General features: G+C 42.1%; 1 protein-coding gene across 1 annotated transcript; it reads left to right on the plus strand.

The window, feature by feature from the left end:
- Positions 1-345: 345 nt before the first annotated feature.
- Positions 346-48184, plus strand: cpped1 (calcineurin-like phosphoesterase domain containing 1). The gene is made up of 6 exons (XM_069664466.1): positions 346-421; positions 5925-6143; positions 22037-22209; positions 25171-25296; positions 25502-25619; positions 45313-48184. Exons 1-6 carry the CDS (start codon positions 358-360, stop codon positions 45537-45539), a joined length of 927 nt encoding a protein of 308 aa, XP_069520567.1. The 5' UTR covers positions 346-357; the 3' UTR covers positions 45540-48184.
- The last annotated feature ends 23905 nt before the right edge of the window (positions 48185-72089 follow it).

Below are 72089 nucleotides of genomic sequence, written 5' to 3' on the forward strand. Positions count from 1 at the left end.
AAATTATGTAGGCTATATTTTTGTTGAATATTTACTTCTACATATACAGTAGGCTAAATGTTAGTCTATTTACGGCTTACAGTTGTGACTGTAAATTGTCAGTTGTGAATTCCTAAATGTCCCGTTTGTTTACTGTTTGTGAAGCAATGAAGCGCCTGCATGCTGCAGCCACACTGGGGGCCGCTGCAGAGACAGTCCCACACATTCACAGACAGGCAGCCGATAGTGACCAGCAGCGTCAGAGACAGCTGGGGACACCCACCCAACAGCTCCACAACAAACCCGCTTGGAGGCTCGCTGACAGGCTGAGGAGTCACGAAATAGTTTGCTCTGGCATCTCCTTAACCACCGGAGCTTATGGCTGAAAGTGAGGATATCTTTCTCAGGGCTAAACATCGGACATTCAGCGGACTGACTGAAGGTAGCAGCCTGTCGGCAGTTTATCAGCACCCGCCTGTTAGCCTCAGAGGCTAACGTGCGAGCTAACTCAGCGGTCATACACGTCGTTGCTTAGCTGCACGTTCTCAGAGTTAGCCCAGCTTCGTGTAGCTTTGTTATGCTATCCGGGTCGCTGTAGCATAGTTTGCTAGCATGTGAAGTAAATATTTAGAGCAACTTCCGTGTTTTGCTATTTCAGGAGCGGTTATGAATCAGCTTAGTGCTGCAAAACATTATATTACCAAAACAGTCCCTTATTGTTGAATAAATAATGTAGCATACTACTATGAGATAATAGTGTCTGGTGAGTAAACGTTACTGTAAGCAGGCTAATAATTTCACCTTTCAAAATAAAACTCTTCGCTACTATAAAACCTGAGGTAGGAGAAGTGAATGAGGAGGAACACTAAATCACAATTCTGCATTTTAATGAGGATTTATAGCAAAACCTGAAGTATTGTCACTGTGTTAGACATTATTCAAGCTGATATTATTTTATTGTTGAATAAAGCGTGTGGTTTATCCACCTAGACAAGATATTCAAGGGATCAAACCCAATAATAACACTGATGTGCTCAGTCATGTGTTCCTCGGTTTCTACTTGTCATGTCTGTCCAGTTGTAAACATTGGAAGCAGCTTTTATTGAGGGAACTTGGGGAAGAAATTGAAATGTTTAGTATTTTATTATTTGATGCAAAAGCAAGCCCCCTCACGCTTTCATCTCAAATGGTGATTAATTTTGTTTAGAGCTCACAATGTGCCACCTGAGAAATCTGCGCGAGTAATGTTTGAAGTCGGTGTGGACCAGAGGAGGCACACGAGGCTGCTGCCTCTTATCTGCTGTCATGGGAGCTCTGCAATCGTCTGCAAGTCCTTGTTGTTTTATCTTTCATTTGTCAGAGAAATAGTTCACACATGTGGCTCCACAGAGAGACATTCTACTATAAAGTATGTTCATTGTAAGAAAAGGCTTGCAGGTTTACTTGAGTGTGCCTTAACGCTTCATGAAATCTTTACAGATTGTGTCTGTTATGCACACTCACAGTGAGGATCAACAACACCGACATGCATGAGAGTGTCTCTGTTCATGCATGTGTGCACACGCAGTGAACACACTCCTTTGCAAAAGAGTAGGTCTCCACACCTAACTGTAGACCTCAGTAACAGGTCTTTTGGTCTGTCCATTGCTCTGTTGTCATTTCCATATGGAAGCACTTATATGCCAAAAGAGGCTTTCTGTTTTGCCGTTGTGTTTTCTGATTTGTCGTTGTGTTTTCTGATTTGCCGTTGTGATTTGCACTTCAGGGCCACCGTAGGGACGGCTACAGTGCCTGTGAAACATTCCAGGTAGTGATAGAAATCTAATGTTAAGCTATGATTCATTCCTGACTGCTGCTGGCAACAGATGGCATGTAGAAAAAAACGAATTAATATACTAATAATCCATACAACTACTAAAGGTAGAATTGAATATAAATAAAATGACAGTGTCAAATACGTTGAAAAACGTATAGGCCTATTACCTTACACTCTGTACTGACTACGACAAACCAGTCTTTCTCCCATAGTAGACAGCTGGGCTACAACGACAGGAAGTGTGCAAACTGGATTTTTTGAATTTTTTGAATGCTGTAGCCGTCCCTTTAACCGTGGCTGCTTAAAGTCCCTATTATGTGAAACCTATATCAACCATTTTGCGCGAGCCAGCTGTAACTGTCATCGTAATTTTGTAAACTCACTACTGATTACTTACGTTAACATTACATCTGCTAATTACTTCATTTCAAGCTAGCTAAGTTTCAACAAGCTGCCACTAAACGATGGCAGAGACGTGTTTTGTTTTCGCGACAGAGGGGGCGGTTGGAAATGTACAAAGCGGTCTATGCAGATTGGAGACTTTTTAATAGTGGTCGACCGATATGGGTTTTTCAATGGCCGATGCCTATATTTAGAGGGCAGGGCGGCTGATGACTAATATATGAGGCCGATATCATGTTGTTGCTTATTTTTGCATTTGTTAAAATACAACAATTTAATAATAACAACAAATGAGACACAAAATTGCTAAACTTGAATGAACATTTATTTAACACTGTTGTCTCCATTATCTGCAAGTTGATCTGCATTCTGTCTGCAGTGAACTTATTTTAGATAAATAAATATATCTACTTAATAAATGTCCACTGGTAATAAAAAAACTAAACTTTGTAAAAAAATAATTAAATTAATGTATATTGTAGTGCACTTGAGGCAGAACAAAAATTCATAAAAGTTCCATAAAGAATAAATAAACAACATTATTGTAGTTATTTTTATTGAGTTAGGTGTTTAACGGCGGATCCTTCCCCTTTAAGAACGGTGGCCTTATGTGTGACATATGCATGTGACGTCTGGCAGGTTTGTTATGGGAAGTGAGTGTAGACTGTGTAGAGAACTTTCTCTACACTGGCAGCAGAGTCCGTGAAGCACATGCTTCAAGCCAGCAACACAGACGAGGCTGCCTGTGTATGCAGACATATTTTGTTTGATCGGCCTTGTGAGCGCAGACATCGGCCGACCAATTAATCGCTTTATCACTACTTTTAATGAGGGAGAAGGAGGAGATGATTTTTACTTGGTAATTCATGTATTTTGCAGAAAAAAAAATTTCAGACACAATTTATTTTGTCAAGCAGAGCATTTTATATGTCTGAAAACATGACTGGAGCTGGACTTGTTGTGCTAACGTTAGTGGCAGTTGTTTGCTGTCTTCACATGACAATACATTTCTTTTTTTCCTGCTCGAAAGCAGTAGTTGCTAGTAGCAGCCATAATGCATATTTTTGCTCTGTTGACTACGGTTTTAGAGAAGAAGAAACACATTTCAGGGGCTTATAAATTATGGTAATAGATCAGTTCATTGACTAGTGTACTCTCCAATACCCAATACGGCATTTGAGGCGGCTTTGGACGCATTTCCAATGCTGGCATTGGCATCAGGACAACGATCCAGCCAGCTTTCTCTAAAGAAGTAATGAGATAAAGTTAAACCTCTTCCCCCAGCAAGGAACTTTTTACTATAGTGCCATGGCAGCTTCCTCAGCGGCCCCCACTCTGTAGTCATAAATTAAGATCAAAGGCTCGTTTGGACTGAAGCCACTCTAAAGTAATTCGATTGAAGAAGTCATGATGATGATAATCATAAAAGTAAAATGTGTTTCCCCTTATGGTTTCATAAGTGTCAATTACACCGATGGGATCATTGTGAAGCTTTGACTCATCTGGTTCCCAGGAGCGAGACTCTTTGTGGCTCTTTCTTTTCCTATCTGTGCGCAAGTTCCTCCGGAGGAGAGAAATTATCATTAACTCATTTGGGAGCGAGATAACACGGATAGCATGTTAAACACGGAGGACGCTGAACCGCTAGTAGCCCCAGTAGCTCAGTGTGAGTGTGGGGAATCGTTCAGAATGCAGATGCTGACTTACAATACTGCGTCCACATCCACATGGAAACTGAAAGAGAGGAGTGGATAGCTGTTGTTCACACCTGCTCTTAACATACGGCCATTTGCGAGCAACAACGGGGACTCAATTTCCGTTTGAAATTGCAGGAACACTTTCTCCCGCGTCCTTCATGTCAAACATGTCATTACCATCAACCAGGCCGTGTTAAGTATCCGCTTCCGTCCTTTACGGGTTAATGAATATTGGAGAGTGATTAGATTGCAAGGCTCTTGTGTTATGTAATATCAGGATTATGCAAAACACTTGTACTTTGCCCTTCATGCTCAAAAATGTGTTACTTATTTAGCATTGGTAACACATGGAGTGAGCATGTAAAAGTTTGACAAAGGCTGTTTATTACATTTCCAGGATACACACATAAATAAGCTTTCACAGCACACCTTACACTACCTGAATGACTAAGGCTGCAATGACTCGCAATCCCCAAAGCTTTTATGTTTCTGCGCACTCCTCTGTGCGAGCATCCTGCGTGACCGAAAACATATTCTAATGAACATTTTTATTGCAATTAAGGCTGAATGATTTTGAAAAAAATATCTAATTGTGATTGTTTTGACTTATATTGCAATTTCAGTCTGTTTTATCATATTGAAGGGAATGACAATTTTTACATCGTTATTCTCATTTTCACTGAAAAACATTAAAATGATTATCTGTACCAAATGAAGATATGTGTCTGTGTATGATGTTTAGGCCACAATGGTGATTGAGCCTATGGCCCACTGATGAAAGCCTTTGCATTTGCAGTATTACAGACTGGGTGTCTGTGACGACATTTGCAGAAAAAAACACAAGCGGCGCCCACTCTGCTCAACTTTATCTACTTAAAATACTAAACATAGCTTCATGTTATGGTTGTGTACATGTCCTCCACACAACCGTTTTTGCCTCGGCTTATATTTCATTGTCGTCAGATAATGAGATCTTGCCTATGAGTCCCGACCACAAACACGTAGGTTCTGTTGGTAGAGTATCTGCGGCAAACGCTGCAACTCATCGTATTCATGTTGCTGTCATGCAAAAGCCGATCTCCCCTCAGCCTTTTCATTTTCTTTTAGCCGTACTTCCCCCCCTTTCGGGTTGTTCTACACCGGTTATATGCCAATACATTCTTATGAGTTGGCCACTATTCCCCGGTTAGTGGGAAGCTTGCACACGGCTAGATTACCCTTGCCAAATTCAGTGTAACCAAAGAAACGGTGCACAGTGAGGGTCAATCCAAAAAATCGCGATACAGTTGATGAGGGTCATATGTTGCTAAACATTATCTTACAATTTATGTGTTGGAGTGATACAAGTAGAAGAGTGGAGTAAAGTAAATACTGCCGAAATTCAGCAAATCTCCATTGTTGTCTGGCCTTATTTATTTCTTTATTTTCGCCAACAGATTTTTACTTGCATTTGTCGAGCAGAGGGTGTTAATATTTGACTCTGCATGAAAGAATTTGATCCATAGTTTAATTAAGAATATTAATTTAGTGCAGCTTTAACAAATGAAGTCAACATAACATATTTCTTTGGTTCCTTTCATAGACTTTATAACAACTATGTTAAAGGGGGCGTATTATGCTAATTTCCAGCTCGATATTTCACTCTGTGAGACCTGTTGAGTAGCTTAGCATAATTTACAGTTAAAAAAACTCAGGCGCAGGCCCTCATAAAGCCTGTGCCTAAAACAACTCAGTCAGCTCTGCCCCTTTAAGAAATCCCGCCCCTACAAGCCAACTTTCATCACTTGTGGGCTCACAAAGTGCAGCGTGTTGAAAAAACAGTGTGAAACCTGGCGTTCACAGCAGCTGCAGACTGAGCTGAGAAGCTTGGGGATTACTGCAACATACTTTTACCTACAGATTTGAAACTTCACCCACGTTGAGTCTGGACATCCAACAGTGTAACATTATGTATATGTCTTAAAATGTGAAACAGCATAATACCCCCTCTGTCAGTACAACCTCTGAAATCTCGTCTCTCCCTGTACCAGATGCCGAGCGTAAGTGGACCGGACCATTTTGCTTCATCCAGGCCGCAGACCCGCAGCTCGGCCTGATGAAGGCCTGGAGGCAGGGCGACTGCGACGGTGGAGGGGACGAGTGGGCCGAGGAGGCCGAGCTCACCAAGCAGGCCGTGGAGGCCGTGAACCAACTCAGACCCAGGCCGAGGTTCATGGTGCTGTGTGGGGACCTTGTTCATGCCATGCCAGGTAGGGAAAGAGCACGTAAAGGACATATTGTAGACTGCTCTGAAAAACCTTTGAATATTGTATAGATTTTAAGAACTTCAGAGCAGCTTACAGCTTTTTTTAAGAAGGTAGTAGCTCTAAATGCAACAGCACATGCTTTCCGCTGACAACAAGCCGCAATAATAAAGAGAGGTTACCAGCGTACACGCAGACGTGTTAGAAACAAGATATTGGCATCAACCAGGGTCGCTGCCAATTATCCGCCTCCTGTTAGAGAACATAATGTGAACTCACAGATGCCACTCGCATGAGCTTTAACTCTGCTCAGACTCTCCTCGTCAGACCGAAACGACACAGCAGTGGTCCCATGAGCGTCATCTCATGGCATCTGGTACATCATGCAGGCTCATGGAAATGCCGCAGTTATTTTAAAGTGTTTGAAATGGCACCCAAATTAAAGATAACGGCAAACTATTGAGCGACACAAGCTGTGGTTTTAGCACTTTTCACCGGTTCGCCGTGTCTCATTTGTATTCAGTACTCCGCAGCCGCACGTTGACAGATTCTTTCCCCCCAAAAGCAGAGATCTGGTTTTACATCAAACAGATCAAAGAAAGGTTGGGAAGTAAAGAAGGAAATGATTAACAGCCACCACCCAAGCACTGTAACATAATGTCCTTGTTTGATCAGGTCATCTGACATCACATTTTTTTTAAAAAGCTGCTGACGTTTGAAATATTTGACCTGGGGTCTCATTTATAAAAGAGTGCGTAGAATCCATATTAAAAGTGTGGCAGACGGACTTTGCCTTCACCTTAGCCTTCAAAGCCTGCACGTATTGATTGTGAGAGTAGAGTCTGTGAAGCAGCCATCGCAGTGCGTTCTGCGTGCATGTCGGCTCAGTCGGGATCACTGCAGTTATTTCTCACACAGAATCTTTATAACAACTAAAAATCACACGGTGAAGATATTAATAAAAACTATAGACGCTCTGTTCTACACTTCTTCAATGCTTTTTGGTGATATTTTGGATTTCTTAAACAAATGAGGAGGCGTCTCTCTCTTCTGCACTCTGGGGGTAATGTGAAGATGAGTCAGTGCAGACGAAATAATAATCAGACTTTTATTAATATGCTTATACCTGCATCAAATTCAAGCAACAGGTGCTTGCTTACAAAACAGCAACTAACACGGCTCCTATGTGTGCGCACATGTGATTGGTTGAAAAGTAGGGAGACATCTGATTGGCCAGAGATGTATAAATAAATATAAATATAAATTAGGGCTGTCAGTCGATTAAAATATTTAATCACGATTAATTGCATGGTTGTCCGTAGTTAACTCGTCCTTAATCGCAAATTAATCGCAAATTTTTTACCTGTTGTAAATGTACCTTAAAGAGATATTTTTTAAATTTTTTAATCCTCTTATCAAAGTGGAAATGGACAAATGTATGTTTATTATTATTTCAACATTCCAAAACATGACAATGACAAATACTTTCCAGAATATTCTACAGAAAAACCTCAAAGGTACTGCGTGTTCGCTTCCTGATTTCTCAAACTACAGGGTGGACGGAGGGTCATAATAATAGAACGTTAAAATAATTAGTGGCGTTATTAACGCGTTAACTTTGACAGCCCTAAATCGCAAAATATATGGTGAATCCTTCTGTGTGCATTTAGTCTTACTGAAACTGATCTGGCTCCATAGGCTCCTGCCTACATAAATGCCCTCATCCAGGTCTACACTCCCTCCCGCCCACTATGCCCTGCCAATGAAACGCGAAGGTACTCCCATCACAACAGGGCCCTAAGTCACTAACTAGACTTCTCCTCTGTAGTCCCCCGGTGCAGGGTTTCCATTATTTTGTAACTGCCGTTTTTTTACTAGTAAAATCTGTTGAAGTCCGTCATATTAAAATCCCCCAGTCATAATGTCCGGTGAAAATAATATATGTCCAACAAAAACAAAAAAAATCAATGACTGATTATAACTCCGTCCCCTCAGCGCTTCAGGAATATGCTTAACCAGCCATCCGAACCATTTTTGGTCATTTTGGCAAAGGAATTATACCGGCGAGAACGGGTCAGCTGCACCAGCCACGGCCCCTCTCCTCGATGCCACAAGCGCACAAGATGCCAGCGCTGTGATGACAGCGCTCCGCTGCTATGGAGGCTTGCATTTCTCCACGGCCTGCGGAGTCCTCATCAGGGATTTCGGTGAAATATATCCCCAGTGGGCCAAACTGGCCAAGGTGGTCTGCTTGATCCCCGTCTCCAGTGTGCCAGAGAGGGTTCTCACTGCTGTTCTCTCTTATCCATTAATTATAATGGATCAACGGAACTTTTGATACTGAACGCTTTGATGATGATGTCCCACTGTAACCAAAGACATTCAAGCACTGATAATAATTCATATATATTAATTAATATTAGTCGGCTATGTATGACGAACTGCGCTCCCTCAGGGAGAGAGAGAGAGAGTGTGCATGCATATGGACAGCGCAGACGCGGCACAGAAAGTGGCCTTTTGAGCATGAGACATGTTCCGCTGTATAAATTCCAGTTAAGTGAAGTGTATGAACTGAACTGTAGAAGGGAGTCCTTGTTTACAGTGATCGCTGCACGACTCCTGTGCAACAGTTACGCGTAACATGTTGGGACTATTCAGTAATTTCCCTACCCAATTCTACGCCCTTGATATAGCCTGCCTATCAATAGTTTTTAAGCTAAATAAATGCAGATAATATTTGGCTGTATTTTCACCCATTTGCACGTAACATTGAAAGCTTCCAGGACACGTGGACCGGCACGGATTTCTTTTTAACAGAAACCCTGCCCTGGTGGTGGAATGAGTTACCAAACTCCACCCGGTCCGCAGAGTCCCTTTCTCCTTTAAGAAGAAGCTAAAGACCCAGCTCTTCCATGAACACCTCCGCACTTAATGATATTGATGCTATTGATAATGATGATACATATATACATAATAAAATGTACCTCCGTGCGCTGCCTGTCAGCACCAGTGTCCGATCGCACTTGAAGCTGTTTGTTGGCACTTCCTGAATTTGTTCCCTCCTGTCTTGATCGTTGCTTGTGTTGTATTAACTCTCAGATGTACATCCCTTTGGAAAAAAGCGTCTGCTAAATGAAATTGTGACATTGCAACCGGATTAGTCCATAACATTAGATATTTAGTGAAATTGAATGTGCGGGAAGCGACGATACTTAAATAAAATATCGATATATAAAAGGAACGATTGAAATCGATGAGATGAAGAGATTAATTGCAATTGTCTTTTTTTAAACTGCAGAGGGCGCTACCTGCTTTTGCCTTCTTTCTGTGCTTCAGTGCAGGAACACAGATTTTCCTTATTCTTGCTATAAATGTTTTTATTTGATTTGGGATTTGTTTTTAAATTACACTTTTTTATTGTAAATAATATTGTCTAAAAATATCTTTTCTTGATATATTATCACTTTTGACTTTTTATAAAGAAAAAAATATGCTGTGTTTTTCATTATCTATACAACCTCAAAACTAAAAATGGAAAAAAAGTGGGCTGCGTCCTATTTACTGGTGCGACCACTATACCAGTATAAAATGCAGAGAGGTATGTTATTGTGTTATTTACCCAGACGATGGCGCTGTTCTCTAGCTAAGTTGTCGGTTGTTAAGTGGTGATGTCACATCTCCACATTAAGTTGTTTCTGGGTCCAAGCCGCTACAACGTGTCCTATTTACAATGGCAGCAGTGCTGTTTTGTGTTTTCCTCACTGCTTTAAGCTAAACTAACTAGATTGTTGCTAACGCTTCATCAGGGACATGCTACATCGTGATCGCCATTGTAGCCACTTACTTCGCAACAATCAATGTTATCGTAGACTGCCAGCTACCGCTAGCTGCAGCAGGATTGCAAACTCGACATGGTGAAAACAGAAGGCTGTAATTTGTGTGTGTTTTGTAGAATAATATTAAATTGAAATAGTGTTATAATAACTTGTATACACGTTTTTTAAATAAATAGCTACAGAAAACCTTTTTCCCTCTGGGATACCCCCCAAAACGGCCTTTTTTTCCTGGTGTGACTTATATTCTGGATTTTACGGTAACTACATTTATAAAGAAACTGTGATTAAAAATCTATTTAAAGTCAGAGAATTATTATTATTATGATTCACAGTATCGTGATCATATGGAATCATCCCTACCACTAGACCATCTCTGTAGCAAATTCCCTTGCCTCCAAAATGTACGTACACATGGGTCAGAGTTTGCTTACCTGTCCAAACATTTTCCCGTCTAGTCGGTTTTTATAGATCACAACGTTTGCGTGGGAAGTGGCATACTCCACTCTCAGGTTCCATTTTGTGTCTAAGCAATGGTTATAAGTGAACCCCTCTGATGTTTAAAGCAAAGACTTTGTATCAAAGGGAATTGAACGTATAGATCCAGGCAAGAACATTAGGTCTCCTATGCTGCCTAGATCAACTGATCATTAGCTGGTCCACGCTGATCTGTTGCCTTACTCATGTACTTATGTAATGATGTATTTAACCCTCAGCTCCATACATCTGAATGCTATTGCTAATGTTGAAGCGCGGTTTATACCTGCACAAGTGAGTCACTGTTTTAGTTTTAGTTCAGCCTGACATTTCACCCAATAATAGCACCACCACAACACTAGACGGATGTAGGGAGCTGGCTGTAATCAGGCTCTATTGTGCTTTAGATACATTCATCACATATGTAACAGAGTATTTTTTTTATTCCCTTTATGATTTAAGAGAGTAACATCAGATTGTGGACGTACCTATTCATGGTTCAGCATTAGGACCATTACACCAAACAGAGCTGTACAATGAAGTTATACTGTAGACACAGCAAAGGTATACTTATGAAACGATTTTCAAACAATCAAATAAGAAATGAATAAAAACAGTAAAATAGGCAAAAGAATAAAAAGGAAAAGTGAATATTTACATACAAATATACACAGTGAATCATATCTGCAACATCAGTGTAGTATGCAGGCTCTTTCTCTGCTCAGCCCTTTTCCTCTGTGAGTTTTAGTTTTCGCCCAGCAGGAGATCAATTTGTGATTAGGCAGGAGAGCTGCTCTGAAAGGAGCTGTTATACCGATGCAACTTATATTTGTCACAATAGTGAAATGTGACAAGACTGTATTTCTGACTGAAACCATTAAAGGTTTCACGCCTCTTCTGTCATGTAGGAGTCCAAATGGACATGCATTGTAATCTCACTTTGAGACACTGCTGTCATTCTGAGCCTCAGGCCAAATTATATCATTGTGACCCCGGTGCAGCAGTCAGGAGAAATGTGTGATGACCTGTAAAATCAATGCATGTATGTATTTCTGGACATACTAAATGGCATTTGAACAAAATGTATAATATTACCTTAAAGCACTTGAACCCATGAAATGATTTTAGAGAGAAAAACGTACTGATTATCAATATGGCGGGCTATAAAACGGGAAAACGTATAAGGCGATACCGATATGTGGCAGGGCTGCACAATTATGGTCCAGCGAGATATGCTGGAGTGAAATACTACCATTGTCGCTGCAGGCAATGGGCTCAGAGCGGTACAGAATCTGAAATACGACGAGAATATACTGGTGGATCGTCTAAATAAAATTCGGGTCTGCAGTCAAACCTGACGATTTTGAGACATGACTCAGTTATAAATGGGGAATAAGATAAGTGGGGTTTTTTTCAACTAAACACTGCAGACATCAGAGGCGGGCGTCCTAGATTGAGGAAGTGTAGTTTAGCGAGATAATGTTCTCCAAATGCACAAAGCCAAATTGCATTTCTTGAAGTCTCTGTAATAGCATGGTAGGATCTAGGTAGAAAATTGGCGCCTTTAACTAGGTCCTTTACCTGAATTTGGTGCTCCTTTGCAATGGTGCATCAGTGTTAATTTCAGTGTGTTTTTGGGAGTTGGGTGAATAGTGTGTCGTGCTGTACAGTGTTGCTGAATGTCTGACTTGACGCTGGACAAAAACAGGGGGTAGTGATGTCATTCCTCTTGGCCTTCATACACTCATCATGCTGCACTCTGTGCAGTTTTTTCAGGTGGTTGAACAAGGAAGTTGCTTTGCAGCACAGGCGCAGGTTTCATGCACTCTTTGCATATTATTTTTTCTTCCTTAACATCACTTTCCATAAACCCGAAATACCTCAGAACAACTGTTAACGAACCGTTTCGTGGGAAGAGCTCTTCCTCTTCTGTTCCAGACATTTGACTTTTTTTTCTCCCACCCGTTTCTGTTGTTTACTCTTCCACTCTAAACTGTGGCTGCAAGGTAGGTGCTCATGACATAACATGCCAGCTCCCCAAAAAAGTGAAGCCAAAACCTCTTGATCGCCCCCTGGGAGGGAGTGGCCGTTAGTTTCTGCAGTACTTGATTTGATATGCAGCAGAGCCTTCTATGGATGGAGCACGCTTTTTAAACATCAGTATCGCCGTCAAGCACGTTTATTTAATCATGGGAAGCCAAAGTCGTGATCTTGATTAATTCGATTTATTATGCAGCTCTAATCTGCGGTAGGCATTTATTGGCCTTGACATACTTGAAAAATACTTGACATGTTATTTTGGTTATTATTTCACTTGTGCAATTAACAGTTAAGAAGTGAGTTTTGTAACCTCATTTACACTTCATGCTGCAGATTCTCAGATCACTTATTAGCAGAAGCTGAACAAGCTTCCCGACATATCAGTCTTAAAAGAGACTGGAATATGTCTCATACAAACACTGTGTATTGATTAATGTATTCTCTGAGATGGTCCTAATCTAATTAATGCACTCTGTGAAGAACATCAGCTTTGGGATAGTTCAGCTACAGAATATTCCTTACTGAGGTATGTTAGAATATTAGCCGTCTCTGTTTCCCAGCCAGTCTGTAAACAAAATACTCCCCGATGACAGCAGCTGATATTTATCTATGAAATATCACAGACCTTCTGGCTATTTCCAACCAAGTTTAGCTTCTGTGCGGATGAAGTATTCAGTTATTGATTAGACGAGCTCACTTAAAATTCCTGTTCAATTTTCAAAACTATATAAGCTAGCGGCAGATGTGGTTTCGGGTGCAAGAGCGCTGAAGCTAGTTTGTAAACATCAGACCCCCTATGACAGCATGCAATATTTATCTGTAAACCTTATCTGGTTGCCTTCAAGCTGTTTGAACATTTTTCTTTGTTGAAATGGCTCAGCGGTTGACTCCTGGTTGCAGATCATTTACTTTGTAAATAATGATAAACAGGGGTGTGCATTGGTTTCTCTCCATCAGTCTTATGCTGGGAGTTAGACGTGTTAGATGTCTTGGAACCAGGACAGCGGGCCGACTTAATTTGCCACAGTGGCAGCTGGTTTCCCCAATTCACCAGATGCTCCCAACATCTAGCCAGACAAATAGATTTTCAGAATAGAACTGGCTTTGAAAAAAAGTTGGTTACCTCCAGAGATGGCTGGGGCGAGTAAACAAAATCATCATTTTGCTGCTCATTTCTCACCTTGTTTGGAACTGACACTTTGGTTTTGACTCATGCTGTGATTAATTGGGCTCCCTTCTGTCTGTCTGTGTCTCTGTAATGTAGTGACAGATTTATGATGATTAATGCTAACCTGTAAACATAAACCAACCAATCCCGCTTATAATTTAAAGACTTGTTAAAGCTGTAGAGGATGTTTTTGTTTTTCCCTCAGTGGAGGACCGTGTCTGTGTATAATGGGAGGCATTTGATGCAGACGGATGCCTTTATTGAAGAAACTCTAATGAAATGAGTTATCATGTTGTGGTATGACTGTTTTTCAATGCCCAGCTGCCTGACTGGATAACAGGGAACGATGAACAGGCTGGCAGAACCCACTGCAGAGTTACTGCTCAGCAAAAACAGCCACAAGCACCCAACCAATGCTAACTACCTTTGCATGACAATTAGCATGAGCTGCCTGGAGGAAATGAAAAAGAAATCGGCCAACCTGTCTCTCTCTCCATGTCTCCATTTCCTCTCTCAGCCGCCTCGTCTGTTTACATGTTAGGTTGGATCGTGATGAAAGTATCTCTGGCCTTGATCCTCATTTGAAGATTACGTAAGTTATTAAGCAGAAAAGGAGTATTATGTTGTATGTGGTGCAGTATGTCATCTGTGAGACGTCCTTGGCCTCTGTTTTTAGAATTTGACTCAAGGCAACTATTTATATGCAACACAGATTTCTCTTGGCTTAGTCACAGAACCACTCTGGCCCTCCTCTTCTCTTTTTCTGGGTTATAATGACCACCAATTTTAGCTGTACATGAACACTCCTTGAGCTGTCTCCCTCTATCATCTCTGAGTCTTGCTGTAGGCGTCCAAGTATCCCTATCATCTCCATGACTGCACCATTTAGGCCAAAACATGGCCGGCGTCCATTTTCCCACATCCCTCCCCATCTCCCTCTGATCACTCGCATTTATAGGTCACAGTGAGATCTATTTCAGATGCACAGTAGGACAGTAGAAAGTGTTAGCATGGGGTTTAAACCGCGAGGCCTCGGGGACCTTTAAACGCCGTAGCGTCAGCCCTTGTTACTGTCAGCTCCAACTGAGCAGGTTGTGTGTGCCATCCTCATTACTCGCCACGTCCGTCACTCGCCTGGCAACCGAGCCGCAGCATCAGTTGGATGCAGGGAAGCGATATTTTAGCCGAAGCTGCTCCCTCCGTCTCTCGGCTGACATTTCCCCTTAAACTGTTTATTTACAATACAGAATGAATGGGTGGCGGCCAGGGGAAGCTGGCTGTCAACCGGCATTGTCAACACTGCTGGCTGCCGGCGACAGGAAATTGGCAACTGTATTTTCTGTTCCCACGGATTTCACTCTCTATCTCTACTCCTCACGGTCGCTCTTACATTCTCTTTTCCTGCTTGTCTCTTTCTCTCTCTTCTGTCTGTTGCCTTTAGTAAACAGCTGTGGTCTCATGCCTCATACCTTATTTTGACAACCTTCATTTGCAAGTGTGACAGTACACAAACACGCTGATTTATTCCTGCCTCTGATGAATCTATTTGAAGCATCCATTTGAATTAAATCTGTTGAGGAATGAGAAGTTTTGTTTGATCTTGTAATTGTTCTGTTACAACAATAGAAGAACAATGGGGCTGTCGGGTTCATCAGTACTGGGTTTGTGTTTTAGACCTTGATATATTCCTGCAGTAGTTCTGTCTTCATTTCATTGATGTAATTTCCTATCTGTAGAGACGTTGGAATACCATTTTTTTCTTTGAGATATCAATTCTGATACCTATACTTTAGTATTGACCGATATAAGTAATCCTTGGATACCAGTGTGAAAAAAAACCACTACCAAACAATCATCTACCAATAGCGCTTTTCTAGTCTTCCGACCTCTCAAAGCACTTTTACACTACATGCCACATTCACCGATTCACACACTGATGGCAAACTCCTAAGTGCCAATCTCCAAACATTATCTATACACATTCATACCCGATGGCTATGCCTCCGTTAGCAGTTTGGGGTTCAGTATCTTGCCCAAGGACACATTGATATGTGACTGTAGCAGTCAGGGATCGAACCCCCAACTTTCCGATTGAGAGGCGACCGACTCTACCACTGAGCCACAGCCGACAATGAAATCTCGATTTATGGGTCGAAAACATGCGTAATCCCTGCATAAGTTGCATTGACTGATGCACCTGCCAATACAGCATTTTGGGCTCTATTGAAGGTCGATATCGATGCTGGTATCGTTATCAGTATCTGTATCGGAGGCTGATATCGATACTGGTATTGGTTTCAGTATCTGTATTGGAGGCTGATACTGGTATTGGTATCAGTATCTGTGTCAGAGGCTGATATTGATACCGGTATCTGTGTCCGTATCTGTATCAGAGGCTGATATCCATAGTTGATGCACTTGCCAATACAGCATTTTGGGCTCTATTGAAGGTCGATATCGATGCTGGTATCAGTATCAGTATCTGTATCAATGGCTGATATCGATACTGGTATCGGTTTCAGTATCTGTATTGAAGGTCGATATTGATGCTGGTATCGGTATAAGTATCTATATCGGAGGCTGATATCGATACTGGTATCGGTATCAGTATCTGTACTTGAGGCTGATATCAATACTTGCATTGACTGATGCACTTGCCGATACAGCATTTTGGGCTCTATCAAAGGCCGATATCGATACTGTTATCGGTGTCAGTATCTGTAATGGAGGGTGATATTGATACTGGTATCGGTATCGGTATCGGTATCTGTATCGTAGCTGATATCAGAACTCTCCTTACGTAAAAGTTGGTGTAGCAGCTGATTATTCGAACAAAATGGAGAGGAACCCTGATGGACTTCAAGGCCTTTATTACCTTCCCATCCCACCGGTCTACAAGGTACATCTCCCAACCCCAAAACGGAATAATCTTGATCCTGCTTCCTGTGAAATTGCCGGCCAGCGCTTGTGTCATCCAGACCTTTCACTGATACGATGTTCCTTGATCCCAATTCCCCGTCTCCCCTCCAATCTAAGCCAACCCTCAAGAGACACTTTCCCATCTCAAGGACTTCCTTCAATCTCGCCTCTCTTCCCCTCCCTATCGCTGCCTCTCCCTCCCTCACTCTGTCTTTCTCTCACTTATTTTTCAAAGCTGACAAATGAAGAGGATAAAGAGCAGGGGAGGGAGCGGCGGCAGAGGGAGGAGGGAGAGGGGAGAGCAAGATACAGAGCTGATTAGATTAGAGAAACATGCTGGACTTAACACTCTCCTAATGAGCACTACAAAGGATTCACACTGTGTCTCTGGGGCTTCATGAGGGATGTTACGCATGATACAGAAAAGTGTTGAAGTATGTGTGCACTTTTGCATGTGTGTAAAACTCACAAAGGTGAAGTAGAGGTTGCCTTGGGACGTCCCTGTCCTTCTCTGTAACTGTGGAAACTTGTTTAATTGCAGTTGAAGGCGGATAAAACGAGGCTCTCTGTGGGATTCTGAAGCAGAAAGAAGAGAACGAATACGGCCTCGGGAGGATTTGTTTTAAGAACACGTGGAAGCGTTTTTGGATTTTTTTTTTGGACGCAGTTGGTTTGGAGTGTGTGTTTATCTAATGAGATCGTCCAGTAGAGTGTGGGCAGTAATAGGCCTGCCAGGAGTGTAGATGTCTGGAAATGTTTCTCTATTACCATTTTCCCACCACGTTCCCAGGCTACCTAGGATACTTTATTCATCACGTGTGGTCTCGGTTTCGCCCTGTGGTCTTAACTAAATTGGACGTGCCTGGAAAACCTTTAAAGGAAGACATCCAGGTGGAATTCTTAAGGTTCCAGTACACTCCATCAGAAATGATTGACGCATGGTTGAACAATTTCAGACATCCCCTCTCCACACACCCTTCAAACACTGGGTTTGGGGAGGCTGCAACCCAACAGTTTATAAAATCTTCCGACGCAGACAGCCTCGAATTCCCAGGCAGTTTATGCAGGGATTGACAAGGTGTGTGGAGGTGGGAAAGTTGGTGGGGTTCGCATTTGTCCTTTGAGCAATGTTTGCCCACAGGCAGAGACTTTATTTTGGTGGTGGGTGGCTTGGTGCGTGACGGCACAGCGTTTGATTTTTATAGAGATCTTCTCTCAACTCCAACTCATTTCTCACGTCCTAAGTTTCTTAGCTCTGTAAACAATAACCAGCAGACAGAAAAGGAAGCCTTGGCTTGGCTGTCCTTTATTGCTTATCTGAATAACCGCTGGCTGCAGCAAAAACCTTCAAAAAATTGGCTGAGGCTACAGAGTCGTCAGGTGGTAGCTGATGAGTTCTGAGATTCCTTAGGGCATGGAGTCCTTGCATGTCTTACAGGAGAGACTGTCTGAAAAAGTGCATTTGTATCCCCATATTTCAACCAGGGTGGATTTTTGCTCCTAATTTGAGCTTCCGTACACCTATAAACACTTGGGTCGAACGTGGCTAGACTGCAGTATGCAAACAAGTCTCTTCTAGCGTCATTGTTAGGCACCCAAACAACCTCAAAGGACTTTTTTCAACATGGAGCCTGAGCCCAGCCAACCTTTCAACCATCACCCAGAGCTAATGACTATAGATGAAACTCGGAACAATCCAGCTTACTGTAATGTAACTGTTGTGTGTGAAAGGCTGTAGAATACATCTAATATAACTTCACCCCTGCTACCCAGCTTGTCTCAAACTGTAGTCCACTTCCACATCAGCACAACCTGTCAGTGCCGGTACAAACTGGAGTTAGTCACAAATATAGAGGTCCCCCCACACACCGGAGGTTGTTTCAGAGCAAGAAAATGTATGCGACAGCAGGGACCCCACACTCTGAGGCCTGTGTGCAGTCTCTCCACAGTCTTTAGAGGAAATTGAGAGAAGTGCTTACAGTGTCGGACAGGCTCAACGAGAACCTGCCAAAGTCTCCTGTCAGGGTTTGAGAATCACAGTGTGGCAATCTCATTAAACGAACAAGGCCTTTCAGTCAGAGCTCCAGAGAGAGAGCCCGGAGCAGCATTGTGTTTTTATTTCCATATATACCACTATGTGTACACTATATTGCTTATTCAAAAAGAGAAAAGCCTGGGTAGTTAATGTATGCATAATGAGCCTCCATTATATCCTCTGCATATGGTACTGTATTTATTTAAGAAATTAACTTGTCTGCAGCCTTTTATGGCTTCTGTTTGCATATTTGAATATAATTATTTTGGAATGTTACAGTAGCACCCTCACATTGGCATTATTACCAATGGGTTGGAATACACATCTAAACAGCCTGCAAATGTTAAACTGGCTGCTGCCTTAATGGTGTCATGCCCATAACCGCTCCCCATTCATCTAAAGCAAAGTGTCACAAATGCAGATTGATGGGTTTCTGTATGGTTGACGATTGGTTTACACTCGGTAGTGCTCCTGGATGATTCATGAGTATTGCTATGTCGGTGGATGCCTGTACTTGGGGGCAGGCGGCTGGGGGGTGTGAGGAAGCAGAAGGTAACACAGCGTCCCTGCCACTGTGTTTGGCTACCAGCGCTATTTTTTCACTCATTTATCCGGAGAAAGTAAAGTGTGCCGACGTGCTCTTATTGAGCCCCACCCTGCTTCACACTCGCTCGATTACACACGTTCACACTTGGGCGGTGTCGAGCATAAAACATGTTTTTCTCTTTTTAGCTCCAGACCAGCTTCACTGGAGCAGCTGACAAGGTCAGGTAACTTACTAAAGGGCACATTGAGGGTGTTAAAGAGATGGCGGCGCACTTTTCATTTACTTTCACTTTAATATTTCCTAAGCTTGTTGAATATTTGAACTGACCTTACAAGAATAAAACAACAATAATTATCCAATTATCCAGATTATAATTAGCAGATGCAAAAATTACCTCAGTATTTCAAAGACAACCTTTAAGACTCTCACTCTCCACCCCGGCTTCATTAGAGCAGCTGCCTTTGTTTGTACATCATTGTGGCTGCGGTTAAATGTTGTGATTCTGCGTTAATGAGTCCTCATTGTTGTGGCCTCAGCTGTCTTCATTTTTCATCAAGACTCTGCTTCAAACTGTCGCCTCCCCTGAGACCAAACTCTCGTAAAGTTCAGAGACATCACCCACTGGACCACTGCTAAAGCCACTTACCTTTTTAGTTAATAATCATTAAAAACGCATTAAATTGAGGCAGCGGTAAGCTCCGTTGGTAGAGCAGGCGGCGCATGTACAGAGGCAAAGAACCTGCGTACAGATTCTACATTTTTATGTAGAGATTAATGTGTGACTAGAGTACAATTGAAACTACTTGATATTGAGTTATTTCATTTCCCCCCATTAATTTATTAATTGCCATGTTGAAATGTTGAAAATGTATCTCCTAAGCAAACCAGTTTCTGTTTCCCATTTTAGAATAACATTTTCTAAGAATAAAAATATCACATTTAACGGTACTATTACCCTTATTATCAAACTTGGGATAAAATGCACTTTCATGACCATCCAACCGAATGTTTAATCTAATAATAATAAGAAAAAAAGAATGAGACATTTATACCCCTTTTCCACCAAAATTAGCGAGTTGGCGTCGGTTGTTCAGACCCGGGAAGACCCGCTTTTAAATGCAGATTGTCTCTTTTCCCATTGCCAGTGAAGTATACTCCTGTCGGTCTCTTTTCTGCTGCGTCTGAAACAGGGTTAGTAAACAGTGAAGACGTTACGGTGGTTAGGTCTTTATTGTATCTATTACTCATTCATTCTGTTTATCAAACTCGGCGCCGCCAAATTTGGAACGATGTTCGAGCGCTGCTCGGACGGAGACGGGCGGAATTTGTAGCTGAGATGACAAGGAGTCGCATAAGTTACTGACGGAGCAAAGCATGGCGCCGGAAAGGGGGCGGAGATTAGTGTGGAGCCATCAATGCCGGTCGGAGCCGAGGTGATAATTACCCGCGTCTACTGCAGAGTCATTTGACCGGAGTCTGAATGTCGATTGTAACCTTTCCCATTAAGCAAATAAGCCGTGTGTTAGCGGGTTTTTGGACCAGTGGGAAAGTGGCTTTAGTCAGAATTCTGCAATTTTGTTCGTGAATTTTATAATGTTTGTAATCTGTTGGTGCATAAAAATACTTTCTCATTAATGCCAAACTAAATGGGGTCCAGATTTATCTTTAATTAAGACATGTGTGTTATTTCTCATATTATTTGTGCCACAGTAGTTTAATGAAGAGACTTGCTAAAGATGCACTGGTTATTTAATAAGATTAACCCTGAGGTGTCATCGAGCATGTTAGGCTACCCAGTGACCTGTTAATGTGAGGAAGTTGCTCAACTGTATGTAGTGGCAGTTACCTTACAAACCTCAACAGGAATGCAGGAATAAAAGCTTCACACAGGTTGTGTTTTAAATAACAAAAAGGGCCTTCATTTCTCTGTTATTTGAGTGCATGTTTGTGTGTTGCATTGTCAATGTCAAGTCTGACAGGCCGGCTTAATTATAGAAGAGAGACAGGTAAAAAAAAACATCTTACCTTTTATCCTGATACGTTTTGAATCCACGTTCTCTCACTCTGTCATGAACAAGATGTTCCGTCTCAAACGGCTCTTACATAATGAGTCCAATCCAAACATCCAAGGAAACATTTGCTCCAAAAGTGGGCCAGTAAAATAATTACTCAGATGAATAAAAAGGAAAAGAAATGAGTGAGGAGGGAGAGGAAGGAATAATTTAAGAGCAGGGGCTGCTTTGTTTGATATACATTCTAAATTATGAATAGATTTCAGTCTCAGCCTTTTACCTTCGCTGGGACTGAATTAATTCCACTTAAAACATTTCCCTCCTCTCTGCACACTTCTCCTTTCTGTGAACTCCAGCCTGAGATTCATAATACTCCTGATTTTAACACAACAAACGGATGAACGCGCTGTAAAGAGCTTGTAAAACCTAAAGCTTTATGTGTCTCGGACAAAGAACCCGACAAGATGTGGCTTGCAGGGTTTACCGTGTGGACTGAGGAAGCTTTAACCAGAACACTACCCATCATGTCAGTAACCATGGAGATATAGCGTCGAGCTGTACAGAGCATTGATCATTCCCTGAGCTGTCATCATTATCATCCAAATAATCCCCCTTCCCTCAGGCGACGCTCGCCTGTAGTACCCTTCACACTCTCGATCTGACACTTCTAATCAACATGGGTATAAATATCTCTCTCTGACTTATTTTAATCTGTCCAGGTAAGATGTTTTTATCAATATTAATATTCTAGCATGGATTTTTCTGATCGCACTCGGTGTTTTGTTTATATATGTGGATGTCTCTGACCACAAACTCATTTGTCACACAGATATTGAGCTGTCTTTTTTCCTCTCTCTTTCGCCCCCAGACACCCCGTTCAGAGAAGGTCAGGAACGAGACCTGAAGGCGGCCTTGAAGGGGACGGATCCCTCCATCCCGCTGGTGTTTGTCAGTGGGAACCATGACCTGGGTAACGTCCCCACCCCCAGGACAGTGGAGCAGTACTGCAGTGAATGGGGAGATGACTATTTCAGCTTCTGGGTATGCAGAAACAGAAGACACTTAATAGCTACAGTAGCAGCATAGCCAGCAGTTGCAGCTAGAGAATGGACAGCTTAGTATGACTACGGGCACGGATTTGCTATTAGCCCTTCAGTACTACACAGAACAATGTGACCATATCACACTCAGTGTTATGTTTCATTTATGTTTATTATTCAGGCATGTGATTCCAAATTTTGGTTCTGTTTTGCATAGTGCATCCAAAGGAATCATTATTTTTGTTTAAAGGAGCACACCTGCTTTATAGCACCCACAATAAACACTGCTCAAACGTATCTCTTTAACATACCGCATGTGACAGCCATGGAGCAGACGACAAGGACAGGAAACAAGAAAACTCATTTCAACTAAAACGCTGGCTAACAACTAGGGCTGTCAATCCATTAAAATATTTAATCGCGATTAAACGCATGGTTGTCCATAGTTGACTCACGATTAATCGCAAATTAATCGCACATTTTTTACCTGTTGTAAATGTACCATAAAGAGATATTTTTTAAGTTTTTAATCCTCTTATCAACATGGGAATAGACAAATATGCTTCCTTTATGCAAATGTATGTTTATTGTTACTGCAACAAAACAAAACAATGACAAATACTGTCCAGAATATTCTACAGAATAACCTCAAAGATTCTGCATGTTCAAAGAATATGCTGAAAGCATAACATAGCAATCTGGTGCCCAACAAGCACCAGACGGACATTTTGACCTGAATGTAACATTCCTAAGTAATAAGTCATTGAGTCTGCAGTAGGAGATAAAAATAACTAGTTTAATCACTTAAAGGCATTTTTCACAACCTGGGGCTCTCTGCGTCAGCTGTGTGCTTGTCCAGCAAGTGGTATTTAAGACTCAACGTACTCCGATGGTAACTCCGTTCACGTCGACAGGAAACACAAATAACTTTTGTCTTGTCCAGAGAACCATCTAGCAGGGCTTTGAGGCTTTTCTTTATCCATTTCTGCTCAATGAGGTTTGTTTCTGCTTGCTATCCACAACGTTACAGGCTACATCGCTTCCTGATTTCACAAACTACGGGGCGGGCGTCAAAATAAATAGTGGCGTTAAGGGGAATGTGCGTTAACTTTGACAGCCCTACTAACAACAAAACAACACATTTTAGACAACAACAAATGTACATATACAATTAGAGACAAAAAATGAATAATATCTACCCTAAAGACCGATTTGGTATTGTCTAATTATATTAACTTAACCCCAGATCTGCACCATCACCACCTCCTCCTCCTCCTCCTCCTCCTCCTCCTTCTTCTTCTTCTTCTCTTTATTATTTATTTTGTCGATGTTGCGTTGAGTTTCTGTTTAATTTACTACTTTAACCGATGTAAAAAACTCTGTAATGTACTCTAAAGTGACAGCAGTCTATGATGAATCTGAAATCCTTGCAATAAAGTTATTTAAATAAAAGTTGTTGGGAGACACATTTTTAGAAAGTCACAGACAGCCCAAGAAGTCCTATCATTTAGTCTCTAGCATGGGGCAAGCTTCCAAATCATTGAACCCTACATTTCCCATAATGCAACACAATCTGTCTTGCATTAGACTCTCCCTGTTTGTTGGATACCAATATTTTAAACTTCATACCTTTTAGTATGGAAGCTTTTTGTGATACATTTGAATCCAAATCTATATTTATTTATAAAGCTCATTTAAAAACTACAATAGTTGACCAAAGTGCTGCACAATCAAACATAAAAGACATAAAAACAACACTAAGACCAACTTAAAGACCACAGAACAAAAGAATGGCAAAAAGCGTTCAGACCAACAGTAAAGGAAAAAGAATGTAAAAGGTAACTCTCATGCAGAGGCAAAAGCCAAAGAATAAAAGGTTTGATTTAGAAACAGGCAGGGCGGGGGACAGCCGGACATGTGGAGGAAGAGCGTTCCAGAGCTTTGGAGCCTTCACTGAAAAGGCTCTGTCACCCTGGAGCTTCAACCTTTACCGTGGGACAGCCAGAAGCAACTGGTCTGTAGATCTGAGTGTCCTTGATGAAATATGAGGTTTTAAAAGGTCTGAACGATAGGTTGGAGCAAGCCCATGTAATGATTTATAAGTTAATAATAAAGCCAGTGAAGAGAAGCCAGAATAGGGGAGATGTGCGACAGAGAGGCTTGGCTAACGCCAACCTAAAGTGCATTGCAGTAGTAAAGACGGGTGGTGATGAAAGCGTGCATAAACTTTTCAGCATCATTAAACGATAAGAAAGACGTGACCCCTGGATAAAAGCTTGATTTCACGACTGCATTTATCTGCTTGCCCATTTTTAACTCTTTATCCGTTATGACCCCCTTTATCCATTGTGACCCCCAGGAGTATAGTTGATTGAAGCCTGAGATAGCCCAGATGACATCACTGTGACATCATTAGGGTTATTTTCTTAGACTTCAGAGAGCTGTCTCCTGAGCCACAGGACATTACCAAACAGTTTCAACATGCTGAGTAGAACTGATTATGAGCAATTTTTGCTGATAGCGCTTCTACATAAGAACATTTGTTAAAACAGTAAAGGGCCCTTTCAAGGGTCTAAATCCAAACGTCAATAATGCTGCCTCAATTCAACTTTAGAATAAAAACAACAAGAGAGACATAATTGAGACTCGAATGTAGTTCAGAGGAACAGCTATGACCACACAGCAACATTGAACAAAGTAGCATTGATAAACAGACCTGCCTGAGCAGAGGCTTCTTCTGACCTTTGATCTTGGTTGACACCTGACAGGACCACTCTTTTAAGGCCATGTAAGGCCTCAGTGAAAATGATGGAAAGTAGTACTAAAACATAATTGTAGGAACAGAAATGTAGATATTCTATAAAATTCACAACAACAATAAACCTATGCTCTGGCTTTATAAGTCACAGTAATTGAACAAATCTGTAAACATTGCCGTCTCTTCCTCCTCCTGCTGTCTCAGGTGGGCGGGGTCCTCTGCCTGGTTCTGAACTCCCAGTTGTTCTTCGACGCTTCAGGCTGCCCTCAGCTGAAGGAGGCCCAGGAGACGTGGCTGGAGGAGCAGCTGAGCAAAGCCTCCTCCTCAACGGTAAAATTGCATCAGTGCCATAATTGTATTCTTTTCTGATTTATGAAGACATTCAGCTCGATAATGTCTGCATTTTGCTGTGTCTGGACATTTAGAAAATAGCTGCCTTCTGTCACCGTTTGACACGACAATTAAATTATGTCTTTGCATATCAGTGGTGAACCCATACCTCACTTCTGTCTTTATTCAGGAACCCAAACCCAAGCACGTCCTGGTGTTCCAGCATATTCCTCTGTACCTGAAGAGCCCTGACGAGGAGGACGACTACTTCAACCTGCAGAGGGGAGTCAGACAAAACCTGCTGGACAGGTTCAAGAACGCAGGTAGGACAACAAGTTATCAAGTTGAAACTTTTACTCTAGTCACTGTTTTTATTTTTGTGCGTATATTTCTGTGGGTGGGATATGTTAGGGAGGAAGTGAACATTGTGTCGAAGTTGATGTTTTGGACTCTGGAAAAGGATGGATGTCGTTCTGAAGGATGTGAGCGACTTTGACAAGGGCCAAATTGTGATGGATAGACGACTGGGTCAGAGCATCTCCAAAGCTGCAGCTCTTGTGGGGTGCTCCCGGTCTGCAGTGGTCAAGACCTACCAAAAGTGGTCCAAGGAAGGAAAACCTGTGAACTGGCGACAGGGTCATGGGCAGCCAAGGCTCATTGATGCGTGTGGTTAGCAAAGGCTGGCCCGTGTGGCCTGATCCAACAGCAGAGCTACTGTAGCTCAAATTGCAGAAGAAATTAATGTCAATGTCAATGTCACTTTTATTTATATAGCACATTTAAAACAGCCAGTGGCCAACCAAAGTGCTTTACATAAAAGCAGGAAGAAACAATAAAAACAATAAAAGCATAAAACATAAAAACATAAAAACAACAATATGGATAAACCTGATCAAATAAAAGAGGCTATCCTCTGCTGAAGGCCAAAGTGAACAAGTGCGTTTTCAAAAGTATTTTTAAAAGTGGTAAGACAATTTGCAGTCCGGACGGTAAAAGGTAAAGCGTTCCACAGACTGGGAGCCGCAACAGCAAACGCTCGATCTCCTCTCGATTTTAAAAATGATCGAGGGACATCCAGGACCGCCTGATCAGCTGACCTCAGGGCTCTGGAGGGCTGGTAAGGTCAGACAGGTATTCCGGGGCCAGCCCATTCAGAGACTTAAAAACAAATAAAAGAATCTTAAAATCAATCCTGTACCTAACCGAGAGCCAATGAAGTGCAGAAAGCACCAGAGTTATGTGCTCACGCTTCTTTGCCCCAGTTAGAAGACGAGCTGCTGCATTCTGGACCAGCTGCAGGCGGTTGAGCTCTGACTGGTCAATGCCAAAATACAATGAGTTACAATAATCCAAACGAGACGTAATAAGAGCATGGATCACTTTTTCGAGATCTTTCTGACAAAGATAAGGTTTAACTCTGGCTAGAAGCCTCAGCTGAAAAAAGCTAGATTTGACCACTGAGCTGACCTGTTTGTCCAGTTTAAAAGCACCATCAATGATCACACCAAGATTCCTGGCATGGGATCCTACGTGAGGTGCCAAAGAGCCAAGAGAGCTAGCAAGGACCTGAACCAGGTCAGGGCGACTTTCTAAAAATCTAATGCTGGTTCTGATAGAAAGGTGTCAGAACACGCAGAGCATCAGAGCATCGCACTTAGTTGTGTTAGGGTGTAGTTGCAGACCAGTCAGACTGCCCATGTTGACCCCTGTCCACCGCTGAAAGCACCTAAAATGGGAGCATGAGCATCAGAGCAATGAAAGGTGGTCTGGTCTGATCAATCACGTTTTCTTTTACATCATGTGGATGGCTGAGTTCGTATGCTTCGCTTACCTGGGGAAGACATGGCACCAGGATGCACTATGGGAAGAAGGCAAGCCGGCAGAGGCAGTGTGACACTTTGGGCAATGTTCTGCTGCACAACTTACAGGACTTAAAGGATCTGCTGATAACGTCTTGGTGCCAGATACCTCAGCACACCTTCAGAGGTCTAGTTAAATCCATGCCTCGACTGGTCAGGGCTGATTTGGCAGCAAAAGGGGGGCCTACAGGTGGTCATAATGTTATGGCTGGTTGGATTAAACGTCTTAAGAGGTCACAAAAGACAGAAAGCTTTATTGTTTTAGAAGTCAAGCAGCTGCCTCTTGCATAAACCTAATAATGTCAGCAGTTTTTTCATAATGATGTATCCAGTCTAATCTGAAGTGGTCTTAAATGTCTTATCTTAAAACTTCTTTGCTAATACTAACTGTTAAACCTGTTGATTTTAGCAGATCTAACTGAGGCACAGTTCAGATCCCAGCCCAGAGGATTAATATGCCATTAGCGAGGACCACAGGAGCGGCTCCTCGCAGGCATAATTAAATGAATGAATGCATTCACTCCCTATAAGAAGAATAATTCCACAATCAGAACCCATTGTTGTCGGCTTATAAGAGTCTGATACAAGGGTATCGGACAGAGAGACTCTCACAAGGACGGTAAGTCTTGAAGAAAGAACACGTGACACTTTCCGGACACGACTGATTGACAGGACGCTCATACGGACACGTTTCATGCTTTCAATCATGCATCAAGGTGACTGTCGGAGGATGGTATTAATTTCATTATGCGGCGATTATTCCAGCATGTATTTAACCATGTTGGCCTGTTTTGGTCTGATGACCCTCCTCCATCATAATTGATTGCTCCTCTAAGGGAACGCTGGTTAAAGATTTAAAGGGCAGTCCGTACACGCTTTTAGAGTGTAGTGTGAAGTGTCCTTTCTCATCCACACTGTTGTTCACACTTGTCCTGTCTGCAATTATAAATTCAGACTACATAAGGGGCATGTACTATGTGAACTATATACATACATGTGCTGCACATTGTTATTAATAACTGATGACAGACATGCTTCTACTCTGTGTAAAGTTGCCTACAATACATGACTTTTCCATGTTCGTACGCACTTAAACTCGTTGGTAAGTTCACTTCAGAAGAGAAGAGATGGGATTTCAGGCCGTCTCTGATTTTTCCGTCATACATTACTCATGCAGCCTCTCTGTCCAGTCCGGTCCCATACATAACAATGCTCCGACAAAATGTCAAACTCTGTCTCCGGAATTTATCTGCACATTTCTGTGTCCCGACAGCTCAGAGGGAGAATTACAATGTCCTGAGAAGTTACCCGTCATTTTGGTGTCATTATGAAGATTCACAGTCATGAGATCATGCTGGAGGAACTCTTTAAGTAGGGGAAAATATCTGAAGTTCTATATAAAAACATAGAGAACGGCGTTGACATTAATAGTAGCTCTTGATAATCCGGTGACTTGTTTGCACAACAGGAATCCACCCAGCTTGTTGAATAATCCAGCCGTTGTCTCTCAGCTCTTCCATCTCTCCTCAGATCCTACGGTTTCTCTTTCATGCTCCTTCTGCTCCCTCTTCATCTCCTTCTAGGAGTTTCTTGGTGACTGATGCTGTAACGTCTGAACCCGGAGTCTCCTGCAGTATGTCCTTGAGGCATGATTGTAGAATACACCACATGTGATTATGGCTGTGAGCTGCTACTGTACATCCGGACCAGATGTCGGCTAGAAATAGATTTTTATGCTAGCGCAGAGGAGGGAAAGGTCGGTTTGTTGCTCCACACTCTTGTGCCAACCTAAGGTTTGTTTTCAAGTGAAATGTCATAACAAATATTGGATTGATTAAAAAACCTCTTCTAAATGGATGGTCTAAAATGTGATGCAGATATTCATGGTTTCCAGAGGATGCTTCCACTGACTTAGTTGTTGCGATAGACTTTTGTACTGACTCTGATTAACTAGTAGTGATCTCTTACACTTTTAGCTATCGAAGGAGTCACCGTTTGCATCACCAGCCCTTATCCTTGCGTTACCAAACGCCGCTAGCTAGCATAACTAACGTCGAGTAAGTTAACCTATTATTTTATAGATCATTTGTTTCAAGGGCACTTTTGTTTTTATAAAGGTGTATTGTAGCTATTTGATTGAGCTGAAACCAAAAACTTTTACATTTAAAAGTGTATTCCTCGGCTGCGTAAAAGTCCGCCACTTCATTTGAATTGGTGCGCAATGCATCTTGGGATACAATGGGTCCATCAGGTGCATCCTTCGCGGCCCGGGAAACAGAGGACGCATTTGTCGGCCGCATCTGAAGGAGCCTTCCGAATTGGGACAGCCTCCGCCGTGCCTCTGTGACGCAATCGGCCTTCGAAGGCTGCAGCCCCTGGATTGGGACACAACTGACGTATGGACAGGGCAGACCATCCAACATGTGCATAGAGCAAACAGTGATGAGTGAGGGCTTTAAAATTGGTGATGAACCTTAATGCTCCATGACACAGTGTCCAGAGCATGGAAGCTTTGGGACAAGAAAAATATCACCATAGTCCAGCACAGACATAAAAGCCTTTTTTTTTTAAGATTCGAATCCTAAAAATAATGTGCAAATGCAGTTACATTATAACTAGAGCCAGAAGTTAAGTGGTGTGTGTTGAACTTTCATGAAGCCTTGACTTGTTTTTCTTCTACCTTAGCTGTAAAATAAAGTATCTGTAGAAGCTTGTGTGAAGTTGAAGTTTCCTGCTGTGCAAGCTAGCATCTGGTAAAAATATCCAAATGGAGACACTGCAGGCGTTTGGAGGAGAAAACAATAAAAAGTTATTAACTGCATATGGAAGAAAATAGAACACCCTAGAAAGTATGTTTGTCTCTCTCTGTGCACTAAGGGTCTGTGTTTCCTCTCATCCGTGCTAAATTCTGTCTCTTCTGGACATCGGCTAGATTGGCTGTGGTGATTTTTTTCCTCCTCTTTGCGTTGAGTTATTCACGCATCATGTGCCTCCCCATGTTGCTCTGTGCTCACCGCTGCACCCTGTGATCCCAGAGCCTCCAGATGTGCTCTTGTACTCTGGTGATCATTACTGTCATTACAGTAAAGGGCAGCATCATTAACCTTACACACACACACACACATACACACACTTCCTCAGCGGAGGAACAGCAAAGCATGAGCACGGATGAAGCATTCCTGCCATTTTTCTAGTGAGATTTTCATTAAAGTGAGCAGTTGACAGGGATAAGTCTCTATCTCCGTCTGTGCAGCCAGCTCTGCCGTCATTTTTCCTTGAAGACAAATGCAGCTTTACCAACAGTTGAAGGATTACACGTTTTATAATGAAAAGGGAATTTAGCTTCAGGATCCCGTATTGGAGCGCTTTATAATACTCTTAACAGTGTTTCTTTTTGAGAGTAGTACACATTTTATGTTGTTCAAAAAAACTCTTCAAGTATATTCCTCTTAGTAAGCTGCCTAAAAGTCCTGATTGGTGCCTCTTTCAGCAAACCGCACTCCGACAAGAACAAAAGAGGTAACGACTTTCCTCATTCTTTATCTTGTAATTCTAACTCTGCTGAAAGCCGCCTTGAAAAAGAACCCGCTGGATGTCACGCAAATGTGTCTCTGGCTTCAGATCAAACCTCATAACACGCTGCTATGTGTGAGTCCTCCGTCCACTCCAAAGGTGTCTCTGTCAGTTGACTTACAGCAGCTGGGGATTCGGCTCAGCATTTGTGACGGTGTTACAACTGCTGCTGCTGCTGGGCTCGTGCAGCCCCCCACCTCTCCAGGGACGTATGATGGAAATAGAAAATAGTCCCCTGCAGACAAAGAAATACATGTAATTGATTTTTTTCTCACAGAGTTATTTTTCATTTCTCCCCCTACTTCTTCTTCTCATAGCACATGTTTGAGTAATATTGTGTGTATTTTCTGCATGTTCCTGTGTGTGTGTGTGTGTTTGCCTTCGCATATAAATCACTTTGCAGAGGCGCTTTTCTCTACGCATGATATATCCTACAGTAAATATCTATATGTTATCTCAGGCGCACAGCTGCACACGGGAAAGGTGCGACACCAATTAGTCTTCCTGTGGCTCATCAGAGCGAGCGGCTCCACCTTCTGGGAACTGTTGACTGCGCTCCAGCTCATATTAATGGTGCTCTGTGTCTGTGTGATGACCCCCTCTTGGTTCAGTAAGCTCAGGCAATCCCCCTTTTTTTAATTGCATAAGCAATTATTGTGTTTTCTTTTATTTGACAGTGATTTGGTTTGATATTAAATCTCTAATTGTGCGCTTAATATCTTTTGAGTTTAAACCTGATCAGGATTTTATGACAACCAGCAAGCAAAACAAGACGTATCACTTCTTTCACCTCTGTACAGTTTGTTGGGAACGATCCTGCGAAAGCCCCGAAGACCCCAGCGGAACTTATTATGCGTAATCCCGTGCTGCCTCGTCACTGTCATACACATAATCATATTAAATATTCCTCCCTGTGGCCTACCTATACCAATTTCTCACTGTATGAATGCGACACATCCAGCATTCACTTTCTGCAAGCATAGCGCGAAAAACATGCGAAAATTGTCAGCTGCTCGCTCGATGAGGATGTCGAATTCAGAGCGAACATGTTTTACGAACATCCACAATCTCTTCAGAGGAGATTGAATTCCCTTCGCTGGGAACGAAGGTGTCCTCTCCGAGAGGCGAGTGGAGTAGCAGAAATCCCAGCAGTGCTCTCAGCCTCTCCTCTCATCATACATGGTAGTACTGTAATTAGATTTATTTGCCCCCTTACGCCTCCTCCCCCTCCTCCTTTATATCTTGCATTCAGGATACCTTCAGCACATCCAAACAAGGACGAATAAAAGCCGGCTCAGATATAGACAGATACCCACTTCCGCGCTGCCTCCAAACACTGTTTATGTATCGAAAAAAACAAGAGTGCAGCTGAGAATTTGCTTGCGGCTGTAGAGTTGAACATACAGCAGCTAATTAGAAGAGAAGATAAGCTGTGTGCTGCTCTGCATAGTCGCTCCATCTCTCCTCCTCTGTCTCTCACTCTCTCTCTCTCTCTGCCGATGGTTGTCTTTATCAGCATGGGTCCTGCTCTGTTCAAAAGCGAAGACACATTTATCACCCACTGGGGATTTGATAAGAGGCCGCAGCTAAGCCTTTAACCCCATTGTTTTAATGATGAGGCTGAGTAATGCTTTTGCTCTTTCTGAACTTACTGTCTTCTTCTTTGTTTCACTGTGAAACCAAAGGTTTGCTGGGGACCACTTACCAGGCATTCGGGTATAAACCAGGAGCTGCTGTGGTGGGGGATTGGTTGTTTCAGGTATGGGTGAGATGAGACGATACAGTGAGGCCGGTTTGAGTAATAGATTCATGAGTTTCAAGGCTTTTCAGACGTTTAAATAGTGCACAGAGATTTAATGCACTATGAGGAACCATTTCACAACCTTGGAAGGTTATCACTGTGGCAGCTATCTTATTCTTCATTGCTACGATCAGCAGGTAAGTAATAGAGCTGCCAAGTTAACCTTACAGGGTAATCTACCAGGATTGGGTATTTGCTCGTATTTCATTGGCCAGTGCCGTGCCTTGATGGATAAGGTTGCATTGCGTTGCCAGATTCATTTATTTAAGTATTTTTAAATTTAACCCAAGTACAGCGCGTTAGTTACATTCCTGTATTGGCAAGTTAATGTTTGAATATTGTCCATTTAAATGTAGTTAAAGTTTGACGTCTGAGCCGATGCCTGTTCAAAGTCCCCACCAAAGTCTGCAGTTCTGTTGCAGCTCCATCTCACCTCTGCTCACCTTGTACTCTCCCCCCTGCTGCAGTTCAAGCAGCTTTTAGAGGTGTTGTACCCTTACATACTGTACCTACGCTACAGTGATTGTGTTATGTGCAGTGAGCACTGTCAAAACAGGGGTGACCTACACTCTGTACTGTACCTGAAAGCCACCTGTGTAGACACTGTCAACGGACTAAAGCTGCGGCTGCTCTAACATACTGCTTAACTCCTGTGTAAACCTGGGTGCATAAAGTAACTCAAGGGTCCCAAATAGTCATTATAAAGTGACATGAACGTGTACTATTGAAATTATTATCTTACCTCTACAATACATTTATTTACATGGCTTCTCCCCAACTTCCCAGTTTGGGATCAATAAAGTCAGTCTATCTATTCTGAGTAGATGTGTAGTAGAAGAATCTGTGTCTAATGCATCCATTGTCTCGCCTGTAGGAGGGCTGAAACAACACATTAAAACACGCAAACCTGTAGTAGCTGTAATGGATATTGGAATAATCAGTTATACATTTGTATTATATTGCATTTAAGATATTTTGCACGATCTGAAAGCTCTGCCTTTTCCAGCCCTCAACGTACTTTTAAGTCTGTGTTAAGCTCTCACTGCGAGGATTGAGTCTGGTGGCCTACAAGGACAAACACGCTTCGACGTCCCAAAGAATTTCCATGAGGAGAAACAGGCTGCAAATTTAGAAATTATGCTAATTCCAAAACAAGGCTCATTGATGCGCGTTGGGAGCAAAGGCTGGCCCGTGTGGTCCAGTCTAACAGAAGAGCTAATAAAAAGTTAATGCCACAACACACAGTGCATCGCAGTTTGTTGCGTATGGGGCTGCGTAGCTGCAGAGAAGACATGGCACCAGGATGCACTATAAGAAGAATGCAGAGGCAGTGTGATGCTTTGGGCAATGTTCTGCTGGGAAACCTTGGGTCCTGCCATTCATGTGGATGTTACTTTGACACGTACCACCTACCTTAACATTGTTGCAGACCAAGTACACCCCATGGAAACTATATTCCCTAATGGCCAGGATAATGCACCCTGCCACACTGCAAACATGCTTCAGGAATGGTTTGAGGAACACGCCAACGAGTTCAAGGTGTTGACTTGGCCTCCAAATGCCCCAGATCTCAATCCAATCAAGCATCTGTGGGATGTGCTGTTCAAACAAGTCTGATCCATGGAGGCCCCACCTCGCAACTTACAGAAGTTAAGGATCTGCTGCTAATGTCTTAGTGCCAGATAATTCAGCACACCTTCAGAGGTCTAGTGGAGTCCATGCCTCGACGGGTCAGGGCTGTTTTGGTGGCAAAAGGGGGGCCTACACAATTATGGCTGATTGTTATACTCCCCTCACTTCTACTTTCAAGGCCTGCCATACTTTGAGGAACATAAGTATCATAGCTTTTTGAATTCAGGATGATTAGGTAGCATGTTGGGTACCAAATGGCCAAAAGGCATGCATGCTCTCTGAGGGATAGATCACACGCCGACTACTTTCCCAGCTCCCTTTGTGATTGCCTGTTTATGTACGTGTGCTGTGTATGTGCGTGTGACTGGAGGACACAGGAAGGGGATGCTGCGTGGTGACTGATGGCTGAGTGATTTATGGGCAGCAGGGGCTGCGAGATGCCTCCCCACGCTACATCATTTTGTATCCCTCTGTCATGCAAATTATCAACAGCCACAATTTCATGATAAATTATTACCCAGACCTGCACTTTAATGACAACCGCCCTTCAATACAAGCGCACACATTGCATGTTCACTCCTACGCAGCTCGGTCTCACAGATGTGTAGATGACAGCTTTGTTCAGAACCGCATTAAGAGTTTTTATCAAAGGAGGAGCTTGAGAAAAGGAGGAACGGTCTGAAGGGAAATGGCTTTGGCTAGAGGTGGTCTCTGATAGGAGGAGGTTGAGCCGATAGAGAGTAACTTAGCTTGCAATTAGCAAATCCAATCAGTGACCAAGAGATGAAAGCGAGATGATGGAGAGTGGGAAGTGAAAGAGAGAGGGAGGGACGATTGAAGGAAAAAGCATCAAACATGATTAGAGGTAGACAGACGTTTCTTTAGTCCCTTTAATCCTTTATTTTGCTGCCTACATCAGGGAACACTATTAGCATTTAAATAGTAAAGGTGTTTCAGAATATTCAAATGATCCACCAATTCAGGTGAATGTGGCTCAAACAGCTACAGGATATGAAAATGATAGAATAGGAAAAACAGTTGCATATTGGAGGGGACTCCCCACGCCTTTCCATGCATTTTTCTGCATTTCCGCCCCAAATTCAATTTGACTCTGGGTAATTTTCCTCCGTTAGCATTCAATATGTTTTCATCACTCTGACTGCTTACGCTGTGTATTTCTGAGCACTCCGACACCCACCTTCCTACAGTCCCTACCTCTCCCTCCTCCTCCTCCTCCTCCTCCCCACCCCCACCTCTGTCTGTCAAAGCAAAGGCCAGTTCCCCAGAAGGGAGTCTTTATCACAAAGAAAAGCACAAAAGAACCAGCACTGTTTCAAGGCTGACAGGTAAATGGGATTTCCACTGAGACAAGACGTGGAATTATCAGCACAGAGAGAAAGCATGTTTTTTTTTCCCACTCATGGAAGAATGCAGCGAAGCATGGCAAAGAGAGGAAAACGGGATGAAAATGGTCTAAACAGTCTTTTACTGAATGTGATACTGCTATCGAACACGTACTGTCCCTCCACTCTGCTTATGGCTCAGTGGGTAAAGCAGGGCACATACTTACAATGGTTATATGATGCATTGTCTGTGTGATTGAACGGGTCAGGTATGGTATTGTCAGTGGAGCCGTGGCTCGAACAATACAACAGTTATGCTTTAAGTTGCACGAAGCAAACCGGGCTGATTGTTCTGAGAAGCACTTTCGATAACAATGCACAGAGAGTGGGGTGCTTTGATTGGAGTGAAGCGACGTGAAATTAGCTGTGTATCGTATTTCTTCACTGTCAAATCAAGGCCATTTTCTCAGAAGGGCGCCAGCCATCATTATCTTGGAGGCAGTGGGAGCCTGCAGCAGGTCACGCAAGTGCAGAAGATTTCTTTCCAGCAGAGAACTACAGCAGACGTTCCTTTTGGGTTGCTGTTTCTGTCAAAGGTGGGGGACATCGTGAAAAGTAACTGCAGATTGCTGGCCCTTAAATTACAACATTTCTACTGAGCAATGAGCCAAGAGTTGACAGTTGAATCCAATAACAGCATATAAGAGTTTCTTTGCCCCCCAGCTCAATAGCAGCTGCCGGGGTTTGGAGCATTTAAATCCCAGCGTATTTAGTGGGACCACATGCCGGTAGACAACAACTACTTAGTCCTAATGAAGCAAAGTTTCCAAGCTCGGTCAAGCATACTTAAAGAAAGCTCTTTTGCCATCAAGTAGTTTTCAACACTTCAAAAAGTTGCTTTCCTCACATGAGTGGCATAACTCTAGGGATGCGAATAGGCCAACCAGTTGGCCCACCACTCGGCTCGAGACTGAAATAACTCAACAGCTTTTGGATGGATTGCTATGAAATTTGGATCAGATATTCATAGTTCCCAGAATATACATTCTAATTACTTTTGTGAACCCCTGGCTTTCTTTTGAATGTTTTGAATGAAACGTCTCAACAACAGTTGGATGAATTAATTTAGTTCAAACATTCATGTTGCCTCCAGGATGATCATTAGGTCTTTAATTATTACAACACTTTCTCGTCATCCTTAACTTTACCCTGTATTCAGTGTTGATTAGCAATTGCTAACATCTGTACTAAGACAGTTAGGACTATGCATGCTAAACACCAACATTAAAAAAATCATCATTGTGGCACGAACATTTAGCATAAATCACAGCGCCCAGTTCTTTTTGTGCTTACCCATTGGGTACCCGATCCCAACCCTCATTCCTTTCTTTTATTGGTCAAGTCCAACCAGACCAGACCATAAGAATCTGGGCTAGAGGTCTTCATGGATCCAAAATGTTGTGCCCAAACCCAAAGAGACCCGGAAATGTACGACCCGGAACCGAACGGGTTCCTCTATTATTTGAAAGCTGAGACCCGGGCCCATGCAGAACCGAGAAATGTCGGACCTGACCTCAGCTGGGCGAAACAGACCCGATCAGCACTGACTTCACAGCTGATTGCTAAGAAGTTAATAGCATATAATCCATTCTCCTTGCCAAGAAAGTTAATTAAATGTTGTGTTGCTGAAACACCAATGATAATACAGTACCTTTTCCATATTTAAAGTCCACTTACTGTCATGCAAAAGGATGACAATGCGCAGCCCCTTGAGAAGCAGCATTGCCGTGTTGTTGCATTTAGCATAATAAAGATAAACTATATGTCCTCTTGAACAATGATACTCTTTGCCACAGCTGCTAACGTTAGCATTTCTAGTGAGTCTGACCTGTGATCTGAACCTTCACCTCCTGATCAAAATCAGCTGGAGCACTCGCTCGGCCAGGTCATTGGTGCCACCTTGGGGCCAAAGCTGCATTTTGCTTGCACTTTTTCTTTCAGCATGACCAGCGCTTTCTAATCACAGCCAGGTCTTCACGGATCCACTCGGGTATTACACATAATGTTGAACGTACCAGGAACCCAGGGTTATAGAACGAGTCCTGACCTGGAACCGGTTGCCCACATAAAACGTGGACTGTCGGGGTCCCAGTTCGGGTCCAGGGTCTTCGGGTTCCAGTGGACTCATGAAGACCTCTGATCTCGGCGAGCTCAGTTTTGTTCTTTCAAGTTCATACTGGCTAAAGGGCCTTACCAGAAGAACTCTTCATCACATTCCGACCAGTTTAAGTGGAGGATTTACAATGTAGGTTTAACCCTCATCAATGCATTGGTCTATAGAGGACTCTGTCAATCAATACTTACAGTATATTCAATGTCTTTGAAACTATGCTTTGGTATTTGGGGGTTTTGAATAGTTTTTTAGCTTTTTATTTTGTGTATCTCTTATTCCCATGCAGGCAGTCTCAGCCTCCACCTCTCACTTTGAAAGATTTTTGTCCTGTATTCATTTTCTGGCAAACAATTTCAGAGGTCAGCTTCATCTTCTGGCTGCATTGCAAAGGTGACAGCTTTCTTCTTTCTTCTGTATACATTTTTTTCTAGTTGTTTATCTTTTATTCATGCAGACAATCTTTGGAGATGGAGAATGCTTTTCTTTCTCGAGACAGGCCATCGCTTTTCTCAGAGTGTTTTTTAGCAGACAAGGGCCCCGGTGGAGCGCTTTGACTTCTAAAGCCTGCGTAATGACGCCACTCCAAAAGGGACGTGCTCAAATAAATTCAGGTCAGGGTGTTATCTCTGGGCCTTTGCTCAATTGTTTCTATGAAATAGTTTTTGCTCCAGAAGAGCCAGTGGAACAGGCCAGCGGAGCGAGCTAATTCATTTCCACGACAGACAAATTGTCCATTGGTTCAGTCCACCTCAGTTCTCAGCTTTACTTCAGACCTTAAAGAAAGCCTTTAGTGTGTCATGAAGAAGATCCCATTTTGCCTGATAGAAATTAGACAGGTTAGGCAAGCACAACTCTCTCAGGACCCCTGAGCCTCGCAGAATAAATATGTTCGGAAGCATATTAAGATACAAGTCAAGTACAAAATGTAAATAATCTGAACCCTTTTCATAGAGGAATAGTGAATGAAATGCTTCTCTAAAGATTAAAGAAGTGAATGTAAAAAGTGTAGCCAATGCAGAGGTGCCTTAAACCAGCGATTTGTCTAAAAGCCAGCAGGGGGCGACGTCATTGGTTTGCAAGAAGAAGTCCATATTTACTCTACCGGAAAACAAGCCTACATCTCATTTAATTTATGACTGAAGTAAACAATTTTTATGGTCTCAATTGCTACTTTCAAGTCTTCTCCATCACTGCATTGTGTTTATAATGTAAAATCTGCTCCGATAAGGGTAAACAAAAAAGTAGGCTATGCTTAAGGGCTGTGCTTTCTTGTGATAGACAAGGTGTTACTACAGAGACTTATCATCCAGGATAGCATAGACTGTAAAAAAAAAAAATGGACGACATGACAGCTTCCTAAAAGTGAAGCCAAAACATCTCTATTGCCCCCTGCTGACTGGCTGCAGTATAGGTCATAAAGCCCGCCTCCTCCAAGTTAACAGATGGGACATGAGTCAAACTATAAAATCAAAATACACGTCAAATACATTTTTCTCACTCATGGTTTCTGTCATTATAGCTAGTTATTATCATGCAGATTTATGTCCAAGTGTTTAGTTTTCAATAGTTATTTGATATATTTATTTACTCTATTTATGTGTACTTATCGTATACTAATAAAAATACTAATTTCCAGAGTTTCCCCCGGGGATTAATTAAGTATTTCTGATCTGATTAATTATTGTCAGACAAGCGGTTTCCCATCAGCCAGGATCCTTGCATTAATGTTTTCTCCCAGCTCTTCCCTCAATGCCCGAGCCAACCGAATCGGGTTAAAGGAGCTGAAACCTGCCTGACCCTCCTTCAGTTTGAAAATAACTTTAAACTCCTCTGGTTCCCTTCCATCCTCATCATCTTTGAATTTCCCCGCTGCTTCTTCCCTACGTCTGACTCCTGCAACGAATTGCTCTTGCTCTTTTTTCCCCATACTGCTTTGCCATCTCCCTCCACCTTCATCAGTCTCCGTGGTGCAACAAAAAGTGTGTTTTATTAATGGTCAGAAACAGCCGAACTTAAAGCAAACTCAGCATTCTCTCAATCTTCCGTCCACGCTGCCAGCCGGCTGCTCCGCCTTCCCGCTTTGACATCTCTAGAAGCTTTGACATCCCCAGAAGGGGGAGTTTCTTGTGACAGGGGGCAAATCTTGTAACATTGGGGCCTAACTTGAATGGTCTTGCAGGCTGCAGACAACCCCATCTCGACATGGATGGCAGGACCCAAGGTTTCCCACCAGAACATTGCCAAAAGCATCAGCATCATGATGTAAAAGAAAACACGATTCATCAGACCAGGCCTGTAGGCTCACAGGCTCATTGTAGGCGCTATTGGCGGTGGACAGGGGTCAGCATGGGCACCCTGACCGGTCTGCAGCTTCTCAGGCTGATACGCAACAGGTGTTCTGACACCTTTCTTTCAGAACATGCATTACATTTTTCAGTCATTTGAGCTACAGTAGCTCTTCTGTTGGAGACCTTTGCTCCCCACATGCATCAATGAGCCCTGGTCGCCCATGACCATGTTGCTGGTTCACTTGTTTTCCTCACAGCGATCACTCTGTCTGTCACGGTAAACAAGGACTCCTGTCTACAGTTCACAGGGGCGAGTGCACCAGCTGGGCGTAAAAAAATGGGTCTTATCTTTTATGTCTGACTTAGCTATGACCGACTTGTTGATTGGAATTTATACCGAGTGCAGCTAACTGACACCATCATAGTGGCGCCCGGTCTCATGATGCGCGTCCACGTGAACTCTCCAAAAGCAGTGACTGTTACCAAGCAACACACGTTTCCACTCGCTAACTTCTCTCATGATCGACAGAAGATATGGATGACAAAACAAGTAAAAAAAATATATATTTGACTTATATATATATATTTAAAATCTGGGCACAATCAGCACCTGCAGGGCGGGGACAGCGCCGCGTTTCTGTCCGCCACATGCTGCAGCTGAGGGGAGTCCGTCAAAACGAAACCTGTCGATCAACTTGCTGTCCGATGGCGGATGACACTGTCTCATTTTAATGCCCTTTCTATTAAGTCTAATCTCAGTCTAACTGGTGCGCAGGGCGTACTTTAAAGTCTGTCGTAACCTTCAGCTCTAAGTCGGACGTAACGTTACAGCCAGGAGTACGCCCAGCTGGTGCACTCTGCTTCAACAACTCCACTAAACTGAAATGTACAGGCTACAGCAGAACAACGTGTCTCAATTTTAAATGATCACTTTTTGCGCTGCGTCCGCGCTGTCCATCTGCATGCACTCACTCTCTCTCTCTCTCTCTCCCTGAGGGAGTGCAGTTTGTTACAGCCTACTAATATTAATGAATATGAATCGGGATAGCATATATTCCACTGAAATCCCTGATGAGGACTCTGCAGGCCGTGGATAAATTCCAGCCTCCATATCCATTGGTGGATTTTTAATATATCGGATTTGAACAGATTTCACCGGTAAAAAGCCAGCAATTACCGGATAACGGAAACCCAGTACTGACCACTGCAGAGCGGGAACACCCCACAGGAGCTGCAGTTTTGGAGACGCTCTGACCCTGTCGTCTCGCCCTCACAGTTTGGCCCTTGTCAAAGTCACTCACATCCTGACGCTTGGCCACTATTCCTGCTTTATCCAGCACATCAATTCAGAGGACAGAATGTTCAATTGCTGCCTAACATATCCCACCCACTCACAGGTGTCATAGTAACGAGATAATCAATGCTATTCACTTCACCTGTCAGTGGTCATAGTGTTATGGCTGTGTGCTGCGATCTAGAATGTCCACAGCAGGTGTTTTCGTGACGCATTTTCTTCATTTGTAAAGCGATGACCAACAAACAAACAGCACAGGGCCGCAACGTGCATCACAAATGTGTCACATACATATGTGGGCAGCTCACTGCTGTTGCGCCATGGTGTCATGTGGTGTGCATAGATCATGAGACACATGGCGACAAAGCTCGAGATGACGCGTAAGAATACATATGCACTCTTACACACGCATGATTAATCACAGCGTCTTTGGGAGTTTTAGAGGAGGTTTAAATAGTATCTATTTTTATTTCCTGCTGATTTATTCCTCACTACTATTACAGTATTAATTCCTGTCTATCACTTCCTTACTACTGCTGTCTTGGTGTTTTCCTCCCACCACCTCATTTCTCTGAGGTGACGGAGGAGTCACAGCCCTCATGTGGATACTGTAACAAATCCAACGTTTCCACAATCGGCGTCTCCGAATGAGTCATCAGGTGATCCCATCAAACCATCTCCCTGCTTCACACTCCTGCTGCTGCTTCGCTTTGTTTTCATTTGCAGAGTCTGAGTAATTGTAGATGAGCTGTGTAATTCCTCGTAGGACAGATAAAGACGCTCGAGTGTGTGTCAGCGTGGAGTAACTACACTGCAGACACACACAAACACAGGGCTTACAGAATAATGAGTGTGTTTTGGCCTGGAGGTGTAGAGGGCATTCGTAGCCTCGAGGCCCTGCTCTATAAACAACATCAGGAAGTACGCTAACACACATGTACACACATTTGGGACTAGACGGGGTGGTGTCTGTGTGGCCGGTTCTGCAGTCACCTAGAGCAATGGCAAGGTTATACAAAAGGGGAATATACACAAACACATTCATTAAACGTGTGGTCTATAATAATAAAGCTGCAGGCCCACCCACAAGCCTCACACAGAGCTGCTGCACCAGCTTTTCATTGTAAATGAATTAAGCCCGCGCGCACTCATACACTCATGCCTAACTTATCAATTTCCATCTACAGCAGATGAATTATTAAATGGTCCTGCATGTGCAACCGCTGTCCTCAAGTATGATTATTAATATACATTTAGGTCAGATTTGTATTCTGGGGCTGTTTGATGATGCAGATTAGCAGACTCGATGATGCAGGACAATTTCACAGTGATGACATCCAAGTTGTTTTTTGGACAGATCCTCCTTTTCTCTTTTGTCGTGCACATTTGTAGGACAGGCTGATGTCTTTCTTGTGCGGAGGCTGCACTTAAATCCTCTTTTGTAGCCTGTTTTCTCTTCTTATATCTTTTTGACTCGAGGGAAGACTTGACCCTCTGGAAAAGCTGAGGAAATAGAGTTTCTCTGCCAAAATCTACACGTGCAGGCTAATTTGATCATGTAAGCATTCACATAGATAGACATTTGAATGCACATATGTTGGTGCTGCACGATTATGGCTGAAATGTTGATCCTGATTATTTTGATCAAGATTGCAATCACGATTATGAATCCCGATTATTTATTATTTATAGGGACTTCTTTTTTTTATGTGCTTTCACAATTAAATAAACAGAGCAACACTCACACTTTCATTTTGTGCTCCATTCACGCTCATTCACACCAAGAACTTTGCATCAAAGTACGACTCAAAATTAGGTTCTTACCTGAATTTGGTGCAGGGATGGGCATTTCCAGTAATATTAATATTCGTGTAATCTAATTACTTTATGAACGAGTAATCGAGTACTCGCAAATTATATATTTTTTACCATTAAAAAAAAGTCGGACATGGACCTCCTGGCCCGGAAAATAGTAGGCTGTATCTAAGAGAACATTACTCTCTAACACTTTTACATTAATGTAAATAAATTGCCAACAATGGAAAGCAATTTCAAATGCATTGAACAACCTTAACAGGCCCTTCAATTAACGTCAAACGTCACAGTGGTAGTAGACTAGCAGACTAGAACAGACTGGACTTCTGTTCTGTGTTGCTTCACAGCTAACTCACATGTTTTCCGCTCTCTTAGCTGTGGTGGTGGCTTGTCCCCCGGCTCAACAAACGGCATCAGCTCACGGAAGCCTTCTACTTCCACAACACTTACTGGGAGCATATCTCCAGTCAGCATGTTCGTTATTAGCAGGCTAATCTTCTCCAGGGATAGCAAATGATGTGATGCGAGACTGTCTGTTGTCTGTCTCCGCTGGCTTCTCCCTGTGCTTTAAACGTGTAGTTAAGCATCGAACTACTATGTCTATAGTTTAACACCACATATCTTGCACAGCACATTATTGTCGTCTTTTTTGTCAAAGTATTTCCAAACATCACTTTTCCTGGTAACGGCTGACATGGTGCATGTAACTGAGTTATACAACTTTAGCCGAAAACAACTCGCTTGCGGGTGTGCGAGCAGTGTAACGTTACTCGAATGGCTGTTTAGGGAGTGCTTGATTTGATAGGCAGCAGAGTTTTCTACGGGCGGAGCATTTTAAACATGATTGACGGCGATATTGATGTATTTTTTACTCGTGGGAAACCAAAATTCTGATCTGGATTAATATTCTTTCTGCTGCACAGCCATAACGTATGTATTGTACTCCTTTAATTATGGGGCCATTTCAGATGTTATACAATCCTGTCCTATATCATCTCCACCAACGCTAATCACAATCAAACCCAAATTTTATTTTTCCCCACAACTCAACTCTGTTAATCCAAAGTCCACGATTCAGACCCAGAAACACACCTCATCCTGCGTCCCTCGTTCGGAGCGAGGCCTGTTTGCCCATTCAGAGTGTGCAGTCATATCAGCTGCAGTGACACAGCGTCACTGCCGCAGGGCCGAGCCAAACCTCACAGCTCTATTAATGACGCTGTGTGTAATTGAAAATAAATTGAAAACGGTGGCTCCTCTAATGAAAAGTTCCCCAGGTTTTCAAAATGTTCTACAAGTGGACAGCTCCCAGTATGTCCTTCTTTCCTCCTTCTCTCTTTCTGTTCTACTTTCTTTATCTTCCAGTTTTCTTTCCTTCTTTTATTTTCTCTGAACTCTTCTCTTTTGTCCTTCTGTCCTTACATTTCCCTTCTTACCATTTTGTCTTTTCTTCTTTTTCCAATCCTATTTTAGTCTCTTATTTCTTATTCCGTTTAGCTTTTTTCCCTTCATTCCTTTCATTCCTTTCTTCCTGTCTCTCCTTCCTAGTATCAGTGCTCTTTTCCTTTTTTCCACCACTCTACCTTCCCTTCCTACCAATCCTCACTGACTTCTGCCCTTCCTCTCCTCCTCTCTCCTCTCTATTTTCTCTATTCTTTCCCTCCCTTCCTCCCTTTTCTACCCATTAAAAATTACTCAGCTAGTTCTGATAGATGATAATAGAAAATTATAATGGATTACATTAGCTTAGCGCACTGCAGTTGCTTTTATGTATTTACAGAATACATGTGATTAATATTGATAATATGCTAATGCTAAGAGAGCTACTGTGTATACATATATATATGTATATATACAGTATTTACATATAAACACGCTGAGAAATTCAGCAGCAGATTCCTGTTTAATAACACATGAGGGGCTGCATAGTGAGTTATTTAAACCACATGCCTCCTGATGGAGCAAACACTGTGTCACAGGTGTTTCTCACTAACCCTGTCGAGTCCTTACAGACAGTTTGAGATATTTTGAGCTTTGAGGTGTCAATAATTTTACATCTTGCACCTTTATTTAGGATAAATGAGGGGCAGAGGGTCAGGCTTGGTGTGAATTAACATGGTACTCTAAAAAAGTATGATACCTATTCATAGTAACATCCCAAATTTGTTCCACCTTTTCATGCTTAGATTTCTGTTCCTTCTTCATTAACACACTCTCGCACCTCTCTCTCCTCCGCAGGGGTGAAAGCCGTCTTCTCCGGCCACTACCATCGAAACGCTGGAGGTTTCCACGGCGGCCTGGACATGGTGGTGAGCTCGGCCATCGGCTGCCAGCTCGGCGAGGACGCCCACGGCGTCAGGGTGGTGGTGGTGACCGCAGACGGCGTCGTCCATCGCTACCACAGCCTGGAGCAGCTGAGGGAGCGGGGCATGGACGAGGACCTGAGGAAGCTGCTGCAGGCCTGAGGAACAAGGGAGGGAACATTAGGAACACTTTGCATCGTGTGTGTATTGTTCTGTTTTGATTAAAAGTTTCCGGCTTTAGAAGCACAAACAAGATTTTTAAAGACCGATTGGTCAACTTGTGGCAACAGGTACAAAATTCTAACATGTTTTCAACCCAAACTCGTCAAATACAGCAGATTGGTCTGTTGCCTTAAGCTTCAAAATATGACTATCAAGGAACCATTCTACCATCACGGCCCTTAAAAAGTCCCCTATGATGAAGTAAGCAATATTAACTATACTCGGTCACTTACGTTACTAAACTAATCTACGTTCAGTAACATAAAGTAATAATGTCGAAGATTTTCATTTGATTAAATGTCTGTCAAGTCACTATTTATCGCCGAATGAGGTAACACAACGGTGATTGAGGTGACTGAGACTATGGCCCACTGATGAAAGCCTTTGTATTTGCAGTATATCGTATTATTATGGACCAGGTGTCTGGTGCGACTTTCGCGGAAAAAATCCCAAGCAGCACCCAGTTAGTGACGCGTTTTCCATCACCCAGGCTGCTTTTCCGGTCTCTGCAAGTGTCCAGAGTAAGAAAAGATGGATGGCAAACCGTCAGCGAGGAAAATCGAGTGTTACAACCGGAGCCAACCGTGCACGTCACACATGCGACACTGTCCGGATATCTGGGAAGTGTGCTCCCGCAATTACCGCTTATCGCCATAGGTGCCGCCAAAGAGAACGAAACTGAAATCTTCAACATTACCACTTTAAAAAGAAGTCAACTTCTAAAAAAAAAAAGATATCACAGAGAAATTTTTAACCGTGATCTCCTGGATCAAAGTTGTGTGTTTCTGACCCATCCATCGCCCCCGACCTACTCCAAACAGACTTTCGTTTTCTACATACCTTTTACGCATTTTACCCCCACAGCACATGAAAACAATAAGCCAGAGGACAGCGTCCAAAAATGACGCTACAGGAATACCTACAGGGTCAATTTTTTTAATGTGTTGGGCTACTGACCAAAATGCTGTATATGACAACTTGGAAGCGACAACATTTGGTATACACTTTAATACGGGGAAGAACATCTAAGATTTATGCTAAACTAAAAAACAGATGAACACCCGGTGCTCACGGTACCAACGTGTTCAACTCCAGGTGAACGCCAGGTGATCGTGTAGGCTAAGAAGTTAACTGTTAAAGGAGGGAAGCCAAAAAAAACAATTTCTTTCATATTGTTTATGTACGAGAAATGCCCTGATTCAATTAAGACAATTTAAACTAAATCCTTGGCTCGGTGCGAGTGTGCCTGAAGAAAGCGCAGTGGCTTCCCTCCTTCGACATGTAAGATTTATATTGAGGCATGTGCAGTGTGTTCGACAAGTGAACATAAACCATCAAAAGATGTGACTACATGCCAAACACATTATTAAGTGTAGAGAATCTTCTGGTAAAATTACACACACTTAATCTTCCCTCTATACTAAATGTTTTCATACGAGCGTCTCTTAGAAGAATGGATGCTTTTAACTCCCAAAGGGGGACACAAATAACTTTGAATGTGTGCTAAATCTAGAGGTTCCTTTACGGACACCGTACAGTCCTCCTGTATCAGATGAAGACTAACACCCTGTGTAGTGTTAATGTGTTATGTTAAAGCAATACACTAACGTCAAGTCATATGTTATTTGTGTGACTTTAAATGTGTCCAAACTTGTTAAAGGAAGATTCCACCTTGAATATTGAAACCTTCAAATACACACAACAACATATACAATCTTGTGAGTATATTACACGGTGGAATTTTCCTTTCCTGATCCTAACATATCCAGCTGTTGTAGCTGCTCCTACCATGTTTGCCGTTGCCGCAGTCTAATGCCTTCATGGCCATCCTATGCAAACTCTTCACACATTGTATTGTATTTGTGTTTTTTTATGTTCATCGTGGTACGTTGTTTTTTCTCTGTCCTGTAAGATGTGGAACTGACGGCTGACCTCAGATCAGAGTTCTAAGCTGTGTGTTTAAAGGCCCTCACACTGCCATGAAGACAAAAGATGAATGTTCAGTGAAACTTTTGTTCTGTGCAGCCAGTATTCTGTTTCACACAGTCTTTGAATGTATGTTGACTTGAGAGATTATTCTTAATAATCCATATTAATTATAAAAAATTACAATCTTACTGATGTTTTAATCCTAAAAGTTAGATTTTCAGTTTTATAAATGTCTGTTAAGTTGTTATTTTTTGTTACTTTCCAAAGGTGGTGATAGAGCCTATGACGCACATTTGAAAGACTTTACATATGCAAGATTTTTTCGACTAACTTGCCGCTAATTTGACAAATCAGTAAAATCATAAGTGGTGTCAATCTCCCAGCATTCGTTTTTCCACTCGAGAGAGTTGGTAGAAGCTGTAACGTTAGCTCAAAGAGTGACAAGTATGTAAATCTAAAAGTGCAAATGTAAACAGTCAAAACAGTAAATGTAAGGTCTGAAAACACACCTGCAATTACAGCCACCAAAGAGTGTCAGGAGATCTTCGAGATATACAATACACTTTATTGTCCCCGTAGGGAACATTAAGGGCCTGTGTCCACTAACAGTGTTTTTTTTGTGCTGGCAGCACCTATTTTCAACCTGTTTTTTAAACAAAATCAATGCTGTATCATGTTTTCAGCACTCAGCGTCCTAAGCACATAAACACCCTGCTGTTTTTTGTCGCTGCGCTCTCGGTTGAAAATAGTTCAACTTTTGGAACACTGCTGCGCTCGTCAGTGTCACTTATTCCCACTGACAAATCAAAATCAAGAAGGGGCGGGACTTCAGATATCAACTTTATCAACAGTGTTGGAGAAGCTAATCCTTTCATTTTTTCGAGGGTACAATTTCCTCATCATGACCTGCTGCTAACGCCAGCACACGATTCCTTTCCATTGTTTTTGTTTCCTTTGTAAAATTTCCTTGAATTAAAACAAATTAAGCATACAGACGGATTTAAAACAGACTTAACGATCATTACAGAGGGAGTGCCGCCAGACATCTTAAGTAACCTAGCAACAACAAGGGCCGGTGAGAAGCGCTCTGAAATTGAGGTCCTCGGCACTGCCAGCGCAAAAAATGCTGTTAGTGGACACAGGCCCTAAGAATTTTGTTGTGGCTTATAATGAAAAGTTGAGACAATACTTATAACTGATCTACTGTAAGAAGAAAAAGCTTCAACTGATTTTAACCGTTTGTAGATGCATTTTGATGAAAAATCACTGCCAGCGCTAACCTTGAGACTAACAAGCGTGGATCGTTTAGATTCAGCATGATTTCAAGTGAAGGCAGCACGCCCTGCAGACCCTGCCGCTAACAAGGAAAACTAATACACAAAGAGGTGACTACAAAAAGAATGTATCATTGAATGGAACAAACCTTAAATAACCTCAAACACAGTGTTTTATTTCATGGAAAGCTCAAGGATTATAATTTGAATGTCTTCTTTCCTTCGTTGACAGTATTGCAGACCGTCTTTGTGTCTGAATCCATCACTCCTGTGCTTCTCTAATACAGATAAATCGATGTGAGTGTTCATTCAGGTTTCTATATGCTACGTGTTCATGAAAGTGTAGATCAAACTGACTGGTGTTCCTTCACTGTGATGTTTCTCTGATAAAAAATATTTCTTTACTGGATCCGAGTTAAAATCAAAATTTATGATCCAACACTTCAGATAAATCACACTAAATGGGATTAATGTGCTCGGGATGCTTGCTGTGAACTGCTAAGCCTGCGGTAAATAAAAGGAAAGAAGTGTGATACGTTGTTAAATGGGGAACTAAAGGACTGTTGTCAGGCTGTCATCTGTCTGTGATTAATGGAGGGAGGTGCACAGTGTTTCCTGAGTGTTTAGTCAGCGGTGAAACATCCTCACGGTGTTAGCGTCTGCTAGCTGTTAGCGTCTGCTAGCTGCAGGCTGCGTCCTGAAATTGTCTTTAAAATGGCCATTACTGCAACAAAATGACTTTCCCTGTGAGCCCTAAATGACTCTACTCGATTACACTTTCCACACACACACTCGCAAATTCACCCTGACCGACTGGAAATTTAAGAGAGTTGTCATGGCAACCCTTTAGCAACACATCTGTGTGTCTGGGTGTGTGTGTGTGTGTGTGTCCGTGGTCTGGTGGGTACTGTAGGTGATATTCTGTCGGCTTCTCGATCGCTGACCTCATTTCACACTGACGGATTCTGTCTCTTTTCCAAAAAGTCGGCGTGTGATGGAGGGAGGGGAAGAGGGGGGGTGTCTGAGAGGAATGGATAATGAGTGTGATGTGTGAAAGACGTCTCAGTCCATCTCCTTCATTTCCTGTTTGAGGAGGACCTTATGTCCTTATCTATTTTTATATCCTCATGGTAGCCGAGCTCAATCACATTGTTCCTTATCTTCTTTTTGTGTGTGTGAGTGCGTTTCGGAGCACGTTTGCTCTATGAATGGGGGGAACATCACACACTATGACTTGTCGCTGTGTTGAATTTTAATGAATGACCATACTGAGCACCATGACTGTGACATGATTGGTTGTATTTTTATAATAAATGTTGATTTTATCTAATGATTGCAGAGTGCGATTGTGTTTATTGTACTGTGTATTGTAAAAGCTGGACTTATTCAAACAACTTTTCTTGCACATGTTTCTCATAAAAGACGACTTATACTTAATTAATAATCTGATTCATTATGCCAAAGTGTGGTCGAATACGATGCTATTACGCATATTGGACGGTTCTGGCCTCTACGTTGTTCAATAATTCCTGATAATGAACACCTTGCCGTGCATTATCACTTAAATTACTGCACTTAGGTTTCTAAGACTATCTACCTGTTCTACTGTTATTCTTTATACTTTAGGTTATCAGAGTGTTTTACAAAACGTGGTTACCAGTAAGGAAAGGCTTACTTAAGTAAATCTTGGCCTATACTACAAAGCAAGTTCAACATACCCAAGGTATATTGTGGTTATCTGGCTTCACTAACCCTGACAAAGGAGATCGCGCTGAGCACCCGGTCACACTATGTTCTCCATGATCGGTTCACATAAAAGGGGTGTTGTTTGCAGCGTATGACCAGTCCCACACAGGGACAAGTCTGCCGTCAGCTGAGTGGCATATTTTACAAATTCAGAGCAAACAATGATTTGGCAAAAAATGTCTCTCTCTTCCGATTCTTAACCTAAGTCCTATCATGCTATTACAGGGAGCTAATCCCATTACAGTAGAAAATACATTTCACTCTGTGCCTTTGGAGGACGCTTTCTGCTTCTCCAATGGGCCCTGAAAAACCTCCACCAGACTACATAAAACGCGTCATCTGAAGGAGCTCACTAAACTACACTTCCTCAATCTAGGACCGCCTGACTCCGATGTCTCCAGTGTTTAGTTGAAAAAAACATTTACTGTAAAAAGGAAACATTTGTTCCGTGAGGTGCCTTGAAACGCTGTCTGCTCTCCAGTTTTCCCTCTCAGACATTCCACATTTATAACGACGAGTCATGTCTCGTTCAAAATCAGGTTTGAAATGCAGACTGAAGTCCCGAAGATTTTTTAAGACGATCCACCGGTATATACTCGTCATATTTAGGATTCTGTACCGCTCTGACCCATTACCTGCAGTGAAACGGTAGTATTTCACTCCAGCGTCTCTCGCACTGGGCCGATCCTTTCAGAGGGAGGGGCGCAATGCACGCTGGGTGTTGAAGCAATGTAGAACTTTGTACGACTTTCTCCACAGCTATGGCGCCAATTTCAAATATTATTGCTTCTATCGATTACAGAGAACACCAGCTTTGACTGACAGTGGCTTTTTCCAGGGGAGAATTTCACCTTTGAAGCTCCTGAATCAAGAGTCCTGATTGGTCTGTAGGTGGTGCGTAGTTCAAGATGATCTCATATCTCCAACATAACCTGCTCCGGAGCATGTTAGGTGTTCAGCGTAAGTTACCATGGTGATCTACCCCGGTAAGAAGTGAACCACCTTAGTAGTACTGAATCAAGTTACCTTGATAAGCACAAATCCTACTTTGTAGTATACAGCCCCGGTTTAATAAGCAATAAATAAGTTGTTATGTAATCTTAAACCCCTAATCTTCACTGTAAGGTTAGTTTTGTCAGATTTATATATTTTGACACTCTTGTGACCTCACATAATTTGCTGTATAAATTAGGTTTTTTAAAGTCAAAAACTGTTGAACTCATTCCCCACTTAAAAGGACAAACAAGAACAGTTGTGTTAGCCTGTATTTGTTTACCTTTTGTGAATCAATAAAATAACTTCAAATTACTTTTGTAGATTGAATACCCAGACTTCAACAGGAAACAGCATTGTTTGAAATCAGATTCACTGTTTACGAGTCCAGTTTGAAGAGAATGAACTGTGTGGGAGTGACATCACCAACATGGGCTCACAACAAGAGAATGCTAACACAGCTAATTAACTCCAACAAGAATAACAAGACAGAAGCGCTGTTTGTTAGGCAGTTATTCTGACAGTTGTAGCTCTCTCTGAAGAATAAATCCTTTCCCTCAGGAAGTGGAAGGATGAGCGAGATCCAGAGCCCGGTGCCCTGATTTTCAACACAGCTAGCTGACCTGCCTCATCAACCCCCGTGGACAGCTCTGAAAGGCAGAGCATGCAACGTACCTCCCCGGCAATCAAGAGTACGAATCAAAAGAAGACATAGGATCTCTGTCAAATGACCTAACTTGTCATTCGCACGCACACGGGTCAGGACAGAGTAACTCTGAAAGCAAAGGGCTTCTAGAGAGGACAATGACTGTTCCTCACACACTGATTGGAGATTTTGCTGTGAAAGATGTAAAGGGCAAAAGCATTAAGAACACCAAAAATGTACTGCTTTTCCAAAAGTATGGAATCTGGTTTCCAGCCGAAGAAAGTTTAAAACATTTGATATTTTTCTTATTCCTTGTCAGACACAATGTTTTCAGCTTAACTTGCCAGAGAATGCTTTCAATTGGCTAAATTCAGCTCTATGATACATCAGTTCATTGGCTGTTATTTCTAAGAACTGATTCAATCAGCCTAGGTGATGTCATTTGGAGCCAGAGTCTTGAGAGGTCCCGTCCCTTCCGCTACCTAAAACACACATTTAACTTACCGACATAACAACAAGGATCCTGAGTGCCGGCGTGTTTAACAGCAGAACAGCTTCTTGTGTTGGTCTGAAGCAGACGTTCACAGGTATGGCTGTAGTGATTGTTTTAGTTACATCTCCTCTCGCCATTCGTCCTCCACTCTGCTAACCCGGAACAGATCGGCTGCAGGAGCCGCATTTGTCAACAGAGCTGTCAATCATCCTTTTGACAGCATCAAATAACCATTTAAAAATAAACTTGCCAGAAAAATGTACACTTGACGTCAATCAGCATGATAAGAACTAACTATAATGACAGAAACCATGTTTGAGAAACATTTAATTGACGTGTATTTTGATTTTATAGTTTGACTCATGTCCCATCGGTTAACATGGAGGAGGCGGCGTTTATGACCTATACTGCAGCCAGTCAGCAGGGTGCGATGTTTTGGCTTCACTTTTAGGGAGCTGTCATTTCATCATCTTTTAAATACAGTCTAGGGTGTGAACGGGCAGAACAAGAGGTAATGCTATTGTTTAAATGTCCTGACAGTGTGGGTGTGACAGGCAGTAAAGAGGTGGTTTTTGCAATAGAGTCTTAAAAATAAACAACGTAAAATGAAGCTCCCTCCTGTTAAGGAGGACCATCCCCCCTCTTCATACGAGATGCAATGATGAGTTAGAAGTGTATCGCCTGTGATGAAGAGCAGAGCACTGTGATACACAGCCAAGAGGCTATAATGTTGAAGGAGAAGATGCATATATACAATATCAGCGTAATAATTCGTAGACAGAATGGTGATCGTCTTTCTAGTAGCATTTGACTGTTACTTCCAAGTACTTAGTTTCAACAGTATTGATTTTAGTACTCTGAGGTTCTGATATGCAGTAGGCTGGATATTCTTTAGTGACATGGAGAGAAACATTAATTAGGTTTCCCAAAACTCAGAACAATATGATGTTTCATGAGAATTTAAATGAATCAAAAACAGACTGTACATTGGCAATGGTCAGACTGGGGGTCAGTGGCGTAAAAGAAATGTTTCCTCTGCATAAGAATGTACGTTACAGTGTGTTTTTGCAGAGTTAAAAAAAAGCTTTTATATTCTGAAGAAATAGAGGACCAAGAATAGCCCCTTGTGGAACACCTGTACTAATGTTAAATGTACTTGACATTGGAGACTTCTGTCTGATTTTCCAAGGCTTAAATCATATTTCTTAGTACAGATAATGCTGCTGTTGTTGTGCTAGAACTTTGGACTTAATATAAAACCTGACTGCTCTTGTAATATGTTATTTTATTCCAGAAATAGTCAGACTTGAAGATCACACCATCTCTGTATTGAGCTTATAGGCTCACTTTGATTTGGCTTTTCACCAGAGCCCTGGCTGTCTGAGCCTTCTTAAGAAAACACCTCTCAAGATGTATCCCAATCAATGATTGCATTTTTGGGGATGTACAATCATCAAATTTTAACAAGAGTGTGTTTGTTTCTTTTCTGCCTCAGTTTGTTTAAGTATTCATGTGACACAGTTTGTGTGTGGCCTCATTAGCAAACAGAAATATGTCTGACTCCAAAATACGCCCCCTCGATTCTGCTTGCTAAACGGATGCTGATGACTCTGACATTTCTCCATCACTTCATATTTGCTCCCTTTAAACTTTTGTCTATCAAAACAGACACAAGTCTGGAGGAGATGTATCATCTGCTATGCAAACAAACAGTCAGCAAAAACGGAAAATACAAAACACGCCAAACCAATGGGGCTGCTGATAAGACGTGGCATTTTCAAATGGAAATATCAACACGTTCATCTCCGACTAAATCCAGCTCATATTGAAGTCATATTTTTTCCTCTCTTTGTGCTGAAATTGAGATTAGCTGACTTCAGCGGAGCCGGAGGGCAGTAAGCAGGTGGGGATGGCTTGCTCGAGGACTCTACAGGCGACAAATGGCTGATATTGGACACAACAGCAGAGACTGAATGTGGGACGGACTGCTTACAGGACAGTTATTCATTCACAAAGCGCCTCACACCAGGCTACAAACACATCCACAGCTACTCTGATCTGAACTTGAGATTAAGTCCCTTAACGGCTTCTTAAAAATCAGCACGCTTTTCATTTCTTTGACAGAACATAAAAAGCTCATTTAAGGGATTCTGGGAAAATGTTGATAATGCAAAAAAGCCCACGCAGTCTGGCCTCTTTCTGAGCAGACTTGAGGTCAGCGACGTGGCCTTTGCCCTCTGTTGCGTTCCTGCAGGAGATTTATTCTACTGTGACAGATGAAAGCTAGTTCCTGTTCATTGATCCAAAGCGCTGTCGCAGTATCCCCAGTGCTTTCATGCGTAAAATACAGACGCAGACACATGTACACAACACACATAAAAGGCAAATGTATCTCTCTGCAACACTTTCATCAGCTGCCAGGTTGTAAAATCCACGATACTGATGCTGTTTCTCTGACAAGTGCGCACTTCAAGAGCATGCAGCGGACTCAGGTCAAAGGTCACTTGCTTTTGAATGTACATAAGAGGCCAACATACAGCCTGATAGCACGAGGGGGATGTTAGCATTTCACATTTCAAGCCTTGTAAATCATCAGAGACACAAGAAGCTTATTTGATGTTCGCCTGAATGTTTTGGCTCCTAATGGAATCCAAGAAGTCATCATTACACGGTGGAAAGATCAATTTGGCCGTCAGATATTTTTGGCTCCGCGCCGGTGGCTTTGTGAGCGGGTATCCAAAGAAACTCGCAAGACCAACTGTAGGTAAGCAAACAGTTTAGAAGAGCGCTATGATGTACTCCACTTTTCATCCAAGGCTCATCAAAGTTTTCAAACTCACAGTAATGACAGCTGAGGCAGTTAAATTACATGCTCCACAAGTTAGACTCCCATTCCTACTACTGGAATAGAGGAAGTAATTTCACAACACAAATCTTTTGCAGTAAAATGCCCGAGGACTTAAATCCACTTTTGTTTGGTGGACTCAAATTGCACCATTCTGGAGTCTAGGCAAGACAGGTTTATTTCGTATAGCACCTTCCAAAAACAAGCCAATACAAATGCATTATATAAAAAGGATTAAGAAAAGAAACATAAAGTAATATAAGAAGACGGTGTTTAAAGAATACATTTAAATATGTTTAACGTAAAAGACTAAAATAAAACAGATAACAGTGGAATAAAAATTAGTGACAGATTTACCTTAACAAAATGTACTCCCAAAGTCTTCATTTCTGGGAGTGTGTTTGAGATATGTGGAGCATGAAAACTGAATGTTTTTTCACCGTGTTTTATTTTGCCTCAAGGGAGAGTAAGCAGACATATCCCAGAGGATGGGATAATGTATAACATAGAAGTTAGAGGGGACTTTAGCAGCAGTGTTCTGAATCAGCCACAGCTGTCTGACTGACTTTTTTTCAGAGAGGCCCTTAAAGACACTGAAGATGAAATCCCACTGAGATATAAGTTATCTTGTTCTTTATCTATACTGAAGGTGATAATGTTTTTTTAGTTCTAAATGTTAGCCATGGAAGCTGAGCAGTGACTTATTTTGTTCTTTGTAGGGTCTAACATTTCATTTGGTATATCCAATCCCTAATTTGTTCAATGCACCTACTCGGGGATGTATAGGACCAAAGTGGAGAGTTGATATTGCTATATAGTATATATGTGTGTTATATACATAGTTATGTAAACATATTTTGTTGTTTGCTATAATCTGAGCAACTGGGAACACATAGATTTTGAACAGAAGTGATCCCACAATGGAGCCCTGGGGAACTCCACTATTCATTTTGTACACTCAGATGTATAATTACCGATGGTCACACAGTAGTTCCTGCTCTTCAAAAATACCACCAAGTCGAACTGAGTGTCTAGTATAATGTTTTAGCTGAATTCAGCATTGAAACGATTAATATCTGAAGTGAAACATCTTAACTGTCCCAGTTTATGAGGACACAATGAGGCTTCATCAAAATCCTGACTGGAAAAGATCAAAACAAATGTGTAGTTGCCGAAAAACAGCCTCTTTAATTGTTTAAGTTAACGAGAAGAAGTTTAGGGTAAGAGTTTGTTCCTGTAATTACTCATTAGCAAGTTGTCTAAATTATTTTGTTGTTTAAAAGTGGTTTAAGAACTGCTGTTTTCAGTGCCAGAGGAAATAGCCTGAAATTGGAGTTGACTTTTAGAAGATTTGATGCCCTGTAGTTGATGCTCTAAGCACATCTGGGGAAACCAGCAAGATAGGCTTTATTTTCCTAATCTAAGCTATTTGACCATCTTATGAGTGGCCTGTGACAGCCACAGACAACGGATATTTGTACGTCTTTTGTCAGATTATTAGATTGATTTATTGCTGTTGTTATGTAAAGAGAATTTTAAGAAATATAACAAAAACATTTTCCGCACATATTTTTAAAAAAAATGGCTATACTAGCTTTATAACCTTTTTTAATGGGTAAAATGGTTTGGATCCATGGTTTCACAGTTTATTGGATCAAATTAAGTCAGACTTAAAGAATAGTTTTAAGTGCCCAATGGCAACATACGGAGGAACTCGAAATTTTCTGTATTTTTTACCCTAGCATGACTTGGTGGATGCGTGTCGGGGGGGTACAGACTTGTAGAGTGTTTGTCATCTGTCAGCAGTAGGGAATACATTTGCATTATTATTATTTTGTTTTACAATATTGTCAGAAAAGAAGAAAGAAGCATTTCTTTCAGTTCTGAATTAAAACTGCAAAGGCTTTCTCTATAGCTTTTGGAATTAACCTTGAGATTTGTTTTTAAGACCTCTGTTACATTTTTCACTCTATTTCAGTAATTTTTTTTTTACCAGAGTTGCAGATTTATTTGGTGTTCTTTCCTTATAAAAAGAGCTGCTGTATGAATCAATAACTCTGAACTTACCTTATTAATTTAGCAGTGTACCCAGTCACAGGATCACACCATGTTCATGTTCAGTCAATAAACTAAGAGAGGCTTTAATGAATGCAGGTGGGTAGACAGGTGCATAAATACACACACATAAACAAGTTGCAGGAATTTAATCAAAAAATGTGATCTCAAGAAAATTAATTATCAAGTAACAAATAAAAAAAAGAATCAATGATTGAAAAAAAGGAGTGAAAACAGAATAATACAGCTTTAATTCTGATCTTTCAGTTAGATAAAGCACTGTTAATCAAACCTGTACCTTTCATACATTTGATCATATAATATAAACCTACATGGACCATAGAATAGCGCTTGTCTAGTCTTGTGACCACTTAAAGCTGCTTTTACACTACATGTCGCATTCACCCATTCACACACTCATGGCAGAGGCTGCTACGTAAAGTGACCCACTGTCAATCAGTCACACCGATGGCTATGCCACCAGAAGCAATTTGGGGTTCTTGCCCAAGAATACTTCAACACGTGGACTGAGGGAGCTGGGGATCAAAGCGCCAACCTTTCGATTAGAGGACTCTACCACTGAACCACAGTAAGTCTAATGTTCTCCCCCTTTTGGCTCTTGTTTGGTCTCCACCAGTCTGGCTCTTAAGATGCCCATGCTCCACTTATAGGTTATAGCTTTTTACTTAAAACTTTTTTAACTTCGAGGTATGGTGGCTGTTTAAATATGTACACACCAACTCCCATGATCCCATGGAACTTCATGACGACATCACTATGTCTTTTGTTATTAGTTTGATTGAGAGACCCCTGAGGCAGTAATTCATCCTGTGTGTTTAGCTGCTGCCTGATGCGACCAGTTAATTGCAGCAAGACGGCACCAAAGCAGTAAAAAAACAAAAACATTGGGCTTTCACCTTAAAGAGGTCAAATCAGCTGAAACAACCAGCAGGCCTATAAATATCCTCACGTTGCTGGTGTTCAACTCCAATCAGCTCTAAAAAGAGAGCCAAGAACATGCACTCACACTCGGCCAGGCTCCACTCCCACCACCCCTTCATTTCTCCACACAGTCCACAGGTGTTGGGGGGGACGCAAATGAAACTTGGCGTATCCAATCATGGCCTGACGTCAGGGTGCCACCCTCTTCTGGTGGTGAGCCCACTGACAAGAGCGAGCCATCTGGGCAGCAAAGAGCCGGTGACAACAAGCTCATCCATCCCCGTGCCCTGCCCTCTGGGCCTGCAGCCAGCGAAACAGACCGGGAGAGCTGGCGGGGATCAGCGATTCTCCCTCACTTGCCAACCTAGAGCATGTTTTGATGATTCTAGCATTCAGCGGGGTCAAAATGTGCATGATTCACATGATTTAATGCAACGGGTTGGTTTCAGACACAGTTTGACTGGTCACAGATGTATCCCAACTGTTGCAGAAGGCCTTAAACAACCCCTCATATTTTAACACAAATACTTACATGTTTTTTCACTATTACCTGACATTATCTTCTTTAATGATCAAGGACCTTTAATGCAGCTGAGAACATGTTCTGCATCAAGGGATTTAGATATTTTGTGCATCAAAGACTTACGTCAATTTTACCCAGAAATCACAGCCTCGACACCTCAGGGAGACACTGCTGGCGGAGGGTTAAGACATCAATGGTAGCAAAGACACAACATGGAAGAGACTTTAAATACCCCTCAGCCAGGATAATCACGGTTGACAGGAAAGTACGCGCACATAACTTATTGAGTTCACTGGATAATAATTGGGAGGTGGAGACCGGGTGTGATGAGAAAATTAAAATGGTAATTGTCTGCCTGCTTGAACTAAAAGCTTCCTTTTTTTCTCATTTGAATTTCAGAGAAAAGTTTTCAGCTAAAATGTCACACTTGAAGCTGCACAGACGGCCTCCTAAAGACGAGCTGCATTTAAGCATTCATGACATCAGGCATCCTCCCTGCTGTGTCTTTGAGCGAGACATTGACATGTTCCACATGCAAAGGTGCTGATCTGTGGACAGCAGCTTATTTCCAGGAGAAGAGGATGCTGACAAATATTAAACAGAAAGTTCATCCTACTAAGCTGAGGTCGATTTTTTGACCTCAGTCCTCAATCATCTAACTTTTAGGCAAAGTTGCTAGCGAGGATCAATGGATGGGAATGTCAGTTGGTTGGTCAGTCTGTCCACCACTATGACAGAAATACCTCAACAGACGCTAATGTTTCGCAGAGGATGAACCATGCTAACTTACATTTGTGATGCTATTGCCTGACTTTTCCCTGAACACCAACAGCAGGCATAAATGTTTGGGCCCTTTCTTTCACCTGGCACAAAGTCGCACGCAGTGCAAGTGCCATTACTAGTTCTTGACCATTGCCGTTGTTAATTTTATGCCCAGCGTCCATGTTTTGAAAGTAGTGAATGTACTTGGGCCCATTTGTGCACCTGTGCATGTGTTACAATGAGGTGTGGTCAGGCACATTGTTGGCACATTGCCTTGTTTATGACCAAATTCCTGAAAATTGAGTCAGCTAATGGGCTGAAAATACCATACAATATAAACATTATGGTATTATGGTGTAGACGGCTTATCCACAGGTGTGCCACAAGGCTCAGTGCTCGGTCCCCTTTTCTTCTCAATATATATCACCTCACTTGGGGCAGTCATTCATGTCATTGCCCTGTACAACGTCAGGAAGATCAGACCCTACCTGTCAGAGCATGCAACACAACCGCTGGCAATGACTACTGCAACTCTCTACTGGCAGGCCTTCCTGCATGCACATTCAAACCTCTGCAGATGATCCAGAACGCAGCAGCACAACTGGTCTACAATCAACCCAAAAAGGCACGTCACTCCGCTGTTCATATCCCTCCACTGGCTCCCAGTTGCTGCTAGCATTAAATTCAAAACCCTGTTGCTCGCTAGCAACAAAAACGGTTCCTGCCTACCTGAACTCCCTCATCCAGGTAAAACTAAAACACATTGATATTTGTTATCCAATTCAATCAATACATATTTCAAAGCCCTTTATTTTCTCTGCTTGACTTGACTCTGAAACCATGAAGCTAATTATCTGTTTCCAACGCTCATGTCAACATCGTAATGTCAAGGGAATCTCTGCTTTCTGAAAGCTCAGATACAGTTGACTCGGCAAGTTTTAAACATTGGTGTCTTTTCCATCTTTAACATCCATCCTATACGTCGCATTATACAGTGTATAGAAACAGGAAGTGAGCCACATTTCTGCCACAGTCAGACAGACAAATCATTAATGTGCCTGTGTGCAAACAAACTAGATAGATTTTATGAAAAAATATGCTCATATTTATAAAAAGCTTTTATAGCTGCACAGTATTTCCATGGTGACATTGACAGACCTCAGTCATTACTCTGCAGAAACCCTCCCCTGCTCCTGAGTGTTGTTCCTGTCTGCTGTCAGAACAGACAAACTGGCGGATGTGCCCGAGGATTTTTTTTTTTCTCCCGTCCACTTAGTCAGATACGGAACAGAAGGCTCTCTGTGACATTTACCCACAATACTGTTCTTCACACCGCCACCGACTGGACTCCCACTCTCTCGCAGTGAAGATGGGAGATTGTTTCAACAGTTTGTTTGGACGCAGAATGCAACCTCCCCAACAACGAGCCACCTGCTGACTAAAAATGGCCAAATGCTGTTATTTAGCCGCACACAGGATGTGGATGTAGTGGCTGCGAGGCAGAGAGAGACAGGAGCGGTTCATCAGGACAACAAGGAGCACCTGCGCCCACCTAGCTACACAACACTGTGTGTGAGCGTGTCTGCGCGTTTCACTACGAGTGTGTGAAAGCTGTGTTTGTGAGGAAGCAGCCAGGACTGTCATGAGTCAATCTAGTTTAGTTATGTTTTTGTCTTGTATTTCAGTGTTCAGTTATTATTTCTTGTTTTACCTTGTCTCTTTGTCTCCCTGTCATGAGTTCTTATTGTTTAATTTTGTATTTAATATATATTGTGTTCTTGTCTTGATTTAGTCTTGTTTAGTTATGTAATTAATTTGTGTTTTATTGTCTCGAGATTTTCTGTATGAGTTCTACTATCACAGTCCTGAGTTTGGTTTTTAGTGTTTCCTGTTTTATTTTGTAGTTCTTGCCCTATGTATGTTTTGTCTTGTTTTACTTCCTGCCTTTGTGTGTTTTCCCGCCTGTTTGATTATTTGCCCTGCCCTGATTGTTTTCACCTGCCCCTTGATTGTCTCACCTGTGTCTGATTAGCCTCACCTCCTAAGTTTATTTAGTCTTTGTGCTCCCCTGTCTCGTTGCCTGTTCATTGTCATCCATCGTGCGTGAGTCTATGTCGTCTATCCTGTGTTGTCCTTCTCTGGAGTTTTGTCTATGTCCCTTACTCTGGATTATCTTCATGCCTCCCCTGATTTCCTAGTGTTCCTTGGATTACCCTGTTCCTGGTTTTGTTTGTAAGTTTTTTTGCTGTGTCTTTTGATTTTCCTTTTTGTCTTTTGTTGGAGTTAGATTTTGTTTGTGCATTTTTGCCTTTTATTTTATTAAATCCATTATTTCAGTCTGTATCTGGGTCCTCACCTTTTTGTTTAAACCATAACCGTGACAAGGACAATAGCGTGCCTACGTAGCATTAGCATAAAGTACTTGATGACTGCCTAAATTGTGATTATAATTGCTGCACATTAAAGCCTGTAGTCTGGTATAATAAAAACTTTAATCAAAGTTTGGAAAGCATTAACCAGATTTATTCTGGCTCTATAAAATCTAATATTGAGCCAGTATGCAACAGTTTCGTGTAATTTGTGTTTATCTGATGTGTAAACTTGACATGATCCCCTGCAATTCCTGTGATCACAGAACCACAGTTATTTTAAAGCAGGCGCAATTCTCACCTACTGAAGCCATTAAAGATGTCGAGGTTTTCACACATATCTGTATTTAGATTAACATAAACAACAGTAGCATATAGGAGGTTATCTCTGCAGATTTATGGCTGCAGTTTGCCCTGTTCCAGTGCATGCAAGCTAAACTGTGTTTCGGTTTCTTGGAGACATTCACTGTGGTTTTGATGCAGCTTAGAATTGAGTGATGAAAGCCACTATTTGCATTACAAAAAGGCACAATTAGGCTACTGGTTATTGCCGCATTTCAAATGGCTAATTGCAAGGCTCGATTATTAGTTAATGAGGATGTAATTGCAAAATCATTCTAATTAAACCAATTTCAACCAGAAACATTTGAATTTCACTTCCTTTGATTTCAGCCAGGGCCTGCACGGTCGCCTCACAGCTAGAAGGTTCCTAGTTCGGGTCCAAGTCTGGACGAAGTGGACCTTTCTGTGTGGAGTTTGGGTACTCCGGCTTCCTCCCACAGTCCAAAGACTGTCCAAAGGCTCGCTGGGTTCAATGGTGAGTCTAAATTGCCCGTAGGTGTGAATGTGAGCGTGAAAGGTTGTCTGTCTCTTTGTGATTGACTGACGATCAGTCCAGGATGTACCCCGCCTCTTGCCCAATGACAGCTGGGATAGGCTCCAGCCTCCTTTGCAACCCTTAATAGGATAAGCGGTATAGACAGTGGATGGATGGATGGATGGATGGATTTAGTCGAGAATGAAATATATACTTCAGCCCAAAATACGCAAAACAACAAAAAATACAACTTTTGGACGGACTTTTCTGATGACTCCTGACTCTTCCTTCAGGGCCATGTTGAAGTTGACTTTTGTTTTTTTGGCAACATTTGGATTTGTTACAATGAAATTTGGTTCAGACATTCATTTGCATTTAAGTATGAAACACAGCTGTCCCTCGGAATACAGCAGGTGCAGGTATCCTGGAGGTTAAAAGATATTGTGTCTGCTTTATATTGTTTTTTTATTTTCAAGTTTCGGATTCCTTTTTAATCTTTGTTGAAACAATGAAAAGGAATGCTTATTAGACCCACTCTTATTTTCATGCACTCTGCCATACATGCAGCCACCCCCAACCAAATGGAATCATATTTGACCGACTGGTCTTTCACCAAGAAATCTGACCCGCCCAACTAATAAGGTATTAATATGTCTCATAGCCACATAGCAAAGTTTATCTTCCACAGTGTTAATTGACATGTTTACACAATAATCAGAAGGTAATTAGCAAATATCAGTTGAGAGTCAGCGATTTTAAAGGTCTGGTTTTATTAATGTGCCAAAAACTCAAGCTAAGGAGCATAACACAAAGCTTTGAGTTATTGGCCGAAAAACAAATTCTAAAAAGTTGATATTACTGGGGCTTGATCAATGACTGTATGAAAAGATGGACAACTTATCTCCACCTCCTCTCGTTGTACAAAAATGAAGCCAACCCCTGGAAGCGGGCGCTACCATCTTGTGCATTTGAAGCCAGAGTCTGCGCAGTAGAGATCGGCTGGTGGAGCCGTGATCTTGACGTCCTGGCCCTTCCACTACCCAAAACACACATTAAACGTACCCAAAAATTCCTCACGTCTGCTCAGTCTGCAGCAGAACAGTGGTGCACTTCTACACCGCCATCCTTGCTCCATCACCGTCTGGTACGCTGCTGCCACTGCCAAGGACAAGGGCAGGCTGCAGCGTATTATTCGCTCTGCAGAGTGATTGGCTGCAATCTGCCCCCTCTCCAGGACCTGTACACCTCCAGGGCCCTGAGGCGTGCAGGTAAGATTGAGGCCGACCCCTCTCACCCCCGGACAAAAACTCTTTGAAACCCTCACCTCTGGCAAGAGGCTGCGGTCCATCAGGACCAAAACCTCCCGACACAAGAACGGGTTCTTCCCTTCTGCTGCCAGCCTCATCAACAAGGCCCCGACCCCACCACTTGACACGGACGCTCATCCAGCCCCTCAGTCACTCGACATTTCATGAATGTTTAAGTCTCTAATTCAGACTATGCGTGACATAAACGCAGACTATTTTTAACTTTATACTGTAAGCTCTTTGCACTCATTAATATCCTGCACACCTGTACAGTTTTTAATCACACCTGTTTAGGTTTAGGGTTTTTTTTTCTTATTTTTATTGCCGGTTTTTCTATTTAAGTCTTTTACTTATTTTAATTCTAGTTCTGTGTTAATTGTTCTGCACCAAAATCACAAAAACAAATTCCTTGAATGTGTAAACCTACTTGGCAATGAACAACAATTCTGATTATGATTCTGATGGCTTGTTAAACTATAATGAGTTAAATATATGTTCAACATTTTCAGCTCTACCGGCCCTCAGACCAGCGTCATGACTTGTTTACTTACTCTCAACAGTAACACAACCTGTACTGTGCACTTCTGACGCGTGCGTGGGCGTCTGCATGTCTACTTTGTGAAAGCAGAGTTTGGTATATTTCACAAAGTATTAGTTGGAATATGCCCACTGAGTCTGAAAGTTCAGAGCTCCTGCGGGTCAACTCTAACAAAGTTTTTTTTAGCCAGCGGAGCGATTTGTATTGAGGTGTAGCGGCCATTTTTTTCTGTCATCACAACACTCTCGCACACTCTGCTGCGTCGCTGCTGTAAGACCCCCGAGGAGCAGCGGAGTGTAACGGCTGAATAGAAGTGAACACGTCTCTAAACCGTCTGCTATCCCCTGAGAGGAGGCGTAAACACACACTTATTCTCTCTCGAGTACACACACATTCACGTATTAAAACACACAAAATTACAATACAACACACACACACACACACACACACACACTCTGAGACACACAACTCCAATTACATGCTACACATACATAGAGCTGCTGGCAATTGTGGTAAATTTTCTCCATACACACACAGACACCACATACATATATATGAAGGCAGGTGATTTTTCCTTCCTGCCTGTCAGTCAACTTCCCCACCTCACAAGTCTTACTGCATGAAGGCCCATCTGCATTACATTACCGAGGCTTTCGACACTAATGGAGCCATTTCACGAAGCAATAAGATGTGGGGGAACATTAGCACCGAGATGCAGGCTAACAACACACTAAACTGACGGGTGCCGACGTGCTGCGCATAGCTGAAAGCGCCTCCGGGGCAAGGCAGTGCGAGGCGAGGCAACAATCACTCTAAATATTAATATTCTTTAGTTTCTCTTGGAAGGATGGAGAGAATAAAAAAGAAAGCCAAGACTTAATGTGAGTACATGAGCCACAGTCAGTCGTGCTCATCCCCTACAGTGGAGAGGAGCCTCGCTCAACAGGAGCTAGAGGGAAACACGTGGGGAACACTGGAAACAGGACATACTTTTGTGCTTAAAGATGCATGCGCTCACACACGTTTAAATAATATATTACTGAATACCAAGCATATACATGTTACTCTGAGTTTTTATATGCAAGAAAACAGTGCTGTGTATAGTAGTAGTATGAATGACTTCCACCGATCATCATCATCATCATCATCATCAACTGTTTACTTTTAATGAAGTAGAGTTTTTAAAGCTCGGTTTAATTGTAACAAACCTAAATATCGCAGTTCTTCCAATAGAGTATAAAACCATGTAACAGATTATTAATATAAATCCTTTTTAACAAACACTGCCACGTCTTGGTACATTTTCTTTAACTGTAATTCCACAATGTGCTTCATTCTTAATATTAGGTTGAGTGATGTATTTTCACTCATAACTGTCGGATAGCTTTTTGGCTGGATGTCAGCAGTCAGTCAGTGGACTGACTTACTTCTTACTTGAAGGTGCCTTCTCAACCCAGTTAAATTTGTTAAACCCTTATTAGACACTGTACATTTAAACTTACATTAGTTCTGATACCGACATTCATCAATATGCTAGTCAGCTCTGATAGCTACGGTACTGTAGCTTAGCAGTTCTCTATGGCCTCTCTCCCTGCTGCTCGGTGTGACAGATGTTTAGCTCTTCCTCTGCTTCCTTTTCTGAATTTGGTACATTTTAAAGTTTATTTGCCATGAAAGAGGAGAGGTTTTTGAATTGAAAACAGGTCACCGAACCATGGAAACTCAACTGTTAGCTGCTATAGCTAGCTAGCCCCCTGTAGCTGGTGGAGGCCACCCTAATGTAGCCTAGCTTCTGTTAGCAACCTCCCAGAAGCTACTAGGAGTCAGGAAGCTAGGGAGGCTCTGTTGCTGTCCTAAGTAAATAGTTCTTTCTTTTTTTTAATTTTGGCTTATTGGTGCGACCAATGAAAATGTTTAGTTGCATTTAGATTTTTGGACTCAGTGGAGCCCTGCGCTAGCTAGCTGCGTTACAGTTGTGTGAGACTGTATTGAGGTTGTAATGCTAGCTAGACAACAAAGAAACCAATTATGATGGTGGCATGAGACTTGATGTGAACCAGGGTCACACATGCAAGGGTGATTTTGACCAATTCAGTAATACTTTGATCAAGTCGTCAAATAACATAGATGTGTGTCATGTTCCCAAACTACAAAGACACGTGTTCATATGCATGCCCACACATAAACACGGTCCTCACAAGGATATAAGTACACACAAACACTCACATGTGGTTGATTAATTTAAAACGATCCCACCAGATTCCCCTATGTGTGTTTACGACCGTGATTGCATGCCTTTAACATGTTGACATTCAAATTTAATCCGTCCTTGTAATTAGCCAGGCCCCACCACCATGAGCAAAAATAGAGGTAGAGTGATTAAAACAGGAAAATCCAATCAAACATGCTTCTTATGACGGTGAACATCCAATGATGAGGTTGCGGCTCCACTTGTAGGATATAGCTAGAGTAACAATTACCGTCTCGCTTACTGTGCACACACAAACATAGTCCCCCTGCACACACAGGCACATATACCGCACACGGAAAAACACGCGTACGCACTACAATACTAATTAATCCAGATATCTTTTCCCACACAGGATATCCTCGGCTTTCATCCTCTCAATTAGATTGAACTTCCTACTGTTATGTTAGTGTTTGGATTAAGGGGAATTATGGAGGAATGCTAATGTTTGAAATCCTCCTTTGCCTTTGACTTAGTGTATCAAGAAGCTTGACAGCTAACCTGCTTTTATAGGGGAAAGTGTGTTTTTCTTTGTGTGTCTGAACTAGTGTTTATACAGCGCATACGTGTTCGCTAAACCTCCGCTACAAGCTAGCACCTCCACTGACTCTAAATTAGCTTCATAGCCTGACCTTATCCCTGCCTGCCTTTCTTTTCATACTTATGAGCTGAGATGGGTCAAAGTGAGAGATGAAAATTCTTTACATGTTGTCTGTGTGAACTTTGACACAGTCCTTCATCTCTTTGAGACCTTGATAATCACATATTTAACACTACAAGCTAGCAGTTAGCCTAGCTGACCTGAATTTAAATCAGCCATGTCTAATGTAAGTTAGCAATCTGCTGAAGTACTGATGTGATTACATGTTCATGAATGAAAGAAAATGGTTCCGTATAAAATCAGCTCATTAAATTTCCCCTCATTAGTTTGCTTTTCTCTGTATTTCACTGCCACTGGCTCACTGTTGATTACTGTATATATAGAGAAAAATCAACTGGGCACTACACACCCACACAGGTCTTTTCAGTCCTCTGGCTGATTAGTTCAGCTATTCTTGGTATTGTGTGAAGTCACCAGTCTCTGTGTACTAATAGGTTTAAGTTGGCCCAGACCTTTTTCATGGCAGACACATTGACACGTCATGGCAGGGAAAAAGCACAAGTGTAGCTAACGACATTAATGATGGCTTCATTCTATTCTTGGTTAGCTGTGAGATGTGCGAGTGAGCCAGCGTTCACAAAGAGCAGTAAATGTGAAGCTTTCTGCTCTGAACAGTGGGCCTCATTCACTAATACATGCGTAGAAATGTTCTCACTCTGCGCACATAGGCAAAATCACCGTCAGATTCATGACACGAGCGCACCGGCCAATTTTGTTCTCACCACCGTGCGTATGTAAGTGAATCAGAAGCATGCTACCACGCCCCCATTTCGCTATAAAAGGACATCCGCTTGCAAGAGATGGCCCCAAAGTGAAATAAAACAAAATAATTCAGGAGTCTCAGGAGTCATGATGTTGAAAAATAATTAAGCTTGGTCTTTGATAATTGAGGCTGTAAATGCTGTGTGTCCTGAGGTTCAGACCGTGGCTCAGGTAAAAAAAAAAGAAGTGGTTTGACATGAAGGTGGATTAAAAGAAGGAAGGAAAAGGAAACAGGTGGAGGACAAGCACCACCTGATCTGATGGCGCAGGATGAGAGGCTGCAATAATTGAATCATTCATATCTAGAATTTGTCCACGCACTGAGGGTGTAATTGATGGTATTAAAGAAGAACCGTCTCCGAAAGGTAATTCATTTAATAATTTAAAGTGTTGCTTTGTAATTAATGAGTGCAAGTCAATCCGAAAAACAAAACAAAACATTTTATTCAGTGAAAATAGCAATGCTCATTGCAACAGTTAATTAATTAGAATTAACAATTTAATTTGGTCAATGCAGTAGTAAATCCACGGTTTTAATTGTAGTTGTCTATTAAAGACTTTTTTTAGATGAATAGTTCTAATATGCCGTGCATTAAGTTATAAGGGTGTGTGTTTCCGAGAAAAGCCGGTCCTTCATCATTTGTGCGTACGCATGGTCTGAGGAAGTTCGCAGAGTACGAACAAACTCAGGTAAGAACATATTAATGAATCCCAGATTTGTGCGTCAAACGTTTGTACGCACGGTTTGTGAATGAGGCCCAGTGTCTCTAACTGTGCGTTCACACCGAATGCGAAGCGAATATTCACCTCGCGTTACTCGCGCAAGTTTGACTGCCGGATCAAAATTTGCGTTTAAATAACAGGCAAATATTCACCCTTCACTTCCAGAATGAAGGAGAGGAGGCGGTGCTTATCTCCATGGTTACCAACGGCGTCAGGAGAATCTCAATGTTGATAGGCTTTCGCAATGCGATCATTCGCAGCATTCGCGGCACATCATTCGCGCTGCCCAACACAAATTTGCTTCTACTTGCATCATTGCATTGACTTTGTATGGAATCTCGCCACAGATTCGCGTCTATTTGCATTCGGTGTGAACGCACAGTAAGAATATATTCAAAAGTAGAGTAAGGAAGATCAGGTACAATCCCTGTGAGCAAATAAAACTAAAGCTGTCCCATGTCGGAGGCTCCTTCAGATGCGGCCGACAAATGCATCCTCCTTTTCCGGGCCCACAAAGGATCCTTTGGGTGCATCCTTCGCGGCCCAGCGTATCCCAAGATTAATCGCGCACCAATTCAAAAGAGATGCCGTACTGTTACAGGAAAAGGAATTTAAATACACTTTTGGTTTCAACTCAAATGAATAGCTAGTGATACAAATGTTAAAAATAACAAAATGGGCCCTGAAACAATGGTCTTTAAAATAAGTTATGAGACATTATGATAGCTAGTTAGCCCGCTAGCTACCTGTTGATAGGTGACAGGAGCCACATTTGGTGACACAAGGGTAAGGGCGGGAACAGCTGGTGACGCGAACAGGAAATCCTCCGTAGACCACACCGTCCCATTTCAGTTCGGCTTCAGCGGTCTACACAGGCTACGAATGACTCATCATTACTGGAGCGCTTCCTTTGAATGATGCTTAAACTCCAACTTTATTGTGCCCGAGATGAAATTTGTTTTGCAGCAAGGTAAGACAATAAAGCATTTAGAAAACACAGACACATAGACTGGGTTACAAAAAACATTAAAACACCTAAGAAATATTTACGAATACATCAAGTGACAAGAGGACACAGAGAGTACACAAAACCATCATTAAAACAAAAATTAAAAACATAGCTACTGGAAGTGAACAGGAAAATGCTTAATCTACAGGGTCGTCATTGGAATATAGTAATATTATGGCCTGAGTGACAAAAGAAGTTCTCATCCTGTTGGACTTTGCCATCGATAGTCTAAGGAGCTCAAGTTCAGCATGGGGAGGATGTCGATGATGCTGTAAGATGTCTCGAGCATTATGTTGCTCTCTTGGAGAAGGCGTGAGACGGATCAGGTAATTTTATGCTACGATCTCACTGGCAACTTTAATGATCCTTTGTAACCTGTTCTTGTCCCCTAATGAGAGGTTACCAGACCAGGATATTATGGCAAATGTGAGGACAGACTCCCTCCAATCCAAAAAGTCTTCATGGTGGTCATGACGGTCTGCATCTTTGAATGTTACCAGATTTCACAACAGCAATGAGTAATAGGCCTATTAAATGGACTGTTCTTATATAGCGCTTTTTATTCTTCCAACCACTCAAAGCTGCTTTTACACTAAGCATCACATTCACACACATGAATTCACACACTGACGGCAAAGGCCTAAGTGCCAATCTCCAATCAGGATCTATGCACATTCATACCTGATAGCTATGCCACCGGGAGCAACTGTGCCCAAGGACACTTTGACATGTGACTGTAGCAGTCAGGGACCGAACCTCCAACCTTCCGATTGAGAGACGACGACTCTACAATACAATAATAAAGTATCTTGTTACTTTATTATTACCAAGGGCACTTCCAACGAATGGTCATTTTTAGGACGCGAAGAAATGCAGAGTGTATTAAAAATGTAAAAACTTGTAGTACAAGGGGAAAGGTGGAAACTTCAGTCGTCTATAGCAACTCTTTTCATGTCGTCAAAAAGCCTGATGGATAAATCTGTAATATAAACTTATTTTATTCAAACCGACACACATCTGTTCTACCAGATGTGCTTTCCTACTCAGTGAGAGTTTGTTTTATGTATAGAAACCCAGAAATACCCATAATGCTTTGCTAGTATTTTGCAAATATTATAGAAAAGTTTGTTTCACCACCAGCATTTAGTTTCTATTTGAGCGGACATCAAGGTGAGTAAAAAGTATTACCATGCAAACTATAGTTCCTTGCTTGGAGGTTAGAAGTTCAGGATTGTAGCCTTCAATTCCCTCAGTGTCAAGATGCTGTTAATGTAAAAACATGAACACCTATAGAGAGATTTTTGAATTCACCACAGGTGCCATCTCAACCTCACACACCTCCTCTTACTCCCCCACAGAGAGACTGGAGGTTCACCTCTCCAGGACATCTCTGATAGAGATCAAATCAGCCTCTGAGCCGCCTTGATCTCTACTTCTCTCCTTTGGTTCTCTCTTGTTCTTCCTCTCCGCGCTATCTTTGGTCCAGGAAGTGCGGCATTGTGGATTTGAGGTCTGCCGGTCGATAACGGGCCTTGGATCCGTCAGGATTTAGAGTTTATTGGTTTATAGAGGGAGGAAATGTGTGCCCGCAACATCAAACGGAAACCTTGATGCTGCGATCTGCGCTGGGGAAAAAGACAGTGAAAATAGATGCAGTTTACTCCTGATGTTTCGTACAAAGGCCTGAGCGTGGTATGCAAATGGATCCTGAAAACTCATGCATGTGAGTCCCTCCGCAGTGTTCTCTGTCCTCAAGTGTTTCTCCCGATGTGACCCACACGCTCATAGCAGCCATACCCTCGAATGCGTCAGTGACATCCAGTCCAGCCTGTAACGTGTCTCCCCTGT

The sequence above is a fragment of the Semicossyphus pulcher genome, unplaced genomic scaffold (genome assembly GCF_022749685.1).
Source record: "Semicossyphus pulcher isolate SPU_LCO1_2020_fin unplaced genomic scaffold, fSemPul1.0.p SCAF_16, whole genome shotgun sequence".
Taxonomy (NCBI): Eukaryota; Metazoa; Chordata; class Actinopteri; order Labriformes; family Labridae; genus Semicossyphus; species Semicossyphus pulcher.

What these genes read in the sequence shown, in the direction of transcription:
- cpped1 (XM_069664466.1), top strand. Translation starts at nt 358, where the DNA reads ATGGCTGAAAGTGAGGATATCTTTCTCAGGGCTAAACATCGGACATTC. An exon ending in ATTCAGCGGACTGACTGAAG is followed by an intron (nt 422 to 5,924) that starts GTAGCAGCCTGT and finishes TCCCTGTACCAG; the next exon opens with ATGCCGAGCGTAAGTGGACC. An exon ending in GGACAGGTTCAAGAACGCAG is followed by an intron (nt 25,620 to 45,312) that starts GTAGGACAACAA and finishes TCTCCTCCGCAG; the next exon opens with GGGTGAAAGCCGTCTTCTCC.